Source organism: Parasteatoda tepidariorum, chromosome 5 (genome assembly GCF_982258835.1).
Source record: "Parasteatoda tepidariorum strain Cologne lab strain chromosome 5, Ptep-v5.0, whole genome shotgun sequence".
Lineage (NCBI taxonomy): Eukaryota > Metazoa > Arthropoda > Arachnida > Araneae > Theridiidae > Parasteatoda > Parasteatoda tepidariorum.
Genome location: NC_141759.1, coordinates 87,398,099 through 87,463,250, shown reverse-complemented (window position 1 = coordinate 87,463,250; position 65,152 = coordinate 87,398,099). Strand labels below are relative to the sequence as shown.

The window sequence follows — 65,152 nt, the reverse complement described above, 5'->3', positions numbered from 1 at the left end:
GAAATAATATGAAAAAATATGGAAAATTATTTTTAAAAAATTCGAACTATCAGAGAAGTTACAGAATTATGTGACATACCGTAGTTTTCTCAAAACTTCAGATAACTGAAATTCTCTACCATGTAAGACAAAATATTTTAATATGTTTAATTTTGAATTTCTTTTATGAACGAGTTTATCTTTTTATGCAAAAAAAACCCTTATGTTTAGAAAAAATTTAAAAAAATTCTACGCTACACTGTAGAAAATTCGATTCTCATTTTACAAAATACAAATCAAACGAATAGTTTCTGTGGTACTAACTGAATGGCTTGAAAACATAGGTCCGAAAAACTACAAAAGAAATTGGATGATTTGTATGACCATTTCTGTAGAGAACACAGTAACTGTTTCCTCCCCCCTCCCCTCAATAAGTTTTTGAAAGAATGCTAAGAAGAATGAGGAATTTTCCACATATTTCATTTTGTGCTATAAACAAGATTTATTAAAAATGACCCTGCCCCCTCCAAAAAAATTATCTTATTTCGCCTCTTTTCTTTCCTTATTAAATCCCAGTTTGGTGCAAGAAATTTATTGTAAGGTATTATCATTTGTTATTGAATTCTGTCTAATAATACAAAATAATATTTGTAGAAAATCCCCTATCATTTTGAGTTTTCCTTTAAAAAGTATGAAAACAGTTTTAAAAATTGCTTAAAATTTTTTAAATTTTCAAGATATTCAAATTGGATTTTATATGCGATATTTAAATTACTTTTTTCATTAGTTGTTAAATACGGTTCACTACAAAATTAAAAAATTAATTTTTTTACCATTTACCATGCATACGCAATATAAAAGAACTAGTTTAATTGCTCACATCTTGCTCAAATTTAAACGAATTTTTCTCAAATTTCAAAGCAAAAATTTTGTAATTAGTTTTAAATTGCTCTAAAAATTTTGTTACATTTTATTGAATATTTTACAGCAGAAAAAAAAACATAAGACAAAAAAACTAGTTTTTTTTTTTATAAAAATGTCCATATCTCCATAAATATTTAAGCTAGGAAAATAACAATAAAATAACAAAAATTATATATGTATCAATTAATTGAGATAAATTAATTGGATATAAGTTAGTTAATAAACTGGATATAAATAAAAGAAATTACTGGATTAGAAATGAAAACCAGGTGATAGCACATTCTATTTTGGATATTTTTGATAATAGTGGGTTAGATAAAACGACTATAATGGAGTTATGTAAAAAATGCAGTTGCTCACATATTTCTACCAATATCGCATATTCAGCAACATTGCGTGTTAAGTATTCAATTAACATGTAGCTACATATGAGAGCACCTACTGATAATTGCTCTTTAGTTAATCTGCAGAGGACAATTTGGAAAAGACAAAGCTATTTAACTTGGAAGGAAAATTGATTTTCGGCATTTAAAGCTGATATGTTTTCAAAGTGAAAATCCACATGAATGAACAAAAAGGTTACAAATCTTTAAAAAAAAAAGTGATAAAATGCAGGGGTCTGTCCAAGCCAAATTTACTACCGTTTAGCGGTACCTTCACAAATTCAACTTTAGGAAAAACGGTAGATAAATACTTACGATATATTTATAAATACGGTCACAAAATACTTGTACTTAAAATTTTATTTTTGTGCCTTGTAAGAAACGATAAATTCATATTTTTGTGTTGATTTTTTAATATAATTTTTAATTTTCACAAATTATGTCTACCTCTCAGAAAAACCTAGACAGATCCCTGAAATGTGAGAAAAGAGACTCACTCCACAACTTGCAATGGTAACAATAAATTTTAATTGATTGCAATATTTTCTATGGGTTAAATATAAAAGGCTTTTATAATGCGCATTGAATTCATTTTAATACATATTTGAATCCATTATTTTGACTAATAATAATGGATATGTAATTGTTTCTACATAGTTTTACTATTCTTTCATAAGTTCAAAAATAAATCAAAAGGAATAATAATAAAAGAAAACTTCAGAATACGTAAAAATTGTCAATAATGTCATTGTTTGCAATAAATGAGGCTTACTTCATTATTTAGAATTAATGCAAGCAAGCAATACATTAAGTAAAAAATCGAATTTGACAGGATAGGGATCTTATTTTTTTAAAAACTCTTCCAATTTCAGGAAATTTTCTGAAATATACAAATTCTAGGAGAGCTTTTAAGTTCAGCAAGGAAAGAAGAAGAAACTAGCAAAATCCAGTAAAAATTTCAACTATACTTCCAAAACTATATATCTGAAAACGTATGGATTAAAAAAACTTTGTAAAATACACAATGATTATTTGAGTTGAGAAAATTTTTTTTTAATAATTTGTGAATTATTAAATTTTTTGTGAATTAAAACTTAAAACAAGAATTGAAATTTAAGGTAAAGTTCCAAAATAAATATTTTATTAATTAAACATATTTTAATAAATTTTACAATAAGTTTATAAAAATAATACCACAGTTCGAAACAATATTGCTCCGCATTGAAATTCATACTTTAAAATACAAATTATGAAACATGTATAAGTAAACATATTGTATGCACAAAAATTTATCACATAATGCATTTTTTTTTTGTACAATGCAATTAGTTTTAAAAATACTTTATAGGTGCATCACATGCCACCTATATAGTTTGATATAATTTTTTTTAATGAAATTGCACATATGTAGAAATTAATTTCTAAATAAAAAAAAAGACGAAAAAATTAGATCACGCAATGGTTTAAATAAAATTTCACACTAATATTCTTATACGTATGAAATATTATATTAGGAATATATACACTGTGAAATCACATTTTCATTTAAAATATTATTTTTAGTTCATATTTCTTTAACGTAAAAAAAATAACTAGATAATGTACAAGTTAAATTTTAAATAAGAACATTAATAATGAAAAAAAAAATTAAAATTTCAAAATACAAATTGAGACAAGTAGAAAATTTTTTAAAAGCAAGAAAAAATGCAAATTATCAAAATAATTTTAATTTAAAAATTTAGGTTTGGTATTTAAAAGCCCATTATTTCACAAAGTAATTTTCAAATGAATACGTAAGCCACAAAATGATTCCCGATGAATTTTCTTTAATTTCATTCTTAATTTATTTAGAAATCAAAATATTATTTTAACATTCAGAAATAATACAGCAAATTTTAATACAGAAGATTGGCAACAGGAAAATGTTTTAATGTAACAATGGATGCACAACATTGAGTGCTTGCATTTTAAACATCTGGAAAAGAATAGACAGAAACATTGCAATAATCATTTTACAATTTATAGATATCAGCTCAAAGATAAGAACTAAATAGTAAACTGTAAAATGTGCAAAATGATAAAAATACAAAATCTGTTTTTATAATAACAAAAATTACTTTTATCTAAGTTCAGTCTGATTTTTCATGTTTTTGTACTAAATATATTTAATAATTTTTTTAGTTCATTGAGAAATTATTTCACAATCAAGAAAAAATATTTTGTTTCTGGGATTGTAAGGAAAATTTAAGATTCTAGGCTTTTCCTAAATTATGTGCTTCTAGAGAACATGCTCATGTTGTGGTTTACAAGAGATTAGAGAGGATTTTTTTTTTTTTTGTTGATGAAATTAATGTTTTTTGAAGATGCATTTATACCCTACTGTGTTGGCATAATTTTAATTATACTAACTAAAAAATAGTTTTAAGACCATCTATTTTCTAAACAATTATAATTTTTTTTGTCAGAAAAATTAAAATTTGAGCTTTTTACAGTAAAAGTTTGTAATATAAATCAAATTTAAATCAAAGATTTAAAAACGACAATAAAATATGTATGTTCACTTTTATAAATAAGATAAGTTTTAAAAAATGCAACATATTATCCCAGAAAGAGGATTACATAGTTTTAAAAATAAAGGAACTTTAAGAACCTCAACATATGACATATACACATTGATATTAAAATGTTATAAATGTATGAAATAAATATATGAAATGATATGACAAATAATGAATTAGATTATAGTATGCACTTGACAATTAATTATATATAAACAACAAATTTATTAATATTTCAAAAATTTTAGTAAGTTTAATATAGCTACATCTTAATCTGTTAACTTTTTTTTTTGAATTTAAAAACAAAATTTTAAAGCTTAATTTTTTTAATAGACCTTTATAGATGTTTAAATCTATAAAGGATACTTAAATAAATAAACTAAAAATAAATTTAAATTTAAAAGAAAATTCATTACAATCAAAATTTTTAAATATTTTTTCTTGTAAAACTCATATTACAAAATATATATAAAACTACAAATGTTATATTAAATCATAAATGATTTTTAATTAATTAATCATTATTAATTAATTTATAAACTTAACAAAGCAAGCACTTACAAAAACTTTATTTCAAACTAGGTTAAATAAATATATTTCAGACACAGTTTTTATTCTAATCAGTGAGTGGGGAAAGTGAAATGAAAAAAAAATGATTAGAAATTAGAAAATGATTAGATTAACAAGCTGCATTAGCTCAGTGGTTAAAGGTATTAAACTGGCATTGTGGAAGACTGAAGTTTAATCTTCAGTGGCAGCTCCATATCAATGGGTATTACCTTGACTGGGAAGTAAAGGCGGCTTTTGCGCAATGCCAACGTTATTGCAACAATCATGTTGTTGATCATGAAATTGTGGTGCCTTAACTTCCATGCCTCCTGGCTCACAATAGGCTGTTGCAAGAATGCTTTACTTTTTATAAGATATTTTACATGCACTTAATATTTTAGTACTTAACAGTGACATTTTTCATATTTTTGAATATTCTATTTTTAAATTAAATTTTTAGTAATTTAAATCTTTTTAATAAGCTCAATCTGAAATTATAATTAAAAATATAGAGAAGTCCTTCAAAATGCATTTCAGCTGAAAATGTTTTATATACATGTGCAGCATTTATAACGTTTAAATATTATGAATTAGGGAAATAAAAAAAAATAATATCGATAATAAAAAACACAGAGGAAGACATGAAAAAAAAAGTTTCATACGAAAAATATAACTCTCACAAATTTAAAACTTGATAAACAAAACAAATAAAAGATAGATAAGGAATAACTTGAGTATAAACAGTTACGGACAAACACCTGTTTTGTTCTCATAGAAAAGAAACACATGCTAAAACAAAATATTTTAGCAGTTATTAGTGCTTAATTTTCTATTCTGAAAATAATTGCAGCATCATAACAAAAGTTTGAACTAAAATATCAACATGAGCTTCATATGCTATTTCCTCGACTTGTATGAAATAATAAAACATTCCATAGTTGAATGTTTGAAATTTAAAAAATAAAGTAAATAAGATCAACTTCAATTTACTTCACTTTAATACTGTTTTGAAATTGAGAATTTTTAGCACTGAAAACTGCAAACATTAGTATATTCTTTTCTCTCTTTTAAAACAATAGCTTTTATTAACTGTAGTAGCTTTTGTTAATAATCTTGATAAAGAATATATCAATCTTGCTTTCAGCAGTATGTGCATTCCAGCAACAGAAAATAGTTTATGTAAGGGTTTAGCTCAGTGAAAATCTGGACAAGAAATTTAAGAAACATGCTTTAAGACTGAATTAAAAAAAATTCAGACTATTTCCCCTTTTTACTCACTGATTAAATTTTTAAATAAAACACTTTAACTAAAAGATATTTTAAATAATAAATTTTACATATTTTAAACAATAAAAAATATGCCATCTTCGACTAGTGTTTTAAAGGGTAGAATATTTAAAAATAAATTATTTTAAATTTACATCAACACCATGTATGAAATATAAAAACAAAAGTGGAATGTTAACAACTAATAAAATATAGAAATTTTTTTAAACACAGAAAATTTATAAAAATTCATAATAAATAAAATGTATCACATTTCTTTGTTAAAACTATAATTGAATGCATTTAAGAGAGCTTTTTAAAGCAATTTTCATTAATAAAAGAATATTTCAAAAGATTAACATTATGCTGGTATCCAAAAGATATCAACATAATTTTACACAGAGGATGTATGCACACAATGACTAAGGTACACAAATGTAAGTGAAATCTTTTTCCTTTTTCAAAGTGAATTTTACCTCTAACTTTACTTAACTCAAAAGCTGTTGTAAGAACTGAAAGAGAAAGAATTTAAGATAGGTCTCTCAAGAAAATCCAATAGTTTCTATTTCTGGAATCTTTGCTAATACAATTTTAGTATTGCCTAAATTTTTCAAGAGCTTTTCATTTTTTTATTATTTTTTATCAAAGTTACTTATAAATCAGATTTTAAGCTAGGCAGACAAAAATTACTTCTTTCAAGGCACTACAGTCTGTTACAGGCCAAGGCCAACCCAAACAATTTTTGCCATCTGGTTACATTCCCAGCAAGGCTGTTCCAGTTCTTAGCTACTATATGGAAGTCCTTCTCCATCGATTCAAGCAACCTAATTGGTGGTTCCTTTTTGCTTTGCAAAAGAATAGAAAAAGTGAGCTTTTTTCTCAAAGTTTGTATTATAAGATCGGAATAAATGTCCGTCCACCTTAGTTTATTGGATTTTATGACTTTAAATACATCAGGTAGCTTGTACTTTTGTAAATTTCAAAGTTAAAAAAGGATCTTCAGCTATTATTTTTATGGACTGCACCAAATATTTTTCTAATGATTTCCAATAATTTATTTTCATGTAACTTGATTGTTGCTCAGCAGTCACCCCCACAAAGCAGAATAGATCCAGCTAGTGTTTTATAAATGTTTATTTTAAATATTTCTTCAGATAAACATTAAATTGACTTGTTGCAATAGACAAATGTTTAGTGATGAAAGCAATACATCCAGAAAGGATTTTATGAATTGTCTTTAGATACAGAAAACTCAAGTCATAGATGTTCAGGTTATAGAAGTTTAACTGTAATAATCTGTTAGTTATAATTAAAATAAGCACAAAACTGAGTTTTTCATAAAGTAATCACAGAAAAAATTCTCTATAATTGAATATGTTAACAAGAAAAAAAATCATTTTTACATTTAATTTAAAAAAAAAATCCATGAAAACTCGATGAACAAATACATAATTCTTTTTTTTTTTTTTCCAACTGTAATTTGTATCAAATTAACATCAACCCCTTTCAGCTTGACAGTTTCTTCTTTAAATACTGTTTTTAAGCAGAACCATATCAGCAATAGTTCCATTTTTTTCTGAACTTTCAGCTGGTTGTTTTTATGTACTTAAAAAACCAGCTTTCCCAATGTTATTCAATGGGAAGTTAACAGGGAATTTTCAGTACAATTTTGTCCTGGATCTCAATACTTGGAGGGATAATGACATTGAAACAAGTTTCCTTTGTGGGGAAGCACACAAGTTAAAAAAAGGTTTTCCCTGTGCCTCAGATATGTTTAGGAAATGATCTTAGAAAGAATATTAAGATAAACCATTTTTTTTTAAGAATTAATGTGTGGAAAATCTGAAATGAATTGCAATTTTAAAATATCATAGGCTTTTTTACTCAGAAAAATAGTAAACCATAAAAACAAATAATACTTAAATAAATGTAAAATAAATTATATACATTTACGCTATTTTCTTTGCAGTTATAAACACTTCTATAAAAAAAATTTTTTTGGTTTACCTTTTTTAAGATCAATTTTATGAAATTAAAAATAATAATATGCTATCTAAAACTATACATGTTGTAAATTTGAACTCTTTAGACAGTTTTTCACTAGCGTCACTTTAAAATTGGACTCTTTTAAAGGCATTCAATATTTTCAACAAGATATAAAGTGTTCTCAGAATATAAAAAGCATCACATCTCCTACAAACAAACATGAGTACAAAGAAACATGAAGTATAAAAAGTTTCAATCACCCTGTGCAACACTCCTTCGTACTCAAACTTTAAAAGTCTCATCTTTTAATGCCCATAACTACTCAAACTCTTTAAAAAAATAAATAACAAACTCTTAATTAAATAACAAAAGATCACGTAGTGACAGAATCGGATTCATCATCGAGTAATGATCTTCGTTCCTCACAGCTTCTTTCCTTAGCAGCAGTTATACTGGCGACTCTTCTGTTATGTCGAATAATTGAGTTCCTATGTAGTTGTTCTGAAAAGATAAAATCTTTTAGCATAAATAGTTGTTATTACTTATTACTGCAAATTATTATCTCTAGTTTTATGAAGTAAATTAAATCTTGAAAAAAAGTTCAGAAATTCACTTCTTAAAACACTATAAACAACACAAAACCAATTTCAAATTCACAAACACTAGATATAATTAAAAATTGATTGCACCTTTAATTTGTAAATTGGTATTCATTAATTTTATATATCATAATCATCAAAAAGCTTCTAGAAAGCAGTAAAAAGTTTGCACTTCCTCGATAAAAAAAACAAAGAGTGATAGATTTTATTGCTCTCATTGAGTTAAGCAACCGGTAAAACCAATTCAAAGTCAATGTTCAATATAAAACGATTCAAAAGAAAGAATAAATTTGGAATGTTCAGAAACGTCTTAAGAAAAAAAAAAGGGGGGGGGGGGGAATCGGATCACAAGGAAAGTTTGTTAAACAGAGAATTTACCTCATTTTTTAGAAGTTATTTTAAAAAGAAATCCTGAAAATAGTTTCATTTAATAGAAGTTCAACAGCAATTGACATAATCAATTTATGTGTCTGTTTTTACAATGATTTCAAGACATAGACATGGCATTATTAAATATTTTTAAATGAAAATACAAGTTGCAAAAAGAATATTATAATAACGTTACAACTTTTTTTAATATAGAATTGGCTGAGTGGCAAATGTTGTCAGAACAAGAGTTGGATGTGGTGAACCAGCACCAAATTCAAGATAAAAAAAATAACACTAGATATTATTTATTCAGGGTAAGAAAAAATGGCTTTGGAAAACAAAAAGAGAAGAAAATAGAAAAAAGGAATCATGTAACTATACTCATCTGAAAAGATAAACACTAGAGGAGAATAATATCAACAATGAAAGCAGTGTAAAGTTACCTTCATTCCTTCTTTCTCCTATAGATTGCGTAGCAAGACAAGCTAGGGAAATCAATCCAAGAAGTATTGCACCTCCACAAGCAAACTCGAGTATATATCTGTAATACCATCTGCAACTAGTACAACATGTTCTAAAAAAAAAAAAATAATAATTCTTGAATACAGATAAAGACTGTCTAACATGCTTGGAATGGCTAATTTTTTTTCAATCTTTTTGAGAGCACAGATTCAAGGCATATTTGTAAAACAAATATAAGAAATTCAAAAACAATCAAGTTCAAAATAACAAAATCAGAACCCATTACCAGAAATATCCCTTAAGTAAAATGAAATGTAACACATTCTTAAATCATAGATATATTAGGGAAATCATATTTTTATGAAAAAAATAATTAATTTGATGATGACTTTTTAAATTTTTTAAGGGCTACATAAATTTGGAAAATATGTATAGATAGGTACCAAGACTAACTATTAATTCAGGAAAATCTTCCGCCACTCTTTTTGGATGCTTATTCAAACCTTAAGTTATGAAATTGAGCTAAAGTATTAAAGCATATCTGCCAACATTAATGAAATAAAATAACGGAGATTTTACTAGCGACATTTTTCAGGCTACGAATAAAGCTTTGATACATCATATATAATTAGGTAAGTCAAAAAAAGAAATTCAAAACTGGAAATAATATAAGCACTTACATTTAGTGAAGTAAAAAATATTAAATATTAATCTAAAAGAGATTTTTTTGAACCATTATCTATAATTACTTTAACTATTAACACTCAATATACCACAGTGCACTATCTGTTGAGGCACAATTTATTGAGGAATAAAAGTATTTTTGCCATCAGCGGTTATTTTAACACCTAAAATTTTTTTTTTTTAAATTTCTTCAAATACAGAGAAATTTGAGAATATACAGATAAACAGGAGATAGTCATAAAATACAGGAGTCTTCATTAAATAACAGGAGACTTGGCAGGTATGTTAAAGAGACATCTTTTGTTCAAAGTAAATTTTTTTAATTTTAAAACATTGATGTTAAAATGAAAATAAAAAAAGCATAAACTTAAATGTTACATTGGTAGATAGATATTAGCTAGTGAACCAAAATTAAGAATATCTCTGTCATTTGTCAGCAAAAATGTAATTTGGAACTAATTCAAGAATTTCGAAGTTAATACTTAGAAGCATCCCATAAGTAAAATGAAAAACACCATGTGATCAGCGTAACAATAAACAAAATCTGTAATAAAATTATTTTTCTTTCAAAAATACCATTTGAATTCATAAGAAGTTTAAAAAGAAGGAAATTACTCACAAACATGGATGAAAAACCTGAATAAGTTCTACAGCAACACCATTTGACAACTTATCAAGGAAGCTCATGCATCCAAATACAAAAGCACCACTCGTCTAGAAACAAAAATTAAGCAATTAGGATAAAATAAAAATCAACAATACAAATTACAACAAATACAGTATAACATATATATAACACCAGGCTTAGATAAAATGAAAAGCTTTTAGCAAACGCAAAATCTTAATTAAAAATTTTCTCTTCAAGCAATTTATCAAATTTGTATCTAATTTCAACCCTTTTGCTGCTACCTTATTCTAAGGAAATTCGTTAAAAAAAAACAAACAAATTTTTTCTAGTGTTTTAATTTTTTTTAAAATCTACATCGATTGGTATACATACCAGCACATTTTCTTTAAACTTGGCAGTTTTTTGAAGATATAACTAGCTATTAACTAACTAGATTTTCTGTTACTGTACAGGTTTTTTCTAAACTTAACTAAGGGGTAGAATATGGAATTTCTGACCGTTTATTTATAATGTATATTTTTTTATTATATATTGCATGCATATACATTGTATAATACAAATACATATACAATGCATATTTTATGAGCTTACTCTACAATTCAATATATCATAGTAACCAAAAGTTACACTGTATAATAATCAGTAATATTAAAGAATTTTCTGTAAGGGCGACAGATTTTCCACAAAACATTTGAACATATCATGTATACCTCTGCATAACGCAATTTTATATATTGCATTTCTCCATACACGTCAAAAACTTTAAAATCATTAAAGCAAACCGAAATTTATCCCCGTGGCAGAAACACGGCGACACAGCGACATTGTCGCAGAAAGCGACTGAGTTCTTGCAGAAAGATTTTTTTTATTTGGGAAATAAAAATTTTTGGTTTGCCACAAACAAAAGTTCTCAAAATAAATTCTGCAGAAACAGAAGCTGTTTTACCAACAAAAAAAGTCATTTTCTTCAGAAACAAAAAAATTCTGCAGAAGCAATAATGGTTCTGCAAAAATTTTTTCTTACAGAATTGTTTTAAATATTTTTTTTTTCTAGCGTACCGTGGAAGGAGAAAGCGCTCGTAATTCTCCGTTAATCTCCAACACAAACAGTTACTGGATAAAAAGGGGAGAATTTTTTTCTCCCTTATTAAGCTATTTTTGGAAATTTGCCAACTTCGGCCTCTTATCGCTGGCGCAGTAATTTGCTTTGTGCTTTTTTATGAGAACAGAGCATTTTATACGCATGCGAAAAAAATCGCATCCAATGAATATGGCTCTAATACCGATGTTTCAGTACTGATAAAGACTATTTCGTTTCGAGATGTTGAATAGACTTGAGCATATTCAGTCGGAAACTGCTTCTGCATACTTCGTGTGGAATCAGTGCTATATATTTACACAATACAGTGCGAAATCACAAGCGCTGTGTATTTTTTTCGTTCTGAACTTAATCTGATCACAAAAAAAGTTTTATTTACCTCCTTTTTTTAAAAAAAAAATCTTTTAATAAGTCAGTACAATATTAATCGAATCTAATTAATTAGGTAAAATGAATTAGATGTAGAAAAAATTGAAACAAATATTGCTTTAATTTTTTTGCTTTTAGAATTCGGCTATAGTCAATACTATTTTATTATTTTGATTACTCAACTTCAATATTAATTTTTTCACCTGATTTGTTTCTGTACCTGATATAACTACTATAGTGAAACATTAAATCATACTGTTTTAAACTGATACTTCAAATTCAGTTATCTTGTTTTATAAATTTAATCTTATTGTCCATTCTTAGCTATTTCTATAAGTTCTATCTTATTACAGGTTCTGGGTAATCTTTATTTATGCTCTAGTAAGCATTTTTGTTTGCAGATCTATACATTTATAACTTTTCGTTATTATCGAAGATTATACAAATTTATACTTAAACAATTTAAACTTATTAAGAAATGTAAACTTATATTATGAAATTACAGTTTTATTCTATGCATGTAGACTTATTTTATAAACACGAATTTCATCTATTATTATAAATTCATTACACATACATTTATAACGATAAAAATATCTTGCAGAAAGATATTGGTTCTAAGGTTTGTCGCAGAAAGTCAGAAAAAATTCTGCCACAGGGAAATTTATAAACTTGTTGGATTTATTTCTAATGCTCCAGATAATATCATTTTGTTTTAATTTTGTGAATAACAAACAATTTTTGGGTTTTATAATATTTCTAAGCATTAATACTGATCTGCTACAGATTTATATTGTTACATTTAGTGGTAAGTTTAATGATGTGTGAAATGTTCGATGAAATGCTTAATGATATGTGAATGTTCTACATAAAGTAAAACCTCATGTTTCAAGGATTTCTTCATAAAGACTTAATATAACTTTAAAGAAAAATAAGTATCCACTAGTAAATTAACTACTCTTAGAGCCAGTATATCTTCAAGGAAAAAAAGATCTTAAAAAAAGTGGATTAAAAATAATTTTTTGAGTTATGCATAGTGTTTTATAATTTGCAGCAATAAAATATTATACATTAGTATCATCTGTTATGTGCTATAACTATAATTGTAATAGAAATTATGATGACCAAGTTTCATTATTCTTTTGAAAGAGTAGTCAAAGTGTTAGTGAATGTGAAATTACTGTAATTTGTTCTAATGTTTATCAATAAAGATATATAGCTTGTAAACTTTAGAATGATATATAGTTTTAAACATGAAGATTTGTCTAACTTGGCACTTTCTTAATTTTCTACATAAGTTGGTAACACTGTAATCTTACATAAATGTCTTGGCTCTTTGTTATTCTTGCTTTTTAAAAATATGCAAATGTACCACATACTAGAAAAATGATTTTTAATGAGAAACTTTCATCAAAATAATTATTTATCTCTGTTCTTCTCCCAACAAAATATATTTATTGTCAAATTTTTGGTCATAAGTTATTTTTCAAGTCAAGTAGAAATAACAAAAAAGATATGGTGGCAACACTAGATTCTGTAAATATTAATAAACACAAGAATAGATACGAAAAGATAGCTGGCATGTCAACTTGCTTTAAAAACTAATTTTAATTTCCGATTGACAGCTTTAAGTTTTTCCTTATGCTTGGGGGTTCTCTAAATATTATGATTTAATGTTAAGAATCTAAGATAGTTGCACTAGCAGTTATTTTTTTTAATTATTATTATTAACAATATGCATCAGTAGGCAGCTAGGAAGAGGGAGCACAAACTCTGTGATAGTGATTAGTTTCAATATATTTGTGAAATTAGAGCTTTTTGAGAAGAATTTTTTTTCAATCCAAAAATAATCAATGTATTAGATAATTTTAGTAGGATACAATACAATGCAGTCTTGATAATTTGAGGGCAAATTTTATCCAATCTTTAGTTCATTTGAGGTCTAGACAAAATCTTACAAAAAATATAGCAATTGCTATTAGTATTTTGTCTAGCATATTTCAAAAACAACTCCAAAAGATATTATAATATTGACAATTACAGCACTGCAATGTTAATAAGATGCACAACAGATAATTTAAGTCAGTAATCTGATCAATAAAATGAAACATATTTTTAATAAACATACAATGAATTTTTTATTTATTTCAATTTTACCATAGCATGATATAATGGGAAAAAAAATCATTTTTATGTTTTCTTAATCAGTCATGATTAGATTTTAAAGATACTTGAAAATTTTTGTTAGGAGGGAATTAAATTTTCAAGTTAACATAAGTTCAAGTTTTGCAAAATTTTTATAAATGTTTCAGAAAGATTTTTCAAAAATATTTGATTAGCAAAAAATTTCCAAAACCACTGCATAATTAATTAAGGTATTACTAGTATGTATCAATAAATACTGTTGGTATATTAGACACATGCACAACATTATTGCTATTTGTAAATATCTTGCTAAATTATAATGAGAAAAGTGTTAGTACACAGATTGAATAACTTAACTTCAGAAACCTTGAATACTTAACTTACATCTCTATATTTTAAAGTACAAATATATATATATATATATATATATATATATATACAGAAAATATAGGTTTAAAGCAAAGGCAAAAACAATGAAATATTAATGATTGTTACATGACTACAGTTTTGATTTTTAAAAAAAAGATACAATTGAAAAGAAAAAATATGTTCAAAATTTGCATTTTTGAAATTCATTTGATTATGAAAATAAATAACTTACTGTGCTATTTGCAATAAGATCTGATGTGATGCCAAGGGACATAATTAAAAGAGTAGATCCAGCTACTCCAATAAGAACTGCAACACCATATAATTCATATTGACAGTAAGTCTCTCCTTCACCAAAATGAATCCAAACACAAGCCCCAAGGCCTAAGATGCAACCTATTAGGTAAGTAATCTAGAAGGAGGGAAAAAAATAGAAAATTATTAAATAAAAAAATTATACCTTTAAAATTCACTCCTGGTTTTTCAAACTAAATTAATTAAATTAAATATTAAACAATTTAAACATTTTTTTAAAAATTACATTTTCCCCATTAAACTAAGTGCAAAGAATTGCTCAAAAATAAAAGAAAAAAAGATTTAAAATTTAAACTTTTTTTCTTGCCCAGTAGTTGAGTAAATATTACTTATTACATTTGCATGTTTCTTTTTATTTTTACAGAGAACTAAGAATAAATACTGAAAACTGCCATAGCAACCAATATTTTGAAATGTTAAACATTAAAAAATACATCAGTGAAACTACTTGATTTGCAACAAACACTTTGTTCAAAAAAAATTGGCAAGTTAAAAATATTTATGTATTTAACTAAACATAAACTTGTCTGTAGTACTTGACAAAAAAAAAATTAACTGAAAAAAAAGAAAGAATTTAGAAACAAAAACCACGAGTAAATTTAATCCAAAAGATAAAACTAAAACAACTACATCACAAAGAAATTCAATTATATTTTATACTTGATAAACACTTACTTTGCTACCAAAATGACGATTAATAAATTTCACTATAAATGATGATAGAAATCCACTTAAAAATATCACAAGGGGAATAATGGCTATTTTACTCTGAAAATTTAAATAAAAATTAAAGATGAGCATTTATAAAGTGTAATATTACAAAATAAAAAAAGAAGAAACATATATCAATTACCTTATGTAACTTAAGTGTATCCTGAATATACATTGGCATATAAACTTGTGATATATTAAAAAACAGTCTCGTAGAAGTATACAGAAGTGCAACCTATCAAATAATAAATGAAAAGTTTAAATGATATAAAATGTTAAATAAAACAAAGATTTGTAAGCATTAGAATTTCTAAAATAGGTAGGGTACAAAAACTAATCTCCACTGCAGAATCATGGCGACCATAACATTGCCTGCCACCGAACATTTGCGAGTTTTTGCAGAAAGATTCTCCATTACAAAACAAACATTTTCTTTTTGCTTGGCTCTGCAAAATTTTGGTATGGATCTCCAAAACAGGTTTTCTGCAGAACTTTTTTTTTCTCAACAGAATTGTTTTGATAATACTACAATAAACTATTTTTGTTGTGTTGAGGAAAAAAATTACATTTACAACTAAAAAATTTTATGTTAAGTTTTATTCTATATATCAAGACCTTTTTCAAAAACTTAAAGAAGTGTTTAATTTATTATAAATTGGTAACCGATATATTTACTACTGTTAAAAATATTTTGCAAAAATATATTTGTGCTTAAGGAGATTTGTTGCAGAAAGATAAAAAAAAATTCTGCCATAGAAAACTGGATATAGGAAAAGTTGTTTTTTTTTTTTTTGAAATCATCCCATAAAATGCTAAAAAAATATTAATAAAGACATAGATTTAGAAATTAATTTTTAAAAAAAATATTTATAATGAAGTAAAATTGGTAGGCTCAACAACTAAATCATCAACTCTTTAAAAAAAAAAAATCCAACTATTAAACATTAAGTGCATAATTTTATAAAAATATAAAAGAAGACAACACAAATTTGTAACTACTAAAATTTCTGAATATTTACACTCAAGTAAACTGACTTTATTGATTTTTATTAAAGGAATAAATATAAATGAAATTAGGTTAATGCAAATCTAAAAACCATATGAATAATCCAGTGCATGGCCATTTCAGATAATTACTATTTACCTAATTCAAAAATTAAAAACAAAACCTAGATCCTTTTTAATAGTAATATAAAAAATTGAAAACTTTGCTTTTCTATGAGACTTAAAAAGAAAAAAAAAAATTTTTTTTTTTTTTTTGCATTGGCTCCCAAGCCCTGAGAAGTAGTCTCTTGATCTTTAGAGTATTAAGGTCTTTTTTATTATTACAATCAATCTATTTCAAAAAAGATCCAGGATAAAAAAAAAAAAAAAAACCACTGATAATTAAAGAGTTGAGCAGAACAAGATGCTAAATGACAAAGAAAAAAAGTTTTCTCAGGGAAATATTTAATTTATGTTTTAAGCTATACAACATTATATGCAACATGCCAGGTATTTAAATTTTACAAATTTTAGAGGAAGAAATTATTAAATGAGTTTTGAGTATTTTTGAAGTGGAAGAAAATACAAAGTGGATTTGGAAACAAATGGTCTCGGTAATGTAAGAAAGTCTCTCATTTGGAAGCAAATTAAAATGCCAAGATTGAAAATGATATGATGCGAACAATTAAAAGAATTAGAAAAATAATCTTAAGAAACTGAGGTAGAAAAATATACTTAAATAAATCAAATGAAGATTTTTAATCAAGTACATTTAAAAGGAGTATTATGAATTTATACAGTTTTGCAAACTGGAAGCCAGCAGACAAGGAATAATCCTTACTTCCTATTGTAAAAATTTAGAAGCAAATTTATTCAAATTCTCTAAAATGTCAAATTACCATCAACTCAGCTCTTCAATTGTAAGTTCACTGTATAAAAAATTCCATAGAATTGTGTGTGTGAAATCGGAAGTCGCCATGAAGAAATCGTCAAAGGAAGGCATTAGATTACATTGGGCTGTCTGGCCAACTATGATGATGATGTGTGTGTGTAAAATTTTTACAGATTTTGTTTTGTGTGTAATCTTATTTTAACTTTCGAAAAATTAAAACACTTAATGCAAACAACACAGTTAACAGCATGATTTCTGTACAAATTTCATATTAATAAAAAACTTTGAGAAATATAATATTACTATTTATTTGCAAACATTGACAAAAATAATTACCATGTAAAATTGTGGTTGAAAAAACCAATCACTCCAAGTTAAATGTGGCTTTTCAATCATATTGCTAGCTTCATTGATTACGCACTGCTGTTCAATGGCAAAATGAGGATGATCCTCTTCTTTTACAAAAAGATGGAAGATCAATGAGAAGACAGTACCAACACCGACCATTGCAAGTGCAACATTCTAAAACATGTTAATCTGAGTTAATTACAAATGCATCATGCATGATTTAATGATGTACTGCGATCTATTAACAGGCAACATTTTAATAAGTGAACAGGCAATATATATATATATATATATATATATATATATATATATATATATATATATATATATATATATATATATATATATATATATATATATATATATACAGTCGTCCCCACTTAATCGCCCCTCGGATAATCGAATAACCCGCTTATACGAATAAAATTTCATGAAACCAAATCATTTTATATTAAACTAATGTCAAATTTCCCCGTTTAAACGATTATTTGTTGTTTTTTGCCCCCGCTTAATTGCATGAAGAAGTGGTACTGAAATAAAAAAAAAAAATATTTATTTTTGAGAAATGTTTCACCAGCTAAAATACAATTTTCCTTTTTAAGATAAAGATACAAGATGGTAATTTCAATAGGGACTTCTCATTCATTAGTAGGTGTTTGGGATGAAGTTGAAAAATTAATCAAGTCTTGCTGCCAGTTATACATTGGAGTAAACAAAGGGTGTTTTACCCCTGTTTGACTTACTTCACTCGCACATCATTTAGTATGTGAAAAAGGGATAGAGTGATTTGTTTTTAGGTCAAGACTTTTTCGGATAGGATCAAATAATATTTTAGTTCCAACATGATTCACTAACATTGATTAATTTTTATGTAACTTTAAATGATATTTTTTTATGATACTAAGGTAGAAAGTTTTAATTATAATTATTTATTGATCATAAAACTGAGTTTATTTGATCAAAACGCTATACTACGCATTAAATACCATTAAAAAGCAAAATTTCACAAAAATTCAGAATTTAAGATTGTATATAGCACTCCCCTTTTAATTGAATTACCCGCTTAATAGCATAGATTTGGCTGGAACCGATGGTATTCCTTTAAGCGGGGTTGACTGTATATATATATATAATTAAACAAAAATAAATAAATCCTTCACTTTATATGTGATAAAAATATATAGAATAATTTTAAGTTATCTAACTACATTAAGCAAATCTTATTTATTACATTGCTTTAAAGGTTTAATTATAAGTCATTTAGTTAGAAAACTAAAAATTTTTAGTCTGTGTCTTTTACCACTTCAAACCATATTCTATCAAATTCATGAATGAGGGACATTTTTTATTTACCTTTTTCTTAAAGAAACATTTATTAGTTCAGGGTAGCTTCTCTCGAGAGAAACCTTAATTCTCCAAGATTTGTAGAATTAAGGTTTGAAGGTTGAAGTTGTAGAATAAGGTTAAAATTTTCAGACTTACACGCTTTAAATTAGTATAATTTTAGAAATAATTTAAAAATTTATTTATCATACACATTTAATATATTGCTACAATAATTATATGTATTAAGAATTCATATACAAATTCAGAAATCTTTCATAAAATAAAATTTTAGTATTATTATCTAAAACTACTCATTATTTCAATTCAAAAATTATTACTTTTATTACAAGTTTAGATATGAGTATTGAATTCATAAATGCTTATAATTTAAATATTATAGTAAAAAATCAAAGAAATGCTTTTCTAAAAAATGTGGGAATAATAAAAGAACTAACAAGAACTATTCTCTAAATTAGCTTTGGCAAGTTACTATAGGATAAGATTTAATCAGACAGAGTTAATTATATAAAACAATTTTAATGGCAAATCATAAATTGACACACGCCAGCAGAAAAGTTGTATTGATCACTTTGATAATACTCAAAGATATTCCAAAGTAGATTCGGAAGAGAAAGCCTAGAATTTCATGTTTCCCAGTGGTATTTTTAAATTAACTGTGAAAACTAGGCTTACGCTGTTTATTTTTTTTCTTTATATCCGTCATTGAACAGCCGACCCAGTTTTGGGTTTACGACTACTAATATTCAACTCCGTAGCCTTGTAATTTTGAACCAATACAGAAGACAAGGAAACTCCTGAATCAGTATTCCCAGAGGTGTTGATTTGTTATGGAAACATGGAGGACTTTGAGATTCGACAGATATAACGTGCATCAGTCACCATTTACTACACAGGGAGTCTTCGACCAACAGGGAACGAACCCACGGACACTTGGAGATAGGACCAGTGCCAGACCAACCAGGATATCCCGACCTAGGCTTACACTGCTTGCTGAGAATAGAGTGGATACCTTGTTACTCAAATAGTTTCTAGGATATGTGAAAAATTTTGATAGCCTTTTAAGTATCTCCCCAGTGGATGATAACAGCCAGTTTCAAAAAAGAAAAAAAAAATAATTGGTCTGGGGCAAAATAAGAGAAATAACTTTTCTTTATGTAATAAAAAAACTAATTTAACAGTATATCCAAATGAGAGCATAGGGTATACTTTCCGCTTCATATGAATAAGGGAAAACAAAAAGAAAAATACAAATAAATGTACAAATACTGAGGTACAGAAATAGTCATACTATAGTTTCGGTTCTATAAACAAAAACCTATCTCAATGTTTGAAATAGACACTGAGGTTCTATAGACACTTCTTGTGCATAGAGCTGAAACTATTGCATATCCATTTCTGTATCTTTCATAAATTAATATATTTTAAAATTTAAATCAGAGAGAGAGAAAGAGTTGAATTATGCTGTAAAACAAAATAAAGACTCTTAAAAATGATGAATAGAAATGATTCAAATAAATTATAGCAAAATATAATATTGAATAAAATATATAATTCTGTAACTGAATAGCTTTTTTTAACTTTTAAAGTAGTGAAATTTGAGAAAGCAAATGATTAAACCTAAGAACATTTGACTCATAGATTACAAATTGAAATGTGTTTATTTTTATAATTACTTTATGTAATCAAACAAATCAGCATGGTTTAAGGAAAATACTAACTTTTTATTAAAATATAGATAAGTGATTAAGTGTAGTATTTGCTAACTTTGAGGATGTTACAACACTCAGACTTTGCTAAAAACTATCAAAAGGTTGGAAGACTATTTCACATACAAGATCTACGGTTAAAACAGCGAATCTCAAATTTATAATATGCCTTTCTAGTGATTTTCTAACATGCACTTTAAAGGTTATTGCAACTAAAAGGAAAAAAAATTGTGTAGGCTGAATATAACTTTTCTTACCTTCTTATAATTATTTCCAATATACTTTTCAAAACAACTAACAATAAAGATAAAGTAATATTACAAGAGTATAAAGAAGCTCTAAAACAGTTATATAAACATAATTTAAAATAATTACTCTAAATATGTGCAGATCTGTAGGTCCAATATGGGAATCTTCTCCACTAGCTACACCTAAGACAATTAATAATGTTGTATATACACAAATATTAGACGCGACTGTCATGGCATATCTAAAAAGAACAAATTTATATTATTGAAATATATATCTTAAACAATACAAACACTTACATAGGGATGAAGTTTTGCTGAGTAAAACAAATAGAGCAAAATAAAATTAATTTTATTATATTATAACAAGTGTTTTCAGTACTTAAAACTCTGAAAAAAATTTTAAAAAACCATACTTAATAATAAAAATTAATTACTAATTTATTATGCTTAACCAAAATAACTTTATTAACAATTAGCACTCCAGTTTATCTTAACACAATAAGTCTACAATAAAATATTGGATGCCAGATACAATTTTTTTGGACCCTTGGTCACAGGGTGCCCAAGGGTGTTTGTCACGGAACAAGAAAAGGCACGATACCAGAAGGTAGTTTCCATGATTCTAGATCAGGGGTTTCCAACTTACATGAGACCGGGGTTCACAATTAAAAACACAAATCAAATGGTGAGCCGCAACTTTATCATAATTTTACGTAATACTCTTTTATGTTTGAAGGAACATTAAATATTACTGTCAGATTTTTACCAAGTTGTACAAAACAAAAGTATTGAAATACAAATTAAAATAAGAAGTGGATTTTTAAAAATATTTAATTGCATATTAAAAAAATCAGGCTACAATAACTTTAATGTGCACCTATGTATTAAACAATTAGTGTGCAACAGATATCTAACACTTTAAAAAGGTTGGTATTAAAACTTATATAGTAGCACACAAAATGTTCAATGAGAAAATTGCAGTTTGTCTGCTGCAACCACCAGACAATAGATATTTACATTTTAAATTTACAAATGTGTGTGTAAATATTTTCGTCCAAAATGAGTGGTTTCAAAAAGCTAAATCGGAGAATTTCTTTGAGTAAATTTCTGATACACACATGATAAATTATATTCACGAAATACAAAAAATGAAATAAAAAAGAGCAACATACACGATTATTTTTGTACTTGAATAAATATTTTCATGGATACAAAACCTGAGAATTTTTTTTTTTTTGTATCGTTGGTATGTTAAATTACACAAAAACTAAGAAATTAGGTTTTTATTAGTAAGCAAAGAATTTTAAACTCATACAGATTTTTTACGAAAATTGTCCGCAAAAAAATGACAACTAATATATTTTAGTTTGTGGGCCACAAAAAAAAAAAAAGGCTTCGCGGGCCGCCAGTTGGAAACCACTGTTCTAGATATTCTCAGGATAACCAAGCCTCTTATTCCAGGCTAAAAAAGTTATTCTGACAATTTTGATGTTTGACTCAGATTCAGGTAAACCTAATCTCAAGTGTCATAAGAGAAGGAAGTACAGTATAGTCTTGATTTTGAAATCGATAAAAAGCTTTTATGTAAGGAAACTGTATGGAACTGAAAACTGTATTAGCCACAGTTATAAAAGAATACATTGTGGAAATTTTAAGAAATATTTTTGACAATTGAACAGGAAAAGTATTATCGAAGGGTAAAATATTGTAGTACATATCCATATAACTGAGAAGGAGAGTCAAAACATGGAGTGGCATATTCAAGCGTTGCGATCGTGAATTGCAAGATTGTAAATAAAGTTAAAGTTATAAGAAAATAATGCACATAAAACCAATCTTTGCATTAAAATAAAAATAGATTTTAGATCAGGAATGACAGAAAAGTGAGATATCTGGACTGAGGCCCATCTGAATTGAAAAATAATTATGAAAGCTCCATAATAAATAATAATAAAAGATCGTGATTATCTGGACTGAGGCCCGTCATTCACATGAGAGTGGTGTTAGATCAGGAATGAGATACAAGTGAGATATCTGGACTGAGGTCCATCGGAATTGGAAAATAATTATGAAAGCTCCATAATAAATAATAATAAATGATCGAATGATCGCAAATAGCAAGATTGCAAATAAAGTTATAAGATAGTGCATAAAAAACAAATCCTTGCATCAAAATAAAAATAGATTTTAAAATTTCAGTGAGGAAAATTTTTTTAAAATTAAGTTGGAGTAAAACTTACCTATAGGAATTAAGCTCAACTCTTTCACATGAGAGTGGTGTTAGATCAGGAATGAGAGATAAGTGAGATATTTGGGTTGAGGCCCATCCAAATTGAAAAATAATTATGAAAGCTCCATAATAAATAAACTTGGCATATTCGAATGAATTGGAACAACTTATGCAATCCATAAATAAGAAAGGAAAAGAAAATATCACACATATTGTACCTAAAAAATAAATAAACTTCTTGTAAATCAAAAGTAATTTTATCAAGAATAAACAAATCCATTTAAAAAAATTACAACTTCATTTTAATTTTAAGAAAATTTGGAAGTTAATTGAAAATATTTCAAAAAATCATAAATAATGGATTTGTAGCAGAATCATAATCATGATCATAACTCACATTATATAACACTTTAACTGTTACACTTACATTGAATGTTTTCAAATCTGGTGATCACTATCAATTTTAATTTATTAATAAAAAATAGTGTTTGTAATATATTTATAGTAATAAATTTGAATTAAAGATATCATTGTATGGTACAAGATCTTTATAATGCAAACCTTGAAACACAAGGTTTTGTATTAAATAGAATTTTGTCTTACATAAATCATTTCATGTGTCATTAATAAATTTACCAACTAAACATGTCAATTTTAATGCTTTAATATAATTTTTAAGAACAAATATATTGAAACACAAAAATATACAAATAAATATTTATTAGTTATAGAAAAAGATTAAATTATCAGGAGCATTAGAAATAAATTCCAACAAATTCTCCAATATTGGTTGTAAAGTTAACGCAATTTATAAAGAATTGTGGTTTAAAGAATTATATTTAGATCTTTTTACTGAACTTAAGTAAAAGCCATTAGTAGTACATTATAGTTTCACACAATTTTAATAGCACACATAATCAGAAAAACACACATTAATCTCTATTAGTTGACAGAATTAGAGATTTTGATCTCTTAGTATATTAACATTAACTAACATATTTCTATATAACACTTAAGCTATATTCATAAAAATATTAAGTGTATTCGAATTACAAATTTGTATCCAGTTTTAAACATTGATTTAAAAGGAGTAACAAGTCTATATATAGATAATAAAGGTATTAAAATATTTCAGATGCTTTAACATGATGGCAATATTTATAAGAAAACTACTTTTACTTACATACAAAATTTCATTATAATAACCAACAAAAATTTATAACTTGAACAATAAATTATAAATTTGGATATAATTAAGATATATTTCATAAAACTTTCAAATCAAACAAAATACATACATAATAATTGCTACCATGAACTTTTATTATTTTAAAATAATTTATTAGTTAATAAGGAATAAAAGTTGACATCTAACATTTAAATTTTAAGGCAATAACTATATAAAAGTTATTTTAATAAAAGATGATCTATATATTATTATTGCTAATCAGAAAAACAGCTATGAAAATATAATTATTATTTTTTTTTAAAGTATAGTATTTAAAAAAGACAAAATAAATGAAAAAGTAAAAACATTGATTTACTGATCAAGTCAAAGCAATCACATGGTTATGAAACTTCTATAAAACACATAATTTTGATAATGTAGGAACTATTTTCCAAGTAAAATCATTCAATAAAAAACTATAAGCCCAGTTGCATTTAGGAAACAAATATTAGTGAAAATTTTGAATTGCATTGATAAAAATAGTTGTAATAATAAACTATAACATGATAAAATGATTTTGCAAATTATTTGATATTTCAAGTGAAGCTCTGAGCTGGGTTATAACAGCAATTGTTTCTTAGATGCTGTAAGCAAAATTTACAATACAATTTTATCACCAAATAGAATTTATCATTAATTAAAATTTTGACCACTTTCAGACTATATAATGTCCATATTTAAACTGGAGCTCTGTATATCAAGCCAATACAAGTTACAATTGTTTAAACTGAACAAACAAAGTTCATTGAGAATAAAACTTTTGATCATAATCCAACAAAAACACAAAACTAAATTTTTAGAAACTAAGTTTTTTTTAATGGACTAAAAATAAGAAAATTAGTTTCTTTTTCAGACTTATAACATGACCTTTTACACATGATCTTTTATGATAAACTTTTAATTCCTTGTCTTTCAAAAGGAATGCATCATAAGTTTTTCATTTCAAGTCCTTAGCAAATAAAATTATTTCTCTCTTTATAAAGTTAAAAAATAAAGTTTTTAAATTTCTTATTGATCTTATTATGAACTTTAGTTAGTCTCACTGATTCTTGTAGAAGATATATATTGGTGACAGTATTTCATAGCAGTGAAGTTTTCAATTTTATAATTTAAGTGATAGCAAAATCACTACTTTAGTCTTGGATTTGTAAATGTATTATTTTGACCTTCACCACTTATAAATAAGGAAATTGTTGTCGCGACGCAAGCAATTATTGCCCATACGCCAATTGACTGATGCCCCGCCATTACGAAACCTACAAAGCACTTAAGGCCAGGCAGAAAGAGGACCTAAAGGCACAAGGCCCGGAGTCACGCAAGACTAAAGCACCACAAATCGTGTCGGATGCAAAGGAGGACTTCAAAGTTCCCGTGAGGGATGCAACGAGAGCGAGCGGTGATGTCAGACCGCAGCACCAAGACTGGGTCGACAACAGTGGACCCAGTCCACTGCTGTCGACCCAGTAACCACTTATAAATAAATTAAACATTCATATAAATGCTTGATAAGCATACAGTGATGTCTTTAAACTCTGGCAAAATCTAAAAGTATTTCTGCTAACAATTGTAATTTAAATTTCCTTTTATTATCCTTTGAGAAATTCATTCTAAGTTGGCTGAAATGACATTTCTAAAACTATAAAAACCCATACTTTCAAAGTTTTACTTGCAGGATAAAATTGATAAGCTCAGGGAGCGTAGCCAAATCTTTGAATCAAAAATAAGCACTTTTAAAAAATTTTCAAGCACTCAAAAAATTCATATTCAATCAATGACATTAGTGAAAAACAAAAACTTTTTATAAAAAGTTTTAGCGTTAAAAAAAACCCAAAAAGAAACGGGCATAAATCGAAACAATCAGTACTTTCCCACATCACCGAGTGAATTCAACTTGACCCTGAACTCAGAACAAAAGTACCCTTACCCCCTACGTCAAAAAAAGTGTTAGAAGTAAAATAAAATAAATAAGAATAAAATTAAAATAAATTAAAAAGAACCACCAGATATCACTGAAGGGAAGAAAAAAAGCACTTTTTAAAAACGCCAGCTGAAAAAAGCACCTTTAAAAGCTTTTAAAAACGAAATCCCCAAAGAAGCACCTTTAAGTACTTTTTACAAATGCTACGCACCCTGAAGCTACATAAAAAAAAATAATTAATATAATCGCTCATACCAACTAAATGCCAAGCTTTCCTTCTGCCGTATTTCCTACATAGGAACATATCATTGGGTTGATCAGATTCAAATCCAACAAATGGGGTGGATATACCATCAGCAATCTGCCCAAGAAGCATCAGAGATCCAGCAACAAAATTACTCAGGTTCAAAACAGAATGTTCAAATATAAGCAGATAAGAAAACCACATGGAAGCACATAGATCATTTAAAACATGGCCACAACTGTAAGCTAGTCGCCTTCCAAGAGGTATAACATGCTTGACAGGCTGACGAGAGCCAGAGAAAGAAATGGATGCTACATCCATTTTTAAACAAGGGTAACCTAAAATAAATAAATTCGCTAACTTTAGATATTTTTTAAATGCAAAAATAAATAGGTATAATTAGAGCTTTTAAACAATTTTTACTTTACATTTTGTAATCAAGACAACTGCATGTCTCAGTCAGGGAAGCCAGATTTTTCAACAATAAATAAGTACCTATTAAATACTTCTCAAGCACTCAAAAAACATTTTTAATCACTTTCGAAAAAAAATTACAGTGATAAAAATTATTTTTTTCTATCTTTTGAAGTTCTTATTTTACAAACATAAAATCATTTTCAAAAACTTTACATACTAATTAAAATAATTACCTTTCTGATAAACATTGCATGGAAAATCATGCATTTTCTGTAATTCAGAACGACAATCAACACGGCAAAAAAATTTCTTTTTAAGAGATAGAAAATTAAGCACTTTTTACAAACCCCGAATAAAAATAAGCACCTTTAAGCACTTTTTAAAAACGCTATGCACCCTGCTCATTGTATAAGTCAACCTCTTTTTGATTCCGAAATAGCGAATTTCTGGTATGTCGGGTGTGTACAAGTCTATCATTATTCCTATCAAGGTCATGCGTTAAACGATGCAAGACGCGTGACAAATTGTGAATTCAAATGCTATTGCAAATTATTTTAAAATATGTGAAATTTTTAATTCTTTGGATGGGGGGGGAGATGATTTTTTTGTGGGACTCAACAGATAAGGATGAAATAGAATTCATTGTAGAATTGGGTTTGTATGACAACACTAAGATTAATAAATCTGACAAAATGTTCTGAAATCTTCAAATTTTTAGCTTTATAGTATCGTTTTAAAAGTTTGCCTCGTGTTATATATTTTAAAATATTTTTGAATAAATTAGCTTTACTTATTCTTAATTTTTTAAATGTAAATTAAAATATTGTTTCTAAAAAAAAACAACCTTTTACGTAAAAAAAATGAGAAAATGTAAAATTAATAGCATAGATATAACATATTAAAAATAGTTTTTCAAACTGATAAGTTTTAAAGGTAAATTTATGCAGTTATTCATATAAAGGTTAACTCTTGAGTTTATGATGCATTGATATTTCAAGATCAACAAATGTCTAACTTTATTACTGATGTATAAGACAAACCTCTGTTTTTGAGAATTTTGAGGGTTTGAAATGTTAAGACATGCATGGCATGGCTACACAAGTTATTTTACTTGGGCATGGACATATTATAATCATGGACATAACTGCATGGGACATATTATAATCATGGCATGGATAACACAAGTTATTTTACTTGATAATTAACAGTTAAATGATAGTAAATGATAATAAACTAATGTCATTAAAATACATTAAGATCAGATTAAAAAAGTTTTTTTTTTTTTTTTTTTTTAAATGTTCTCATTTTGATGGTGATTACTTTCAAGAACTAGTGAGCTTTTTCTTGTTTTGAAGAAATCACTATTATATTTTGAGTGAAGCCACATTGTCAAATATTTCTCATTGCAGTTGGATTTAATGAATTCAGGGGTCTGAAAATTTTACTCATGAAACTGGGTTATTCTTAATTTATATCAAAAAAAAAATTTTTTAAACACTTTCTTTAAACAACAACCATAATTTGCAAAAAATATCCTTTTTGAATTTTGGTTCCTGCATTTGAGTGATGAAATGACCCATTTTATGAAAGCATCTTTCAGTTGTAATTTTAGAAACTTTTCTCGCGATTGTCATAATGAGATAATTTTTTAAAATAAATAATTATTAGAACATAATTTTAAAGCTACAATTAATGAATGCATTATTTAAAATACATTAAAATCTAAATATTGGTTTTTATTTTAAACAAAAACATTATAATTTTTAAAAATATTCATTTTAAAAATTGCTTATTATTCTTGACACTGCATAAAAATCCACAAATCTTGATTATTTATCATTACAAAATCTCACTTTTAAATAATTTTCCTAATTTTCTGTAAGAATATAAAAAATTGCCAAATTAGAGTTGCACCCGATTGCTAATTTATACCTTGAACAAAATTTTTATTAGTTTGACTGCACTCAAATTTAATTATTTTAGTTTCTTTTAACAATTAATTATTTCGAAATGATAGCATATAAATAGAATTTTTAAAATATCAAAAGAAATAAATACTAAGACATAACTAAACCAAATAATAACTTATCAATGACATAACTTACCAATTTTATTTCACAGCATATTTATAAATAATAATATAGTGAATAACTAACATACATTCACTAACCAACAGTACTGCAGCAAGAGAAAAGCTATATTATAAAATTAAAAGTATCTTTAAATATATACTTTTATTTTATAATATACTTTTATTATTATATTATAATTTTCCCACAATACACTAGCGCATGAAGAAATTTTTGTACAAAGGAGAAAATAAGTGCAATAAAATTACTTGAAAATAATATGCATAAACAAAAGCAAAGAAATTATTTGAAAAAAAGATGAGATTTATATAAAAAATTAACGCAGTTTTCAATATCTCACCAAGTTTAAAAGAATGGGAGTAAAGCTCTCTGATAATAAGAGAACTTAGTAGATAGTATAGAAATTTTGTACTTGTTTTTCCAGAGTTTGCCAATTCATAGTGTGAAATAGCACATATTTTGATTTAAGATGAGCTGACCCATTTCAAACAGCATTCCAAATAAATTAACTAAGTTAGATGGAGAAAAAAAGTGCAAAAAACAACTATTTACACGTTAAGAATAAAATGATTTAATATTTTCTTCATAATATTTCAGTAGTATTGTCTTAATTAATTAAAATATGGCAGAATAAGTTGAACTGAGCGGTCCTAAGGCGTATGACTTCATAATCGAATGAAAACAAACAAATAAAACCTGAGCGACAGACGGATAATCACATGGCCCATATCGATTAAATATATGGATTATAATTATCGATGAAAATCGATTGCTTATCAGCGATAAAAAGTGATTAAATACCTCCAAAGAAGTAATGATAAAAAAAATTATTTTTTTTGTCAACAATATGATACTACGAATGGATGGATGACCGGATAAAACTAAACCGAGGTGGCAAAGGGGTTGATATTGTCTGACTTTTGCGTTACTACAGTGCGGCTTTGAGGAGAACTCCTCCAGACTGAAAGTCTGGGGCAATCTCTGCTGCTGTGGTAACAAGTGAGAGCACATTTCTAATGGGGGGGATGTAGGAAAGAAGGTGTCAATTGGCTTACTCATGACGACCTACGCTAAGATTAAGATAAAACTATTCACCCCACAACCCTATTCGAAGTGACCTTTCCTCGTAACCATAGTACCCGCCACGACGCGAGACGGGTATCTGGAGGAGTTCTCTAGGAAGCCGAACTTGCGATTAAACTTATTTTTGCGTTTTAAAAGCGCGCCGTCCAATATTAATAAACTTTTAGTAGGTAGGTACTTTATTTACGTCACGCTAGAGCTGCACAATGGGCTATTGGCGATGGTCTGAGAAACATCGCTGAGGATGATCCGAAGACATGCCATCGCAATTTTGATTCTCTGCAGAGAGGATGGCTCCCTTGATTTGGTAGCCAGACGATCTGCTCGCGAAATAGAGCACTTTACTGTAGAACAGTTTAAAGAGGACCGATACAGTGCCGTAACTTCACTACTCGGGGCCCTGGGGCAAACATTTTCGGCAGAGGCCCTTTCAAAAACTTTCAGTACTCCATCTATTAACTGTCATTTTAACTATTTATGTATTATGTTAGTGAATATATTAATGAAAACAAGTTATTTGTTCGCATATAAATTGGATTACAAAACATTGTAAGTTTTAAACATGACAAAATGCAAAATTTCAGCGAAATCGATTAATCCTGAGAAATTAAATTTTAAGAAAGTCGTACTTATAAAACTCGATTTCTCAGGAACTAATGCACTATTCAACCAATTTCGCTCAAATTTGTATTTTCCATGTGGAATTAGATACTTTAAAATGATACTAAAAAAAAACTATATGCCTTACGATTCAAAAGTTTTTAGAATATTATTGTCCCAAAGGGGACTGATCGTTAAGACACGGTTCCTAGCAGATCACCGAAGTCAAGCATCACTGGTTGCGGTCAGTGTGCGGATGGGTGACCACTTGGGTCAGTCTGCGTAGGGACCGAGGGTGTGCGGTATTGGTCTTCGTTAAACTGTTCTACGATAAAAGGCTCGACTTCGGATGCTGGTCACCGGGCTACCGAAGCGGGGGGGGGGGCATCCCCTCTACAAAGGATCAAACCTCAAGGGATGTTTCCCAGACCGTCGCCAATAGCCCATTGTGCAGCATTAGTGCGACGTAAATGATCAACATCAGACTATTATTAAATAAAAAATAATAAATATTTACTAAAAGTTATTTCTTGCGTGGAATTATCTTTAGATAACAGAATTTTATAATCGTGTGCAAAATTTTTTCAATTCCCTTAAAAAGCTCTCGATCTGTAGTCAAATACAAAAAAATAAAATTAACATTTGGGGGTCCAAACTTTGGATAGCTCATCCGACCCAACTATTAATAGTTGAGGGACCATATTCCCCAGATTACAGCTACCTCCTATATTACGGGGGTTAGAAATGTTTATTCAGAGAAAGTATGTTTTTGCGTCTGATTGCGTAACTTAAAATAAAATATCGTGCACTAATTAATTTGCATATTTGATGTCACACCCTCGAATTATTAAGATGGAGTCCTAGAACGTGAAGATCCGATCATTAAATCAAAAGTTATTCAGGGTGGTACTTTTTTGGTTCACTGTACGTAAATGTTACCAATTTACGACATCTCACTGAGGAAATATGACTAGGGGGAAAATATTCATGCTGTCTACTCCTGTCCCCCATGTCCACAGTAGCCTCCTTTTCGTCTAAATATAATGCTAATCATAAGATACCAATTTCTACTTCAATTTGGAAAATAGCTCGTAAATTGGAAAAAAAGTAGTTTCTTTTTCTAAAATTCTCAATTCTACTTTACTTTATTGTAGCGAATGTCAAATTTTCAGAAGGGGTGGCGCACATTATCTTCCATCTCAATTAAATTTCAGAGGAAAATAAAGTTTTCGATTTGGAAAATAGCTTTAAAGTCGAAAATAAGAGTTAAATATAAATTTTACTTGACTTTATTCCTGCGAATGTCTGAATTTCAGAAGGGGAGAAGTATATTCTTCGCCCCGTCACTTTAATATAAGGGGAAAATAAAATTTTCTTTTTGGAAAATAGATTCAAAGTTTTTTTTTTCTTAAAAAAAAAATTACTGAACTTTATTACTTCAAATGTCTAAATTTCAGAAGATAACACATTTTAGCCACCCTTACTTTATCTCAGAAGAAAATAAAGTTTCCTACCCCCCTACTATAATTTAAGAGGAAAATTACGTTTTCTATTTGGAAAATATCGTCGAAGTTATGAAACAAAACAATTTTTTTCTTCTAAAATTTCCTACTTTACTTGATTTTATTCTATTAATGTTAATGTCTAAATTTCAGAAGATGAGAAGCAAATTCCCCACTCCCTTCACTTTTATTTCAGAAGAAAATAAAGTTTTCTCTTTGGAAATAGATTCAAAGATGAAATTTGTTTTAGTTACCAATTTCTATTATTTTTTAGCACTTTGAAATTTCAAAAGGGTCGAAACACTATGTTCTCCCCCTCATTACTATTTCGAAGGAAAATAGACTGAAAATTGGAATTAAAATATTTTTTCCACTTTCACTTTACTTTTCCAAAAGTCAAAAAACACATTAATCGCCCATAACAAAATAAAGTTTCCTACTTGATGCATAACTTCAAAGCTGAGAAAGAATAGCTTTTTTTTTCTTCTTCTCTAAAATTACCTATTTTAATGGACTTCGTCTTGGCGAATAACTAAATATCAGAAGAGGCAAAGCACATAAATGTTAGTGGAATATAAAGTTTTCTTATTTCAAAAATAGCTTCAAAATTGAATTTTTTTTTTTAAAATTACCGATTTTACTTTATTTTTGTGAGTGTCTAAATTTCAGGAGGGGCGAAGCGCATCGTTTGCCCCATCACTTAAATTTTAGAGGGGCCCTCTGCCTCCCCCTGGTCCAAATTTGGATCAATACAAAAGCAACTTATAGTAAAAAAGTATGTTATGTTTTTTCGTCTCATTCTCGTATGCAATTAAATGTTTGGGAAAATTTAATTCTGATAAAATACAATATTTACAAATTTTTTTTTTTGGTTTTGACCTATAAATGTTATCTAAACTTTCAGTAAATAAAAGTACATAGTACCTTTAACTAATTATTGAATAGTTAAAAATTTCTGATGTCCCAATGTAAAATTATTTTTACATTACAAAAAATAATTGCAAATTTTTTTAATTAAAATTCATAAAAGTTTTTTTTCCCCACTCCCTGATAATATTTCTACAGGTGCCTTTATGTTTTGTTTCTAGTGTTTCGTAGGTAAAATTTCAGATTCTAAAAGGATAAAGTTACGTAAGTATTTCTCTGTTTAATTTCAGTGATAGAAGTGAAATAATTTATGCAAGTAAGTAATTTGAATATTTTTCAATTTTCTTTATTGTGTCAGTTATTACAAAAAATAACAATTTAAAAATTTGAGATATAATTTAATTTTAATATTTTTGGAAATGAATAACTTAGTTATATACTAGTAGAAAAAAAAGTTAAGGTAAATTTTCAACTCAATTCAAATGTAAATTTAACTTAGCAATTATGTAGTGTGGTTTTCTTAATTTACAATTTCAGAATATAAATAATGATTGATAATTGTAAAATTACAAATGGCTTAAATTACAAATTTTAAAATATATATATATTACAAACTAACAAATTCAATTGAGCTTTTGATAAAATAGGCTCATTTTTTTTTTTAAATTAAGAGTACATTTTAAATTTAAAGACTTGAAAATTATTAATGATATAAATTTTGCTTTAAAACCCATTGTATGAAGAAAAGAAAAAAAATATCAATAAAAGTTGCAATAAAATATTTCCTAATTAAGTTTGAAATATTCAAAAAAATCAGCTGAACATTAGATATACTTTGGAGTAAAGAGGAGAAAAATGGAAGGTAGCAGAATTCACTGATATAATTTTATTTAGTATTTCTGTATTGCTAAGTAAAAAATGCATGGAATGACATAAAACTATTGTTCTATGTTTTATTGCTTCACAACAATACAGAAAATTAAGTAAAATTATATCGCCGAATTTTTCTACTACTATCCATATCTTCCTCCTGCTTACTCCAAAAAAATAAAAAGCAAAGCAAAATAATATCAGAAAATACAAAATCTAATATTATATAGCATAAAAACTAATGCAAAATAATATTATGGCGAACGCTAGATAATATTAGTTTGTATAGAATCTAATATTATATAAGGCTGAGCAAACAGCGACCTTTTGTATCTTTCTAATATTAGAAGTTGTGCAAGATAACGTTAGATTTTGCCGATTTTTTGATATTATCTAATATTATGTGCTACTTGGGATGAGGTTTGAAGAGACCCCCTTGACCGTCGGGGCCGGGCGTAGTTACGGCCCTGGACCGATACCGCACACTCTCGGTCCTTAAGATCTAAGTGGTTACCTACCCGCTAACTGACCGTAGCCAGTGATACTTGACTACAGCGTTCTACTGGGAACCGTGTCTTTACGATACTGCGGGACTTCAGTGTTTATAATATAATGCATTTGAATCAATGAATTTAGCGAACTAAATGAATTAGCGAACGTTAAGATAAGGCTAAATCTGAAAAGGGATTCAAGTTTTGTTGGGTTCGTGATGGTAAAATATTCCTGAGAAAAGATGAATCGTCCAAAATAATACGTGTGAAATCATCTCAAGACCTTAATACTCCATCCAACTGAAGAAACATTTTTATCTGTGCCGGACTGCCAAAAAATTGAAAATTTGGACGATTTAAAGTTTTTTATTACCTCAACCTGTAAGTTAAACATTAATATTTTACATATAAATATTAGAAGTTTAAGAGCCAACTTTGATAATTTTATTTCACATATTTCTAGCATGATTGAAAATATAAGTGTCATAATTATGTCGGAAATTTGGATTTACCAAAATGAAACTAATTTTTACTCAATAGATGGTTATAATTCATTCTTTAATTGCAGAAATAATAATCGCTCTGGAGGTGTTTGTGTTTTTATTAAAAAATGTCTTGATATTTCAGAGTTAGCTATACATTTTGTTTCCGCAGAATCTATATTACTTTATTGCAAATCTTTAGATTTATTATTTCTATCTTTATATAGATCTCATGATTTTACTGTTGATTTTTTTAATACTGAACTTAAAGTAATAATCTCTAAGCTTAAATATCCTAATATAATACTGATGGGTGATATAAATATTGATATTCTAAGTGATGATTTTATTACTCATGAATATATTAATTTATTATGCCAATTTGGATTTCAAAATTACATAGACAAACCAACTAGAGTAAATTCCTCATCAACTTGCATTGATCATGTCTTCGTAAAAACAAATAAATTTTCAATCAAATCCGGAATATTCATAAATGACATAAGCGATCACTATCCAACCTTTTGCAGTGTTCATTACGATGAGGTAAATAAAATTAAGGAAGCTGAAAATAAAATTTCAATCAACTATAATAAGCTCAATAATTATCTGTCAAATTACAAATTTAATTACAATCCTCAAGATTCTCTTGATCAACAATATCGAAGTTTTGTTTTCAAACTCAATAATTTAAAAAATAATTTTAAATATAAGCATAAATCAAACAAAAAAGCCAAAAATAACTGGATGACTAATAATATCTTGATTTTAATTCGAAGAAAGGAAAAACTATTCAAAAAAACTAGAAAATATCCATGGGATATTATTTACAAAACAGCATATAACACTATAGTTTCTGAGCTTAAGAACTTAATTAAAACAGCAAAATCAGAATATTTCAAATTCAAATTTTTAAATTGTGATTCAAATAAACAAAAATGGGATCTTGTAAATGGTATTATTGGTAATCAGAGCAAATCACTTACTTTACCTGATATTTTAAACGACTATGAATCTTCTGATCAATTCAATAAATCATTTGCAAATGCCTACAATACCTCAAACCCAAATTTAAACAGTTTGCAAATATATATTTCACCAAGTTTAACCTCGTTTGTTTTCCTAGAATTGAATGATTGTGAAGTACTTCACTTAATAAATTCTCTTTCTAATAAAAACTCCTTTGACTATGACGGTATTAATGTAAAATTAATTAAACTATTTGCTCTCAATAATATAAATTTTATAACTAATTTCATCAATACCTCAATCAAGTCATCCATATTTCCAACTTCTTTAAAAAGAGCAACCATAACTCCTATTTTTAAAACCGGCGATAAAAACTGCCTATCAAACTACAGACCAATTTCAATATTACCTGTTTTTTCCAAAATCATTGAAAAAGCTCTAGCTGATAAAATGTACAAATATTTAAAACATACAAATTTTTTCTCTGTTAATCAACATGGATTTATTAAAGGCAAAAGTACAGAAAAAGCTCTTTTGGAATTTTCAAAATTTATTCATAATAGTATTGCCGAAAATAAGACAACAGTAGCTATATTTCTTGATATATCAAAAGCTTTCGATAATGTCAATCACAATCTTTTAATTAAAAAATTAGAATTTGCTGGTTTCAGAGGAATTATGTTAAATTGGTTTGTTTCATATCTTTCAAACAGAGAACATAGAGTTAAAATCCGAAGTAATTTTAGTAATTATATTTTTTCAAACCGTGGTGTTCCTCAAGGATCTATTCTAGGACCCTTATTGTTTATTATATTCATCAATGACTTTTGTCAACTCAAACTTTTTGGTAAGATAATAACGTATGCTGATGATTCCGTAATTTTGTATTCTTGCACTGATTTAAATCAACTAATTTTTCAAATTCAATCTGATTTACGCATAATTTCAAAATGGTTTACAATAAATGACTTAAATTTAAATCTAAATAAAACTAAATATATTTATTTCAGTTTAAGAAAATCAGAATTTAACTTAAATTTAAAATTTCACTCTCTCTCCTGCAAAAGTACTAATGAAAATTGTCAATGCTATATTCTACAATCTGTAAACAATATCAAATATTTAGGACTATATATCGATTCTAATTTAAAATGGAAAACACATATTAACAATTTAGTTAAAAAATTGCGTTTCGTTTTAGTTAAATTTTATCACCTTAAGAATAAAATTCATTTTAATTTTGTGAAAGCACTCTATTACTCCTGGTTTTATTCTTTAATTAATTATGGTGCGATAATATATGGCGGTGAATATAAAACTAATTTACTTCCCTTAATCTCAGTTCAGAATAAATGCTTCAAGATTATTAATTCTCTAAATATAAATAATTCAAGTGTAACTACTACCAATATATATACAAGAATTAACCTATTACCATTTCGCCATAATGTATTTTTTCGTATTTTACTCTATTTACACAACAATAAATTAATATGCAAATTAAAAACTAATGTGTCTGAAAGGAGACCAACTGAAATGTATGAGATTCCCTTCTTTACAAAAGAAATTTCACGAAAACAGTTTTTTTACTTAGCACCTAAATTATATAATAAATTACCATTTCAGTTGCAAAACATCAAAATATATTCTTCTTTTAAGCGTGCTTTATTTCAATTTGTGATGAACATTGACGATTTAGATCTCTATTTTTCACTTTAAAGGAAGCATTTGATTTTTTATACCAGTCTTGTGCCAATCCAAACGAATTTCTTATGTTACCTTTGTTATTTATTTTTTTTTTTTTTTATTTATTTATTTTTTTATATATATAGTTTCATGCATTTTTTTTTTTGTTTTCTATTATTACAGTGTTCAACAATATATGACGTCTTATGATGAGCAAAATAATTTATGATTGTATTTTTTTTTTTTTTTTTTTTTTAAATTTCTATTTTAAATTTATTGTATTACTTTTCTTTGTCGCCTGGACAGGATTTTCCTCTTGACGACGAATATATATTCTTTGTATTTATGTGTTTTTGTTCTCAATAAAGTTATATTTGTTTGTTTGTTTAAAGTGAAAAAACTTTAATCTTCACTAAATTCATTTAGTTATAGCAGAGCGCTGTTCAGCACTTGGCTAGCTGGCACAGAGTGAGAGACAATACTAGCACGAACATCCTTTATAAACTTTTGCACCTCTACAAATATTGTCGAATTCATGCACAATGGATTCCCTCACACGTAGATATATCAGGCAATGAAATGACATATATTCTAGCCAAGGCAGGTGCAGCAGAGGCCACTGCGCCTCCAGTGCTCTTCTCCATTGCTAAAGCCAAAAATAAATCAGCATGACTCACTCCACCCAGTCACAATTGGTACCAGACCGGGTAGCTGTTTGACAGCTGATAAAGACCGTCAGTCTCAAACTGCCATCACACGTCTCGGCTGTGGACACCTGAAATCACTGAGGTACTCTGGAGGAGAAAAGTGTTTTGCCCTCTGTACTGTACCAAGTGCAGTGCTCTTCGGCCCAGGCCAGTGGCGTAGCGAGGGGTGGGCAAGGGGAGGCATCATGCCCCGGGCGCTACTCACAAAGGGGCGCCAAATGGTCCGCAAAACAAAAAATTGCTGGATAATTTTTTTTTTTATTATAATTGATTTCTGGAAAATATATTTTAAATTAGTGCCAGTGTAATATAATAAATGTTAATTCATAAATATTACTCATAATATTTAATTCATATTAAATATATTTCAATATTTAATTCACGTCCTTGTCATCGCGCTCTGCTTAGAATAAAAATGAAATGTTATTAAATGTTGTATATAAATTTAATGTCAGCATAAATTATATTGTATATTTCATTATGTTATTACCTTTCAAGTTCAAGGCATTCTTGGTAAGTAGTAAATCAAATAAGATTACTTACTACATCTATTCGACGATTTTATTATTAAGTGAATAGAGCATGAAAAAATTTGTTAACAGGAAAATTTGTTGTTCTCATATTTGTCACCACAAATGAATTCATTCACCTTCTGGCGTCCCGCAGTGGACTGATCGTTAAGACACGGTTCCCAGCAGATCATCGAAGTCAAGCATCACTGGCTGCTGTCAGTGTGCGGGTGGGTGACACACTTGGATCAGTCTGCGCAGGGACCGAGGGTGTGCGGTATGGGTCCTCGTTAAACTGTGCTACCGTAAAGTGCTCGACTTCTCGTGCAGGTCGCTGGGCTACCGAAGCGGGGGTACCATCCCCTCCGCAGAGGATCAAAATTGTGATGGCATGTCTTCGGATCATCCTCAGGGATGTTTCCCAGACCGTCGCCAATAGCCCATTGTGCAGCTCTAGTGCGACGTAAATGAACTACAACAACAAAATCATCTTCTGGCATCTACAGTTCGAAATCAACTAATAAACGATATCAAAAGAAATAAATATTGTGGACTTTTGTTTAATTCAACGCCTGATATCTCTCATCGAGAACAAATGTCCCAAGTCGCTAGGTATGTAGATGCTGATTTTATCAATAAAAAAGTTTCCATCAAAGAATCTTTTTTGAGTTTTATTGAAATACATGCTAAAGATGCAACCTCGATCGAAAATACAATTTTAGAGAAATTAAATTACGATGAAATTTCATTAACAAACTGCAGATCACAATTTTGCGATAATGCTGCCGTGATGGCAGGTCACACATCTGAAGCGCGATGGAGCGCCAGAATACAAGCTTTTATCGTTATCATCTATGGGCTATAGAATATAAAAGAACTAATAGAAAAATTAGCAGAGCACACTACCACTACAAGTGACAACAGAAGTGAAGCTACAATTCTGTTACAAAATATACTAACCTTTAGTTTTATAACTTTAGTTCATTTCTGGTACGAAATCTTAAGAAGGATTGATCGTGTGCAGCTCAGATTACAAGATTCTAGAATGAATTTTAGAGAAGTGTTTCATGATCTTGAATCATTAGCGACTGAACTAGCCGAAATTTGAGACGAGCTCTGTAAAGTGGCAATAGAAAAAGCAGAGTCTCTTTGTGAAAAATGGGATATGGATACAACAATACCTGCCTGGAGAATTGGCTATGGTGGTCATTTAGCAGAAAGTGAAATTTCCCCGCGTTATGGAAAGCACTTTTGATCGTCTCCAACAAGAAATGTGTAAACGATTAAGTGACTTTAATTTCAAATTTGGATTTCTACTAGACGTTGAAAATTTATTAAACAAGGATAATGTTGATAACGACATTGAAAAAAAAATTGTAAAAATCCGGGTGAATTTTATAATACAGATTTCAATGTAATAGAACTTTTTATCGAAGTATATGACAGCAAAATGTTACTCCGCAGTAGAAAAGAAATTAAACCTAAAACTCCATTATAATTTCTTACTTTTATAATCAATCTCGAATGGAGAAGATATTTTTCCAAATCTGAGAGCGGCATTTCAAATACTCCTGACTATCTCAGTATCAATTGCTAGCTGCGAACGTTCATTCAGCAAATTAAAATTAATTTTGACAGATCGCCTAAATGACATAGCATTAAGTGTGGGAAGAGAAAAATTTTAAATGATCAATTTTGATGATATTATTGATACATTTACTTCATCAAAAACACGGAAAATTTAGACATAGTAATTAGTTTTATTAATGTATTATAATCATATGATTATTAAATATATGTATCTCCTTAGAGATAATAAATACTTACTTTTTTATTGTTTTAAAACTGCGTGTTTCTAAAATATTTCTTTATAAATATGTAAAATAAATAATAGATATCTTTGAACTAATTCAAAATCTAGTCTTGTTCTCTCAACTACATTTTTTGTCTCAAATTTAAAGCCTAGCTTGAGTCAATGACTTTATTTATTTTACTTTGTTTATTTATTTATTTGCGAGTATATTTTACATATAATACTCGTATTATATGGTTTTCGAATGAGGGGGGGAGCGCTAAAAGGGTATTGTGCCCCGGGCGCGAGTTAAGCTCGCTACGCCACTGGCCCAGGCATCCCCTGAACATCTACTGGACTGCCTCGGTCATTTAAAACAAGACCTTATAGAAAGACCCTTACTTGTTTTAGACTTTTTGAAGGTGAACAAACTCATGGACCTTGCCTAGCTAGGCTAGAAATGGGGATTTGAAAGAAGAAGAAGTTTTAGCAGAAAACAAATTCACTTAACTTTACAAGCATGCTATGTTGCTACCCAAAAAATAAACGAAAATATAGCCCAAATAAGGGATAACAGTCAAAATATGACAAACCTTACGCTGTATTTATGTTGTGATACTAATTTTCTTAAAATTATTTAATGCTCACGACCTTCAAGAATTTCATAGATTACATAAAACTATCATTAATAGTAAAATTAAGTGTAAATTTAAACTCAAATCGCAATAATAAAACTTAGAGTATTTTTTTACTTTACCTTATTCTTAACAATAATAAAAAAAATTAAGTCATAATAATAATAAGGAATATAAAGCCTGTTCACATAACGCTTCATAAACGTAACATCCTGATATTGAAAGAATTTATATTATTTCCGGTTCCATCCAAAATATTGAATTGATTTCCGAAAACTTAATCCGAGCTCAATCCGAAAACAAAAATACGACTCTAGATAATAACAGAAAATATAAAATCTAATATTATATAGCATCAAAATCAATTCAAAATAATATTACGGCGAAAGCTAGATAAAATGTTAGTTAGTATAGAATGTCCCGTTATATAGTGAAGAGAAAACAACGACCTTTTGTATCTTACTAATATTCGAAAGTTATGTCTTTAACGTTTGATTTTGTTGGTTTTCCAATGTTATCTAATATTATGTGTTTTTGGGGAGTCGTATTATTTAGTAGTAAAATCTTTAAGCAAATTTTTTAACACGATTTAAAAGAACGTGTTTCTATATGCAAAAAATGAAAAAGGGGTAGCTCAAGCTTTCATTATTAGGTTTTATTTAGCAGAAACAAGATGATTTTGTCTACCGTATCATTAATATTATGTTTAAGTCAGAAACCAACGCACAATCCTCATAAAACGAAAAGAAATAGCCATAATTGTGACTTAGTTTATTAACTTTCCCTGTAGGGAGGGCAGACTTTATTGATGGAGCCCAGTAACCGGCACTAACTTTAATAAATTGTAATATTAGATCTTATTTTAAGAAGTGATTATTTTTAGCAATTATTATAATATATTTGTTCGATTTAACCATTAGCTATTCAAACTTTTCACTTAGACAAATTTGAACTGAAACTTTCACTTGGCTCATAGACGGAAGGATTATTAGATATCCATGTTTATAGAGTGTATTTATTCTAAGAGCTATAAGTCTACATTGAAAAGATGTATGAACAATATATTATATGACAAAAGTACGTTGATTAGATTATTTGATCATATTTAGAAAAGAATTATAAAAAGACATTACGTACCAACTTTTCGTTAAGTTCTCCAAATCTAATTTCATAGCAATATAAACTTTAGTACCATTTAAGTGTTTTTATTTGTTTATTATTCTTGTACGTCAATCTTTAACACTTTCACGATGAAATTGATAAGAATTCTACGTCTTAGGACGAAGTTTGCGTTTTCTTTAAATCAACTCTACTGTAAAAAAACAATTTTTTATATTTCCTTTTTGTAATTTTCCTTGTACTTGTTTTCGGAGTTTTAATATTTGTTTTGTTTAATTTTACAAATCTCTGCCTATGTTTGTTATTGGCACATTACAAACTTTCAGAAAGGAATGTACCCTCCAACTACTCTGGAATTTTCGAATATTCAAATAATATATATTTTTTAATGGTAGTAATGAGAGTGCAATAATTTTCCAGTTATTTAAAGTGTTATGAAGGAATGTAAGGTTTTTATTGTTTGTGAATTGATAAGATTTTTTTACTCACGTGGGTTTTGATTCTCACTTTCGTAAAAACAACGATATCCCGGTCAAACAAAAGTAAAATCTATTTGATATTTTTCATGCAGATAAAATTTAAATCCCAACCACATATGTCATATTTATTGTTTATGAATCACAACGTATAATCTGCAGAAAGATAAAGTAAATAGATAAACAAAAGTAAGATTAATTTATCTTCGAACAAAATTAAAATTTTTGTTTTCTTTTTTCAACAATAAAAATCATGCGGCCGGTGATTAGATTTTAAATCGATCAGTGTTTTATGAAATCTAAAATTTTTTGATTTCTGTTTCATATACCAAATGAAATATTTCGTCTAGTTCCCAGAAAAAAAGATAGAAAATTGATATAAAAATTGATAAATAGATTACATTTTATGTATATAACCACGTGTTAGTCATAGAATAGTCATATTCGTGTTTTATGGAGTTTTTAGAACGGCAGCATATTGAATCAGTAGTTTATAAGAAAACTACATTAAAAAAAGATACTTGAAAACTTTATGATGCATTTATGTAATTTATTTTTAGATGTTTTACAAATCCTCGGGCGGTAGTCTAGTAACAGATACTTTATTAAAAATTACACTGACTCATCAGTTCAAAACAATAAAGTTATAGCAATAAAAAGTCGAATTAAACGTAATATTTTTAAAAGTTTAATGTACAATATTTTACTTGCTGATTTTCATGTTTAAACTATTTTAGTGCATTGCGAAGAATCATCTGATTTTATTAGTTTCATAAGGAAATGGTAATTATGTTGTCCTTCTGAGAAACTTTAGAATTGGTTTTTAAAAAACTTCATTTTGTGAAATTTCTAGATTTAAAATAATTTGTTAACAAAATGTTTTGTTTCTTTAAAAAAAAAAAAAAAAAAAAAAAAAAAAAAAACTGAAAATTGGATAATTGACTCAGAAATTATAAATTTTTTTCTTTTTTTTTTGCTGAAATAAATTGTTTTTAAACATGAAGGAAAATTTTAACAACAAAATTTTCAGAAAAACTTCATGTTAAAGTATATATAGTAACAAGGGAAACAAAATAACAACAACTAAAAGTTTTGCAGATAAGTGCTGTAGATTTTGAAAAAAAAATGAAGCTTTGTGCAAATTAGATCTAGAGGAGTAAAGAAAGCTCCAACCAATAATCAGAGATTTATTTACTTGGTAAAACTGATAGCAAAAATGCATAGAATAAAGAAGAAGGAAAATAATTAGCGAATTTTGACACAAACGAATTCACTTAACATTAACAGCATACGTAGGTATGATTTAAGTAGCAAAATTAATGAAAATTATAATTTAACCATAATTACATAATTTCACCTATTTATAAATTAATATTTACAAAAGCTTAAGTTTTTATTGAGGGATTTTATGTAATGCCTTTCTGAAATTTCCGATCATTTAATTATAGTTTATTATTTCCAAACTTGATGGGCATGTAAAATGTGAGACTCGTTTTTTTTTTCCTCTTAAGAACTATTTCTATTCTATAAAAACAAAAATGTTTATTAAAAAAAGAAACTAATGTTATTTTAAATATAGGAATCGCAAAACAAAATGATGAAAAATTTTAAGTTGAATGTTTGTTTAAATAATCTCATATTGCCACTGCAAACTTTAAAAACTGAAATAAAATCAACACTAACCAGATCAGACCTCACCTAATTATTTATCATTGCCCATAAACAATCACTATGTTTGGATTTCATAGTTTGTACTGATTTTAGAGATTAGAGATAAAAACTTAGCATTTGGTTTTATTTTCTGATTATAAGTTAAGGAAATTATGAAATTAGAAATAACATTGCGTGGTTCCGCAAAAGGAGTGAACCGGTCAACGAGTCACGTGATAGGGTTGTTGGTATCCATGTGAAAAGCATCTTGAGCAGTCGTCTAATGCAGTGCTCCCCAACCTTTATATCATCGCGCACGGGTCAACGTTTGATAATTTTATCGCGACCCGCTACGTTGATTGCTTTTATTTAATAATTTTAATTAAATCATATCGAAACATGCTTTCAAAATCAAATACACTAACATGAAGGTTATTGGTGCAGCTTTATGTGACGTCACTCAGCTCCAGGTTAAACTCCCGTCCATGGAAAGTCGTACATACTCGAAAGAAACAGTAAATAAAATAGTTTAATGTTCCTTGTTCGACCCAGTATCATTTGATCCACGGACCGGTATCAATCCGTGGACCGGGAGTTGAGGACCACTGGAATGCATCGTGAGCATTATAAGTCTATGGTTTTAATTGTTGACGAGGGTATAGGCCATAATCTGGAAATTGCTAAAATTTTTTATTCCAGCTTTGTGGCTCAACTATGGCTTGAGATCACTCCACGATTACTAGAACTTGTGTTTAGTCATTTGTGCAGCATTTCTACTCTGCATTAAAAGAAAAAAATAAAAAAAAAAAATCATTGGTACATCCCTTTCATGGGCCATTTATTTCTAGTAAAGGTAAATTAAAGTATTTTTTTAATTGAAATTGTTTTAAGAATAGTAATTGATATTAGAAAGAAAAAACCCATTTAGTTTATAAAAAGGTAATTTTTTTGGTGGTAAATATATTCAACACGACCATATATTACTTATTGACTTTTATTTTTCTTAATTTATAAAATAAATTTTATAAATGTTACAAATTTCAAAAAGAATTATGTATTTTATAACTTTTATACGTTTTTTTAAACTAACAAATGGTTACCAATTTTATTCAAACGGACTTCAAGAAAGCTGAAGTTATTAACAAATGGAAACCTAAATTAAAAGTGGTGGGAAGTATACTTCCCACGGTCTTCGAAAGGGTTAACGTTCATAACGAACGTTAAGTATCAATAAATTTTTTCTTCTCTCGTACTCCTTTCGCTTGTTGAGTACCCGAAAAATATTGTGCAGTACGTAGTAAAGTTCTTTTGAGATTCGTGGAAATAACGATAAAACTTGTAGAATTCCCCGTTTTTTTAAAAAATAAAATAAAATTAATAATCAGAGATCGAAAGAAGGAATTCTGTGTAAGCAATGACGTCATTTGAGTTTTTGATAAAGATGGATTGCAGTAAGAATGTTCTATTTGATTGTTATGTTAAGAAATATCTTCGATTCATAAATCCTTTTCTTAAATATAAAAATAGTTCAAAATATTGTGTTCCAGTTGCTATCCGCTAGGTACAGTCGTGACCTGGCATTCGGTATTTTTCGACACTTGTGTGCCAACACCAAGGAAACAAAACGTCGAATTAGACTCAATTCAACTCGTTTACCCCCTGACATGAAAAGTATCACTTACTTAGAATAAATTGTTTGGGATTTAGCGCTTTTACAAAATAGATAATGTCGAATGTGATTTGGTCCTTAAAAATGTTGCAAAAGCATATATTTAGGTCATAATATAACTACTTATGTTATTAATATAAAATATAATTTGATGAAAACAAATTTCTTCGTTTCCATCGAAATAAATTTAAAAAATGAAATAATTGTGTTATCAGTTTTGGAGGAACGCGAGAGCGAGACAAGCGTTCTGGCAGTTAACCCTTTAACGGGCCCTTTATTTCTAGTAAAGGTAAATTAAAGCATTTTTGGAATTGAAATTGTTTTAAGAACAGTAATTGATATTAAAAAAAACTCATTTAGTTTATAAAAATGCCATTTTTTTGGTGGTAAATATATTTAACATGGCCTATTAGGAACTTACTGACTTTTATTTTTCTTTATTTATAAAATAAATTCCTTAAATGCTACAAACTTCAAAAGGAATTATGTATTTTATAACTTTTATACGTTTTTTAAGAGTGACAAATGGTTACCAATTTTATTCAAACTCACTTCAAGAAAGCTGAAGTTATTGAAAAATGGAAACCTAAATTAAAAGTGGTAAAACGTGGTGGTAAGTATACTTACCACGGCCTTCAAAAGGGTTAAAAAGTTAATTTTTTTTATTTCGTTAAATTCCACTTAAATTTTAAACTCTTACTTTAAATTTCACTTCGTTTCATCATAGTATTGATTTTATTTAAAATCTATGCATATTAAATATAGTTAAAATGTACTTACTGTAATTATGAAGTGATGAAAACTACTCTGTCTTTAAATCTAATCAACTTTCAACTGCAATATACTTTCTATACGCACATATAATCACAAAACTAAGAACTATATATTCGCAAAAACTAAGAACATAACAAAATTTATACCACAAAACGTACTTTAGGTTTTCTATCGAAAAATAAACACTTTAAACATAGCCTGAAAAAGTTTCGTTCTTAGTGGAATATTATTGACTTATCTCTTACAGTTGCTGAAACCAATCCACTTTGATCAAGTTGAGATTGCTTTCAACGAGTATGATAATTATTCAGGCCCATGATTACAACTCTAGTCTCTTTCGAGATTGGAATTTCAGTCATGCTTTCACCGAATTTTTGCTGATAAATAGGTGAAAATGATAACACATTTTATGTTAGTACACGATTTTTAAGGGAGAAAGTGATGTTTTGTGTAGGAATTGATAATGTATTGTAGTTAAAACGTGGAGCATTGATAAATAAAATAGATAATAGCGAACTCTCTGTTCTAGACAGAATATTCGAATGGGTGTCAAAGTACGCGCTCATGTTACCAATTGTTTTGTAATTCTAAAATGAATATGGTTTAAAAAAAAAAAAGGAAATATGAATTTCTTACCAGGATTAAAACTGAACTTATGCTTAAAATCGAAAATATTTTACCATCGATGGTGAAAATCAGCAACAATAATTTCGAGATTAATTAAGAATCCGAATGTTGGTAAAAATAAATAATAATAAAAAATTATTTCATGTGTATTGAGCTTGATTCTTAAACTCAGACCTAAGTACAATGAAACAAAAAAAAAAAAAAATTAATAAAATAACACTCTGGATCGCCCCAGATGCAGACTCCCTACTAGATGGCTCTACGACATCAAAAATGATTGGAAAACTCTAAAGATTAGAAATTGGAAGGGAGTTGCCATGGATAGGATGTGCTGGCGTTTGTCAGGTGTTGAGGCAGCCAAGGAACGCAAGGGGCTGTTGCGCTGACAAAGAAGAACACTTAGGATAATTTTAGCTATCTAATAATCGGATTTGCATGAATTAAGGTTTGTTTGATTTGTTCATTTACGTCGCACTAGAGCTTCACAATGGGCTATTGCCGACGGTCTGGGAAACATCCCTGAGGATGATCCGAAGACATGCCATCACAATTTTGATCCTCTGCAGAGGGGATGGCACCCCGCTTCGGTAGCCCGACGACCTGCACGCGAAGTCGAGCACTTCACGGTATAACAGTTTAACGTGGACCAATACCGCACACCCTCGGTCCCTACGCAGACTGATCCAAGTGGTCACCCACCCGCACACTGACCGCAGGCAGTGATGCTTGACTTCGGTGATCTGCTGGGAACCGTGTCTTAACCATCAGTCCACTGCGGGACCATGAATTAAGGGCCAATTGTAATGGTATATGAACAATAGAGAAATAAAAGAACATACAACATGCGAGTATGTTAAACATTGTTTTTCCTTAAAAAAAATAATAAAAAAAACGTCTAATGCTCGTTCGCCTCCCAAAGATGAGACCCGGGTGAGAATCCCAGAGATGGCTGTTCGATACGAGTTCTGCACTTGTCTCGCACCGACCTTAGTTCTGGGGTAAAGTATCCACAGTGGTAGACGGATATGGGTTAGAATCTCTTTGTCGTCAGGCTAAACATGGGAGGTTTTCGTGCTCTCCATGCAAATGCGAGTTAGTTCCATCAAAAGTCCTCCATGTCGGCAACTTTCTCCCAATGCTTGACCAAGGAGTTTCCTAGGTCTTCTGGATCGGGTTCAAAATTGCACAGCTACGGAGTTGAACATTGGTAGTAGTAAACTCAAACGTTGTGAAATCAGACTTTAAAGTTTACTCACTCTGTGTTAAGTTGTTTGCCTTTTTTGCAAGTTGTTTATTTAACCAATAGCTCTCAAATAATGAACATAAAAGATTTTTTTTTTTTTTTTTAATTTCTATCAACATTAAATAACGTTTTCTCAAAACAATATTCCCCCTACTCACATGTTGCATATTCAATTATTTTTCCAATTTTATACTGATTTGGCTAAGCATTTAGAATATTCTGTTGGATAGAGGAAAAAAATAGAAAATTAAAAAAGAAGGAAACAAAAATAAGATAAGTTGAATTACTTTTGATCTATAATGAGCGGATTCTTGAGCATTAACATGAAATTAGTCATGTAATGTGTTATGTAATGTAATTAGTTATGTAATTTATTAAATTGGTTATAAGTTTTCAAATTGTGAGACTGTGAATCAGACTGTGGAGTTCACATGCTCTGTGCTAACAAAACCTTGCTTTGACAGTTAAATTTAAGAAGATTCATAATTCACCAAATCCTTTACATCTTAAGAAGTTTCAAGGATTTGGTGGAATATACCGAAAGTAAAATTAATATCGATTTCATCAGTCAGTTTATGGAGAGAAAATACGCTAAAGGGTGAAATACATATTTTTTTATTTTAAAAACTTGTAGTTACCCTTATAAGTAATTAAGATAAAAAAAATTTATGGGAAGTTTTTGTATTTTTATTGACTTATTTTATTTTGCACACTATGAATTGTATCTCTACCTCGCTGCAAAATTTTGATGAACTGGCAATTTTATTCTTTTATACTAAATATCAATTTTAGTAAACAATTTTTTAAAAAATATCTTACAGTGACATCTTCTCAAAGACATTAAAAAGCATTCCGGTGCTTAAGTTACTAAAGTTTTAACCAATTTGTGTTAATTCTTTATCAACAACTTAAGTTTTAAAAAATGTTTAAATAAGAAAAACGCATGCATAAAATAATGCTAATATAAATAATAGAGCAATTTTTTATCAATTATAAAATCAGTAAATGTTCATCGATGACATCTTTATTTTGTTTCATTTATTAATTCATTCATTTTTTAGAGAAACTCACGATCAGGAGATTGATTTGTTGCGCCTTATTATTTTATCACTAGCATTAAACAAGGTGAATAAAAGTTTAGAATATTTTGAGCAAAGTTTAGAATATTTTGGAAAAAGTTTAATAAATTCTAATGAACAATTCATAATTTAAAAATTAAACATAACTTTGAAGTATATGTTTTTCGGATAAATAAACGTATTATATTTTAATTCGAATCTTTTAATTTTGCTCCAATTTTTTCATTGAGAAATTGCTTTGTATATCATAGTTCAAGAATTTCTTACTTACAAATATGTACACACAAAATAGCTTAACTATTTAATAATATAAATTCAAAGTATAACTTTCCTAAACAGTTCATATATTACAAGTGTAATTAAATTAAAATTATAAATTGTTAGTAATTTCAGTAAATAGGCGCATTTATATTGCATTACATATTTGTATTTCTTAATTGAGCAATAATTTTTTTTAGCAAAAATTTATTCATTCTGCTTATAAGTACAGCTAATAAAATCAGTTATTTCAATCTGTTACTAAGCAAATTATGATGAATAATTTTGAGTTGAATGTTTGTTTAAATAAACTAATACTGCCACTGTAAACTTTAAAAAGTGAAATAAAATAAACACCAATCAGATCAGATCCCATCTAATTACTTAAATAATTCATTGGTCATAAACAATCACTATGTTTGGATATCGTAATTTGTACTGATTTTAGAGATCAGAGAAAAAAACTTAGCTGTTTGTTTCTTTGTCTGATTATAAATTAAGGAAATTATGTAATGCAGTGTCGTGTAGTGCATCGTGAGCATTTTAAGTCTATGGTTTATGAGGGGATTGACTATAATCTGGAAATTGCTACGATTTTTTATTCCTATTTGTAGCTCAACCATGGCATGAGACCACTCCACGATAACTAGAACTTATGTTTGGTCATTTGTGCAGAATTTCTATTCAGTATTTAAAAAATTTTCATTGTTACCGAACGTTCGTTATTCGAACGCCCTCGTTCGCTAAGTACCTGCAAAATATTCGGCAGAACGTAGTACATTTCTTTTTAGATTCGTGGAAATAACCATAAAACTTGTAGAATTTCCTCGTTCATTTATTATTTTTTTTAAAATAAAATTAATAATCAAAAAATCGAAAGAAGGAATCCTATGTAAACGACGTCTGACTCATTAAAAAAGATGGATTTCAAAAAGAATGTTCTGTTTAATTGTTATGTTCAGTGGCGTACGCAGAATTTTTTCAAGGGGGGTGTTCATAATTTTCTGAAACTACTAAAAGAAATTCGAATCTGTTATAAAGCACTATTATTTCCCTAATTTAGACAGCTAGACAATTTTGACTTTTTATTTAGACAACATTGTTTAGTTAAATTTTGATTTGATTTTTTAAGTTTAAGAACATAATGTAATATTTTCTGAAAAAAGTTTAATATGTCATATGGGTGGAAAGCAACACTTTGAGGGCCACTTCCACATTCATCAGATTTTGTTATGCTAGAAACATTTTCTTCAACGGAAGTATCACATTTCTGTACAACAGAAAAACTTACATTGGTACTAGATGCTGTCACCTCACTAATTTCAGATCGTGATTTTTTCTCGAAATAATTAAAAATTAAAAATTGTTAAATCCTAAAGATCCAAGAACAGCAAATATATGTATATATTGGCACAGAAATATCCGCTGTGCTACGATCTCAAAGTTTCGAGCTGGAATGAATAACTTCAACGAGCACAGTATCTCTGGTATTGTTACTGATTTCTTCACTAGTCGAAATATTGGCGACGACGGGTTCGGCGATTGAATGAACTTTTTGTTAAGACAAAACAAAACAGATTTAGCGACAAGTTCCGAAAGAAAAGCGGCAGAGATAAGTCTGACTAACTAACTCCACTGTACTCCGTTCCCCTTTTTATATAATTTTTCACCGCGTCTCCACAATTCTCGAATTGTCTCAAAGACGACAGAACGTCTAGGATTCCAGAATCATCGCGTAAAGACCTCGCGAATGACAGCCAGTCTCGAAAACTATACTGGCAGGACAGAAAGTAACCAGTTCATAACAGTATCACGTGAATTTGGTTTCAAAAGTACAACCCTATTATAGTAAATGTTTTTTCAGTATTCTGAGAAATACCTTGAGAAAAAAAAAAGTAGGCATAAGGTTAATAAAAATATATAGTCTTAAAAAATAGTAGCTCGCATAATTTCTACTAAAATTTTTATTTTTGCCATTTTGTCTGAGCTCAAGGGGGGTGTTTAAACCCCTAAACCCCTCCCTTGCGTACGCCACTGGTTATGTTAAGAAATATCGTCAATCTATAAATTATTTTCTTAAATACAAAAATAGTTCAAAAATATCGTGTTCCAGTTGCTATCTGCTAGGTGCAGCTGCAACTAGGCATCCGGTATTTTTCGACACTTGTGTGCCAACACCAAAGAAATTAAAGGTATAACATCAGCATATCAACCTCAATTTCCAACTCGTTTTCCCTCTAACATAAAAAGCATCATTTTCAATAAATTGGTTAGGTCGCTTTAACAAAATTGATAATTTTGAATGTGATTCAGTTTTTAAAAATGCTGCAAGTGCATATATTTCTGTCATAATTTAACTGCTTTTGTTATTAATATAAATACAATTTAATGAAAACAAATGTCTTTTTTTCATCGAAATACATTTGAAAATTGAAATAATTGAGTTATCAGTTTTTTCTTTATGCAAGACGTACGCGAGAGCTAAACAAGAGTTTTGTCAGTTAAAAAGTTACTTTTTTTAAAATTTATCTAGTTAGATGTTTTTATTTTTATTTATTTCGTTTTAAAATTTTGCTTTACGGCATTTTCTCACTTTGTTTTTATCACAGTCTTGTTTTAATTTAGAATCTATGCATATTAAATATGGTAATAATATACTTACTGTAATTATGAACTGGTTATGAAAACTATTTTGTCTCCAAGTCTAATCAACTTTCACCTTGAATATACTTTCTATGCACACATATAGTCACAAAACTAAGAACATAACAAAATTTATGTCACAAAACATACTCTAGGTTTCCCATCGAAAAAAAAACACTTTAAACACAACACCACGGAATTTTTGCTGATAAATAGGTGAAAATGATAACACATTTTATGTTAGTATACACAATTTTTAAAGGAGAAAGTAACATTTTGTGCAGGAACTGATAATGTTCTGTAGTTCAAATGTGCCGCATTGATAACTAAAATAGATAATCGTGAACTCTCTGACTCAGACTGAATATTCATATCGGAGTCAAAGTACGCGCACGTGTCACCAATTGTTATATAACTCTAAAGTGAATATAATTTAAAAAAATTAGAAAAAATCGAACTTTTTACCAGGAATAAAACTGCATCTAGATGCTTAAAATAAAATAAATATTTTATTATCGTTTGTGAAAATCGGCACCAAATGATTTCGAGAATGCTTAAGAATCAGAATATTGGTAAAATAAATAAATAACCCTTCTCAAACTCAGACCTAAAGCACAATAAAAAAATAAAATAAAATAAAGTAACGCTTTGAATAATTTTAGCTATCGAATAATTGGATTTGAGTGATGGGTCAAATGTAATGGTAAAAGAATAATAGAGAAATAAAAGAACATACAACATGCGAGTATGCAAAACACTGTTTTTTTTTAAAAACGTCTAATGCTCGCTCGCCTCAAAAAGATGTGATCCGGGAGTGAATCCCAGTGATGGCTGGTGATACGAATTCCGCACTTGGCTCGCAACGACCACAGTGCTGACGTAAAATATCCACAGTGGTAGACGGATCATGGGTTATAATTCCCTTGTCATCAGGCTAACAGTGGGAGGTTTTCATGCTCTCCATGTAACGCAAATGAGGATTAGTTCCATCAAACAGTTCCAAATGAAGACAAATTTCTCCCAATGCTTGATCCCGGAGTTCCTTTGTCTTCTGGATCGGGTTCAAAATTGCACAGCTACGGAGTTTAACTCAAAACTGAGTCGGCTGTTTAACGATGGTTATTAAATAATGTTTGAGAAGATTCATTCTTCCAATATGCATTGATGAAAATGCTGCTTGCCTTTTTTGCAAGTTGTTTATTTAACCAATAGCTCTTAAATAATGAATATAAAAGATTTTTTTTTTAAATTTCTATCAACATTAAATAACGTTTTCTCAAAACAATATTCCCCCTACTCGCATATTGCATATTCAATTATTTTTCCAATTTTAAACTGATTTGGTCAAGCATTTAGAATTTTCTGTTAGATAGAGGAAAAGAATAGAAAATTAAAAAAGAAGGTTGTTGTAGTTGTAGTTAATTTACGTCGCACTAGAGCTGCACAATGGGCTATTGGCGACGGTCTGGGAAACATCCCTGAGGATGATCCGAAGACAAGCCATCACAATTTTGATCCTCTGCAGAGGGGATGGTACCCCTGTTTCGGTAGCCCAACGACCTGCACGCGAAGTCGAACACTTTACGGTAGAACAGTTTAACGAGGACCAATACCGCACACCCTCGGTCCCAACGCAGACTGATCCAAGTGGTCACCCACCCGCACTTTTTATTTTGTTTCATTTATTTATTCATTTATTTTTTAGAGAAATTCATGATCAGGAGACTTCATTTCACCTTTATTATTTCATAATTACTGAATGATATGACTTAATTTATGTTTTTTAAACTTTTTAATATATTTTTAAAAAAGGACTTATCCTTTTTTTAAGTGGTAACTAAACTTTTGTAAAATTTTTCACTTTTGAAGCATTTATATGCCGAAAATAATATCTGTACCTTTATAATGGTGTCGAAACTTCAAAATTGACTTTATGAAAATTAAGCGGACATTAGAAAGTTTTATTTAAAAAATTATGAAATTTTACACAGTTTACAGAAAAGTTAGTCTGTCAGTTATCAGATTTTGTTATCAATTATATTACAAAATCAGACACGAAAACGTATTTTCTCTCAATAAATGTACCTTTTTTCGGAAGATTTTGGTTCTTATCATCAAAATGGGAGGACAGTTTAGAAAATATGAACCAAAAAGTTTACTCAAGAGAATGACTGGAAAATTTGGGCTTCTTAATTTTTCCTCATTTTAGAAAATGGAAAAACTTTTGCACTCAATTAGAATTTTTGTTTATCAAAAGATATTTCCTTATAAGTCCATACAAATAGTTTTTATTATTTTGTCTAATAATTATCAAAAAATATTCTAAAATGCAATCTATTCAGATTTTTAGATTATTTTTAACTACGCCATTTTAAATAAAGAATTCGAAATTCGAGTGACTTTTGATGATGTCTTGAACAAAACGTTTCCTCTCTTTTGTTTCAGATACCTCACATTACCTCAAACAAAAATACCCTTGAAACATATTTCCAAATAGAAAAAAAAAATTTTCTTAACGTTCCGAACTTAAGTATCAAAGTGTCTAAAAAAAGTTTGGTACTAACAGACACATAATATTGAGCAAAGTTCAAAAAAAAAAAAAAAAAAAAAAAAAAATCAGACAATTTTTTTTTAATAGCTATTTTAATCTTAATCATACCGAATGGTTAAAATATGATTAAAACCAAAAACCTATTAAATTGAGAAAATTATTTAATTCATTGTCAAAGTTATGTGTCACGTTTTTGTTTTATATTTAACAGCAATTACTTGTCTCCTTTACATACATATTTATTTTGTTTAGCTGAAATATTAATTGAATGAATTTACACTTCATTACGTACCAAATAGAGTGCTTTTGGCTATAGTTTATTAATGTCCGACAAAGCCAATAAACAAAAACTCAAGCAGCATTTTCTCACTGTGTACAAAACTTACAGTGTTTTTAGTTAAGTACATGATTTAGTTTTCGCACTTTTCCCTTAAAACGATTAACTAAAACATTCTATAATGTGTATAAAATAGTATGGAAATTATTTTTCCCAAAAATACATGAAAATTAATTTTTGCCGTAAATATCCAAGTTTTGTATAATTACCAGATTCATTTAAAAACTTTTTTTAAATAACTTTTAAAAATTTTTTTTTGAGTTTTTTCAAGAAGTATATCCAAGAAGTTTCTAGAAATATGAACACATATCAACCATTTAAAATGATTCGCTATGATTTACTTTGTAACACTTTTTACATTGTAACTTTTACATTGTTACTTTTTACATTGTAACTATATATATATATATATATATATATATATATATATATATATATATATATATATATATATATATATATATATATATATATATATATATATATAAGTTCAAAATGAAGAATAAAACAAAGAAAAATTATAGACATATGAAAAAAAGGGGGGGGGGAAATAATAAGTAAAAAAATACAAACAACAGTTTAAAAAAAAATTGAAAAAAAATAAAACTTATTGTTTTTCTTAACTTTCTTCCTGTTTTCTTGTATTTATTAATTTATATATATATATATATATATATATATATATATATATATATATTATAAAGGAATAAATTAGGATAAATTAAGCTTACTCTTGGTTATCTAATTACATAATCTTTACAAAGATTATACTTTATGATTCATAAGCAATAAGTATGGCATGGGTGATCTACTTTTAAATTTAATCTGTATGAGAAATATCACATTTTACTTTTGTTTGAACAGGGTATCATTGTTTTTAAGAAAATGAGAATGAAACCCACGTGAGTAAAAAATCTTATTAATTATTAACAAATTAAATAATTGAAAAATAATTCTTATTATCCTTATTAAATTATTTCTGCACAATGCATATAAAATCGTACAAGTGTGATTCGCCAAAAACTTGACATTTTCAAATAAGTAATTCTTAAAATCTAAAATTAATTTGAAAAATCTATTTCATATTTACTCTTTATAAAGCTTTTAACAAGAGAAAAATAGAGGGAACTCATTTAACAATGCTGCCTGTTAAGTCTATCTAATGGCTATATATATATATATATATATACTTGATGTGGTTAACTGTTAACATTTTCAAGCACTATGAAAGGAGGTGAATTTAAATCAGTGATGATTAAATATTAAAAAGAGCTGGATTAACAATAATGCATTAAAGTGAAACACGCAACGAGCAAATATATATTTTTTGGAAAATTTATTTTTGTATTTAAAGCTGTTGATAAATTCAAGCGTTCGAATATAAGTTTTGGTTCCAGTAAATTTGATTGACTACCTTTACAAAATAAGGTTTACCTAAAATGACCGACAATTTTTAAAAAATAAAATAAAAATAAAATTGAAAGCGATACAAACGTATAGTTTTCTACGCTTTTCTAAGTAAACTATGTTTTTTTCTCATCTTGTTTTAAAATCAGTTAAAAGGTTTGCCAACAGATGACGCTGCCAAATGAAAAAAAAAAAGTATAAAACAACGTTTTCAACCAGAGCCGGCTTATGCATGTCGCGGCCCCTAGGCAATGCTCGTCTCGCCCCCCCCCCTACCGTCTTCTAACTTCCTACTATATTTTTTCGCTAACACAACACTTTTTTCATAATTACGCTGTTTTTTACTACATAGGTATATTATCATATTATTCAATAAAAACATTGAATCAAACGAAAAGAATATAAGTAATTAATATATGCATTAAAAAAAAATCATACAATAAGCTTAAATATTAACTCTTCTAACTTTTTTTGTTACAAAATCGTTCAAGACATCCTGAAAGTTAACCTTTTCCAATACATCATTTTCAATTGCCATTATGGCCAATGAATTTAAACGGTTTTGAGACATAGTTGAACAAAGACAGTTTTTAATTAATTTCAATTTGGAAAAGTTTCGTTCACCAGTGGCGTTTGTAATCATTAGACTTCCATATATTTGCAAAGCTGTCATTACATTCGAGAAAGTTGATTGTGCCATGTTACCAATAATCAGTTTGTAAGACTCTTCGGCAGGCACAATTTTTTTCCGGCGTCTTCTAATTGTAAGATGAAGTATTTATACTGCACCATTTCGTCTATAAACTGATAAAACTTACGTATAGTAATTTTAACTTCAGTTTACACTACACGGATTTTTACTCGTCGTTTCAACGATTTTCTCGAAGCCCGAAGCACTTCTGCAGTCTTTATAAATAAATATCCAATACTTAGCTCTAAATTCGTAAGTTTTGAAACACAAACTGTAAAACTCTCTTTTCATTCACAGCCGTAAAACTCGCAAACAAATTGCACGAAGTGAAAATTCAAGGATTACATTAAAAATGTTTAAAAAATGTTGTCTATGACACAATACAACGTATGTATTTAGTGGATCGGGGAATTCCCCAGTCATGCGACGAAAGAACCAGTACTGCCAACCTTATTTTTACATACTCTTTGGTAGCTTGGCCATAGAATATACATACCTATGGTAGGTACCAGAACAGTAAGTGTGCATTCACAACGTAGAATTTTGCGCGTTTTTCAAGCGTGTTGTGTTAAAAAAGCTGCTCTTGCTGTATAGTCATCTGATTAGTCGACGTTAAAATTAAGCGATAAAATTGCTTGCGATTATATTACTGCGTTATATATGAACTAACTACCATAATATTAATATCTAATTTGGAATGCGTTCAGAAATGTACTAAAATAGCGTCGATGTAATGTACAGAGCAAGACAATCGTCATTGAAATTTCGAATTAAATTTTTACTGTTTAAGAAACATTGTCAATTTTTTTCTCTGTAGCACAGGGCCCCTGAACGTGGCGGGGCCCCTAGGCAGTTGCCTACAGTGCCTAATGGATAAAACGGTCTTGTTTTCAACACACTTACAACTAGGACTGGGCTATAAATCGATATATCGCGACATATCGATTTAACGCCTATATCGGCAAACCGATACAGCGACTTTCATTCCAAGCGATGCATCAGAAATCTGATTTAAGCCGTCGAGTGAAGAAGACGATATAACGATATAGCGATACACGCAAGGACTTTCTCTTACGTTCCGATGCCAACTCGCGCTGTGGAAGACGATATTGTTTCGTTATGTTGAGACGGCCTTGACTGATGAGCGGTAGAATCAGAATCACTTTTGAGACCTTATATCGTTATATCACATGTTCGTTTTCGCAACTTCGCGATTTGAAATCGTTTCTTGTAGATTATTTTCAATGGGATTAACTTCGTGATCGCCGTCGTAACCTTGTTCTGAACGCAATCTATTATTGAAAAGAATTTATAAAGAAAAGTTTCTTCATTAATTAGGTAAGTTTTTTATTTATTTTCTGACAAAACTTTTTTATATTTTTAAATGTGAAAATTATCGGAAATCTAATTTAAGGCACCCATAAGGAATTAAATTACAAAGTAAATAAATTTGTTAGGTTATTTTTTTACTTTCTTTTAATTTATTAAAAACCTTTCGGATAAAACTTCTAATAATTTAATGGGCTTCTATTACTGATTTTAAATTTATAAATATTGAGTTGTTTTTATTTTTAGAAATAAAGTTAAAACAAAACTTATTTTTTGGACATAAGTCAATAAACTTTATTTGTTCAAAAGAATTTGAAAAGTTTGCGAATTTTATTCATTTCTTTTTTTTTTTTTTATCAATTACTACTTCGTTTTATTAGAGAGTAAAATCATTATTTTTTTTTAATTTTCGTTTTATATTATTAGTTAATTAGCTAAATATATTACCGAATATCACAATTCTTTTGTTTTTATTTTTAAGAATTTAATTAAGAAACTTTGCCTTACTTTGTTTTTCGTTCATAATTCGGTCATTATTTAATTTAATTTAATTATTTATATGAAATAATAATAAAAATAGTGTTTAAGAAGCATTTTTTTTTCTAAAATTTATTTAGCTCTTTGTTTTAAGCATACAAATAATTTTTTAACGAACTTATTTTTTAAATTTTGTTCCTATGCTGTTAGGTAAATATATTGATAAATTTCACTTTTATTTATTTTTTTATTTTTAAACTAAGAAATCTTTTGTTATTTGCGTGATCATTTTTAGAAAATATAACAAAACTTGTGTTTACTTCTTCATTAAGAATTTGAACATTACGATCGAACTTAATAATTCTGTAATTATTTACGCATAATAGTACAAGCAAATATTGATTTGCTAAAAAAAGTTTCTTTTTCAAAAAAAAAAAATATATTTTTAACACTTTGTTTTAAGTGTATAATGAATTTCTTAACAAGCTTTTTTTTAATTTTTTAAATTTTCTTTCAATAATTTCAGCCAGATATCTTTATAAAATTCCCTTTTTATTTTTAAACTGAGAAATCTTTCAGAAAACGAAAATTTTAAGAAATTATTACAAATCTTATGTTTACTTTTTAGTTTAAAATTCGAACATTTTTAATTTTAAACTTCGGCTTTTAGTCAATCTAACTTTTATTTTAATTAAAATATATTTTGAAATTTTAAAATCAGCTTTTTTTTAATAACAATATTTTTTTTCATTAAGGGTGTTTTAGGAGTTAACTTAAATTAAGACTGCTTATACCTTATAAACGATAAAGAAGTGCAAATATTTTATTCTGTATCTACACACATTTTTTCAATAAATATTTTAAGTAAAATTTGTACATCTTAGTCAATTTATTTAATATCTTTCTTTAGCAAAACATATATATTTTCAAATTTATAAATTGATTTAAATCAATATGCGTATGAAGTCTTGATAGAAATCTGACTTTCTGTGCCTTAAAGTAAATGAAATTCAAAAATACTATATCGCGATACATCGCTATATCGCGATGCAAAACTCACGATATATCACGATATATAATTTCTAATATCGCCCAGTCCTACTTACAACTGAATGAAATGATTTTAGGAAAAGTCATCTATTGAGGAGCTCACCCTGTGCTGTTTAACAAAGAGTAAATGTTATATGTAAAATTTATTTTTGTTTCAGTTATAAATTTTTATATTTAATTTGCAATAATGTTAATAAAAACAATATAAGTTTTGACTTGATTTAGTTGTGTATATGGGTCTGTATAGTTAAAAAAGCATGCGTGCAACACTTCAGGAAGTATTGAAAGTGATTCAATCCCTAGTAATAGTGGGCTGAGAAAAAAACTACTAGATTAACTATTACACTTTAACCCCATACCCTGCCAGAGAGGCAGAACGGCACTAGTGCGTATTAGTGTAAAAAAAGGAGCATTCGCTTAATTGAAATGGGTATTTTTTTTGTTACTAACCATATTACTTTTTTTAAATTAATAGTAATCGTATAATTTCAGTTTTTAATATGTATTTTACGAATTAAATAATTATTTTACTTATTTAATTCGTAATATTTTATATTATTTATTATATTATATTATATTTTTTTTTTAAAAAATGGAAGCATTCTTAAAATTGGAGACTTCCATATGCGTTAACATCTCTCAACTTGAAATATTTTGTGATAAAAGGGGGAAAAAAAGAAATTTTATTTTATTTAAGACAGAAATTGCGCTGTACTATAAATTATGTAGCTATATATGTAAAAAAATCATTATTAGACATCGCGCTGTTAGATAAACAAAATTAAAGATGAATGGTTGTCATGGTAATAGAAAATATTAAATGGCAGCTGAATAATATAGATGGATGATTTTGATCGTATATTAAAAATCTGATTTGTAGTGCATTCTACAATAAATAAATAAATAAAAGAGAGGGAGATTGTGGTGGTGAAGGGGGGTTAAGATATTTAAATTGTTTTCCTCAATTTAAAAGAAGAAGTTACAAAATCAATGAAGATACAAATAAATTCTTTCCTTTTTTTTTTGTTTATCCAAAAATGTTTTTTTTTCAGTTCACGCTCAGTAAAAAAAAAAAAAAAAATTCCTAAGTTGATTTTTAATAAGTTCAGCATAATTGATATTAAAGTTTTATTCGCGACCCTCTACTTAAAAATGAGTATTTGTTTATTAGCTTTTAAGCACAATATAGTGTTTAGATTGCGGTAAACTCAAATTTACTCAATGTAATTGAATTTAACGGCTATATAAACTAAGTTAGACGAGGAATACAAAAAGAAAAAGGTGGGAAAATGTAACATTTTAGAATTGTGGATCTTGCAATTTACCCGAAAAACATAGAACTAAAAAAAAAACATAAAACTTAATGAGATAAACAAATATGTTGGGAAACATATGTTTTATAGTGATTTTCAAAATAATAAATAAAATACTCTGCTCCGTAAGAAAAAACTAAACTTAAAAATTTCATCTAGAAGAAGTAATTCACTCTTAATATTAAGTATCGTCTTTACATTTAACTAACGAAACAAGCAAAAACATTCTTAAATTAGACACCTACTTTTATTTTTAGCTTGATGACGAACACCTCTGAATGTTTCGATTTCGTGCTTATGCGCTTTTCAGCCATCAGGAAGGTCTGTTAATGTCACATGAATGAATTACAACTTAGTCAGAAGTCACGTGACTGTTCAACGTCATGAAAAACTTCATTGTTTGGCGTATAAACAAAAGCATATTCTGATATCGTTTTCTTTTCTTTTGTGAGAAAGACGATTTTAAAGCCGATCAATACACTCATCCTTTGGGAATTCTTTTAGAAATTTACAAAACGCCATAGATGAAAACGGCTGACTACTGAATAAATATGAAATTATGTTTTTTTTTTATATTGTAGGTTTCTCAATTACATCCCATTTGTATTTTTGTGATTAGAAATTGTGAGTGTTCTCATTTTTTCATCATTTACGCATTGTGGAATGAGAAAAACAATGGTGGACATTTGGGACCCGCAATTGGGGAAGGTAGAAGAGGGAACAAGAATAAGAAGAATCTTAAATATTTATAAACACACAAATGAGGTATTGTTTTCAATGAAATATTTTACACGGAATCGAATGGAACAAATACCAAGTCGAAAGTACTATTAGTTACGAAGTTATTTTGGTTTAAAGCATAGAAGTTCAGTTCTGTGTTTTGTACTTTATTTACGCATCAAACATTTCATTTTATTTTATTTTATAACCGACGTTGAACAGCTTACTAAATTCTGAGTTCACAACTTTCAATAATTAACTCCGTAGCCTTGTAATTTTAAACCCAGACCAGAAGACAAGGGAACTCCTGAATCAAGCACTAGAAAAAACTAGTTTTCGTGGAGGACTTTTTTGATCTAACTAACTCTTATTTGCGTTAAGTGGAGAGGAAAACCACGCAAACCTCTCACGGTTAGCCTGACGGCAAGGGGACTCTAACCCATGATCCGTCTACCACTGAGGATTTTTTACGTCAGCACTGCGGTTAATGCGAGCCAATAGAAGAATTCGTATTATTTAGTCACCGCTGGGATTTGAACCTGGGTTACTACATTGGGAGGAGCCACAAACATTGCCAGCTAGGCAAATGAGAAATTGTTTCTATTAAATTTTTTACGTTAATTCGAAGGAAATCAAAATAAAGTCTAGCAGACTTTCACCTTAAAAGATGTTTTTACGTAAAACAAGCGTAGTTTTCTTCGTATACATATTTTAGACGTTTGAGATTGCTATGTAGACAAATAAAACAATATTTCTCTCTCGATATTTTAACGCTAAATCTAATAAAATCAAAATAAAGACTAACTAACTATTTCGAAGTTATAAGGAAGCTTAAACTTCGTATAATATTAAACTTCCTAAGCTCAAACTTCGTTCAAAAGAGAATAAATCAAAAATTATAATTATCATAGATAAAACTCCCATTACTTTTAAACTGTTAGTTCTATCAATGAAATTTTGTTTTATTTGATTTAGTGTATAAAAGTACTTAAGAAACGATACATCGCTTGTCTAGATAGAAATGTTGTTGTTGTTACTTACGTTACTTGCCAATACAAGCAAGCCTGCTTGAGATCCAGCGAATTTTTTAAGGCAGATTGTGTATTTCTTGTTTCTACAGTGGCGCCATCTACGGTCAAGAATACGACTTCAGTCATTCACACGTCACAGCCCGTTTTACTCGGAGGACCCAATCATACTCCAATCCTTCATCGACAGATCGTTATTTTGACCTGAACCAGAGAACGATCAATCTCCAATTCACTATCACCAGAGGTATTGATCTGTTATGGGAACTTGGAAGACTTTGTGACCCCGACAGATGTAACGTGTACCATTTACCATAAGGGGATTCTTCGATTGGCGGGATGCGAACTCACGTTCACATGAACACGATCCCAACGTCTCATCAACTGGGCTATCCGGGCCCCACATAGAAATGTGAAACATGCACATAAGTATGAGCTGGAATTTGTACTTTGAGTACTTAAATCTTAATAACTACTGGTGTTATTGACTTAGTTTTGATTTCATCATACTCAGCGTAAAGCATAGCATAGGAAAGAGTACGGCACTGCAGTGTCAGATGTGTCAAGTATAAATACAAAACTGTATTTTTTTATTCATCAAACCTTAATGACTTCTAAACTATTGGTTCTTTTAATTTGGACTTGATTTCATTCGATGCAGTGAAAGAATATTACGTCTGAAACAGTGCCTCACCTGTCCAGATAACAATATTTGAGTTTCTTCCCTTTTTTACCCCTCTTTTATGCTTTGTAGAATAAAAACAAAATGAGACAAGAGGTAGTTGGAATACCCGCTAATAACGGTTTTAGAAATAGTTCATGATGACATGATTTTTTGTCATGTTAAAACAGTAAAGTTAAAGAACCAAGCCTTTCTAGGGTTTTTCAAAATAGTTTCTTTCCTTATTTATTTTTTATCTGAAAGGTGCCTTAATACCTCCAGCTATTCAGCCCCATCGGGACCTATATGTCTCGCAGACGATAACACCACTGGGAAATACGTATCTCGTCTAAACAACCCAGAAGGAGGACACATATGTCCCTGCCTGCTCCTAATTGTTCCAATAGTTATTTTTTTATTTTATTTTGGCAGAATGTTTTTATTCTGATCTCACATTTGATCTATAAAAGCCGTAATTTGTCTCTTTGTTGGAAAAGAAAGAACTGGTCTTGAAAGGGTTAAAATAATGTATCAAAATACTTATGAGCACGAAAACTCTCGAATAAGCATTCGAATTTTGTATTTCTGCCTCCTCACAGTATTCTGCAAGTCCTTAGATAACTTCAAAACCATTTTTATGGAAGCTAAACGTTTTTCACATCTACTGAAATCATTGCTCAAACTAATCTTTACCAATTGACTTTAAATTTAAAATTCAAAATTTTATTTCCTACATAGAAATATTTCACTTTATTGCATAATTTTATTTTTGATTGAAGTTTGGTTAGGTCCATCTATTTTTTGGGG

The 65,152-nt window shown here is 28.3% G+C and overlaps 1 protein-coding gene across 8 annotated transcripts; it reads right to left on the bottom strand.

Annotated features, from left to right (window-relative positions):
• Positions 1 to 6,368: 6,368 nt before the first annotated feature.
• LOC107453639 (major facilitator superfamily domain-containing protein 12) lies at positions 6,369 to 62,596 on the bottom strand. 8 transcript variants are annotated; one of them, XM_087164453.1, is made up of 12 exons: positions 62,182 to 62,232; positions 52,801 to 52,895; positions 26,555 to 26,881; positions 23,164 to 23,371; positions 21,048 to 21,162; positions 17,608 to 17,793; positions 15,538 to 15,630; positions 15,360 to 15,452; positions 14,602 to 14,781; positions 10,379 to 10,473; positions 9,057 to 9,187; positions 6,369 to 8,146 (listed from the first exon to the last, which is right to left on the bottom strand). In XM_087164453.1, exons 3-12 carry the CDS (start codon positions 26,862 to 26,864, stop codon positions 8,019 to 8,021), a joined length of 1,539 nt encoding a protein of 512 aa, XP_087020579.1. In that variant the 5' UTR covers positions 26,865 to 26,881; positions 52,801 to 52,895; positions 62,182 to 62,232; the 3' UTR covers positions 6,369 to 8,018. The 8 variants fall into 8 exon arrangements, with proteins under 8 accessions (XP_087020579.1, XP_087020580.1, XP_042905854.2 ...); XM_087164454.1 differs by lacking the exon at positions 52,801 to 52,895 and having other exon boundaries at positions 62,182 to 62,596; XM_043049920.3 differs by lacking the exon at positions 62,182 to 62,232 and having other exon boundaries at positions 52,801 to 53,001.
• Between the last annotated feature and the right edge of the window lie 2,556 nt (positions 62,597 to 65,152).

What these genes read in the sequence shown, in the direction of transcription:
- LOC107453639 (XM_087164454.1), bottom strand. Translation starts at nt 26,864, where the DNA reads ATGGATGTAGCATCCATTTCTTTCTCTGGCTCTCGTCAGCCTGTCAAG. An exon ending in GAAAGCTTGGCATTTAGTTG is followed by an intron (nt 23,372 to 26,554) that starts GTATGAGCGATT and finishes TTTATTTTTTAG; the next exon opens with GTACAATATGTGTGATATTT. An exon ending in ATCTTATTGCAAATAGCACA is followed by an intron (nt 10,474 to 14,601) that starts GTAAGTTATTTA and finishes TTTTGTTTCTAG; the next exon opens with ACGAGTGGTGCTTTTGTATT.